The sequence below is a fragment of the Notolepis coatsorum genome (genome assembly GCF_963971535.1).
Source record: "Notolepis coatsorum genome assembly, chromosome: 13".
NCBI lineage: Eukaryota > Metazoa > Chordata > Actinopteri > Aulopiformes > Paralepididae > Notolepis > Notolepis coatsorum.
Genome location: NC_140177.1, coordinates 61,643,832 through 61,715,920, shown reverse-complemented (window position 1 = coordinate 61,715,920; position 72,089 = coordinate 61,643,832). Strand labels below are relative to the sequence as shown.

The 72,089-nt window shown below is 44.0% G+C and overlaps 1 protein-coding gene across 1 annotated transcript; it reads right to left on the bottom strand.

Annotated features, from left to right (window-relative positions):
* Nucleotides 1–30,872: 30,872 nt before the first annotated feature.
* ubxn7 (UBX domain protein 7) lies at nucleotides 30,873–55,064 on the bottom strand. The gene is made up of 11 exons (XM_084328122.1): nucleotides 54,974–55,064; nucleotides 53,575–53,731; nucleotides 52,999–53,063; nucleotides 51,294–51,359; nucleotides 49,178–49,290; nucleotides 46,782–46,928; nucleotides 44,403–44,493; nucleotides 39,973–40,103; nucleotides 37,579–38,125; nucleotides 32,689–32,768; nucleotides 30,873–31,440 (listed from the first exon to the last, which is right to left on the bottom strand). Exons 1-11 carry the CDS (start codon nucleotides 55,041–55,043, stop codon nucleotides 31,279–31,281), a joined length of 1,629 nt encoding a protein of 542 aa, XP_084184248.1. The 5' UTR covers nucleotides 55,044–55,064; the 3' UTR covers nucleotides 30,873–31,278.
* Nucleotides 55,065–72,089: the final 17,025 nt, after the last annotated feature.

Below are 72,089 nucleotides of genomic sequence, written 5' to 3'. Positions count from 1 at the left end.
GTGCTCGTCCAGGGTCGCACTTACACCCGTCCCGTGGCGAGGCTCATAGAACTGCCTCGACTCCCAGACACAATCGATGATGACCATGACCCTACAACCCTATGACTTTGTGAAGTTGACTGACCCCTACAGCAAACCCTTATGTGTAAATAGACAACGCGATTAATCTGTCTCTGTTTAACTGATTAGGTCTGGGACCAATCAGGGGGTGGCTGTTGTGAAGGGCCAGATTAAACCGAATATATATATTTATTTATATATATATATTTAATTGTATTTGTATATTCTCTAATATTCCCTGATATCCCTTGTATATTCCTTGTACAATATGCATTGAATATCCATTCTAGCCTACTGAACATCCCATAATAGTCTCCATTCTACTATTGGTCGAGACCTTGGTGCCAGGCTGCCATACCCCTCAGACCCAGTTCAAACGTACCGCTCCACATGTACGAACAAGTCCTAGTTCCGCGTAGGAATCTGGCTACCGCACCACTAATGGGACTATTTGTTCATAGTGCGTATATATACTGCGCTACTAAAGTAGGACTTCCTTTTCAGTCCAGTTTCTTACCCTCCAATAGAGTCACAGACGTAAAGCCTCCCCGCGACGCCACGTGTGGGAGTAAGGCCAAGTTCGCCTACCATCGGTATTGAGACATCGTGTATATTAATATTTGAATAGTCATATTTGGCACTATATCGTCGAGTTGGACGTAGTCTATTAAGCTAATAATAGTCTGTTAATATATAGTGCTTCGTGCGGTGAGAATACTACCGTAGTCAGTACCCCATCGTTTCGGGCAGAGAACTGGCTGCTTACCCAGGGTGGTTGACCCCACGTGAAGCTGCACCCCGAGGAGCCCCAGAGCCGACGAGCGAGTGGACCTGTATACCGGATTATTCTACCGACGACAGCCCGCCTTCCCAGGCACGGATTATGCTTTGTATACATTGATTATTCCATGGATAAAGACCCCCGACACTGCCGTGTGTTGGAACCCCCCCCCCCTGGAGAGGACGCAAGGTGAGGAGACGCTCTGCAAGACGAGGTCGCTTCACGTCTCTCCTCCGTGGACCGGATGACGCCGGCCCACAAAGAGTCCACCTGCTTTCATCTGTGGTCCAAGGATCGCCGGCGCATTGAACGGCACTACAGTGGGTTCACCTGGGATACCCTTGGCCGGATGAGGCAGCCGGATTCTACCCCCCCCCCCTTCCTACTCCTGTCGGCTTACAAGCGACCGGATTAACCCCCTCTAGTGTATCCAGTATATAATCATTAAAGTATCATTGCTGTTATTCCTTAAACTATTCCAGGTCGTATATGTACCACCTGCGCCTTCAGAGATTGGACATTCTCTATTGATATACCGACGAATACTCTTGCCATAAAAGTGCATACTAATTCCATTCATAAATGTGATTGATTTGATTAAGTGCTTGCTCTACACACCATCGCTGTGTAGAAATAAAGACCTATTTCTAATTCGTACATTTGTGTTGGATCCGTTTCATCTACGTGACAGTGTTCATCATAATATATTTATGCCGTGTACTGGGTGGCCGAATATTAAGTACAAAGGTAGTGGTAGTAAGTATCATATCTAGTAATACAGTCAGGGAATTGTACCCCTCAGTTACAGTTAGGTTACATATGTTAGAAAGTTTAGTTGTTATGGATTTCCAAAAGCAAGCTACTGGTGGGCAAAACATGTGCATATAAGTGCCAGTGGCCCTCAGAGTGCACAAAGTGCACCAAGAGTCGGTCACCAGTCCCATAGCAAACAGCTTCCTAGGTGTGAGATACGTCCTATGAATATAATTTAAATGAATTTGCTGATGATTAGGGTCGCAGGAAGCTAATATAACATTAGTTCAAATAACATCCCAGTCAAACCCAGAGTCTAATTCTGGGATGTCCCCACCCCCCCCATCCCATTTTTATTGTATTGTAACTACTCTGCATTGTATATTGTACATATGTATATTGAACATTTTTGTCTTGTTTACACTTGTTTAAGTACTTGACTTTCTATTTTATACTTATTATAATTATCTATTTGTACCTAGCACACTCTCAGGAGCAAAACAGAACAGAAAGAAGCATTTCATACAAAAGTATCCTGTATTTCTGTATGACAACTAATAAAGAAACTTGAACTTGAAACTTGAAACTGTATCCAATGATACGTTTTTATATGTGGATTTGATCAAGAGTATAATACAAATCAGAGTTTAAAATCTTGATCTCCAACCTTTGTCAATCAAGTTGTATTGATTTGTTATCCTTGGTTTTTGCCTCGCCTTGTTGTCTTATTGGTATGATTTACAGTATATGCCATCTGATTTTATATGCCTTTTTCTTAGCTTATTTCGGTATGTACACTCGATGTGACTGTAAATGAGGGAAACCTCCGTTGCCTTTCGAGTTTAAATAAAGGTTTGAAATTAAATATGGTCCAACAATTTGATGTCTGTCTCTGAAAAGTTGTGGGGGATGGAAAAGGGACAAGAAAATTTTGTACAATTTCATTTAATAAATTATATAGAAATGATTTAGGGCATCTCTGTGACATTACACAGGACAGTAAGTGACAGGAAATTAGAAGGAAAATAGAAGGGATGACATGCAACAAAGTTCGTAGGTCAGACCTGAACACAGGACACTAAGACTACATGACGTAGGTCAGACCTGAACACAGGACACTAAGACTACATGACGTAGGTCAGACCTGAACCCAGGACACTAAGACTACATGACGTAGGTCAGACCTGAACACAGGACACTAAGACTACATGACGTAGGTCAGACCTGAACACAGGACACTAAGACTACATGACGTAGGTCAGACCTGAACCCAGGACACTAAGACTACATGACGTAGGTCAGACCTGAACGCAGGACACTAAGACTACATGACGTAGGTCAGACCTGAACACAGGACTCTAAGACTACATGACGTAGGTCAGACCTGAACACAGGACACTAAGACTACATGACGTAGGTCAGACCTGAACACAGGACACTAAGACTACATGACGTAGGTCAGACCTGAACACAGGACACTAAGACTACATGACGTAGGTCAGACCTGAACACAGGACACTAAGACTACATGACGTAGGTCAGACCTGAACACAGGACACTAAGGCTACGTTTAGACGGAGAGAGTCTGAACAGAAACCGCAAAAGTCGTCTTACGGTTTCACTTTTAATTTTGCGTTTAGACTATCGTTTTGGGATGGAATTCTCCGTGCAGACGAGGCTGTAACGACTCCAGACGACTGAGCCCCGCTGTCACATGATTGGCGCATATGTCACATGACGTGCTGTGAAGACCCGCCCTACTCTGCCTCTGATTCTTAGACTGTGGGTGGGGAATGTGATTGGACCAAAGCAGAGTCACTCACAGACAGTGGGTCCAGTCACACCGCGGGACAGATTCTTGTGTATTTAAAAGTACTGCCAATGTAGCCTTCAGGTGATCGCCATGGATAGAATCAGACATGCTTTGTTTACGCTTCTAGGCTACTGACGCATGCCTGTGATGTAAGCAGTACATGCTACGAGAGCCTTGACAACCCTTTCGTCATCGTTTTATGCGGTTTGACAGTTTAGATGAGAGCGCAAAGGTTTATCGTTTCTAGGAATTCCACCCTGGAAGGTAGTCTCACTTTTTTGCGGTTTCACCCCGTAAAAACGCAGTTTCCGTATAAACGAAAGGCACATCCGAAAAAATATTTGTGCGGATTCACCTGCTAGCGTTTCCGTCTAAACGGGGCCTAAGACTACATGACGTAGGTCAGACCTGAACACAGGACACTAAGACTACATGACGTAGGTCAGACCTGAACACAGGACACTAAGACTACATGACGTAGGTCAGACCTGAACACAGGACTCTAAGACTACATGACGTAGGTCAGACCTGAACACAGGACACTAAGACTACATGACGTAGGTCAGACCTGAACACAGGACACTAAGACTACATGACGTAGGTCAGACCTGAACACAGGACACTAAGACTACATGACGTAGGTCAGACCTGAACACAGGACACTAAGACTACATGACGTAGGTCAGACCTGAACACAGGACACTAAGACTACATGACGTAGGTCAGACCTGAACACAGGACACTAAGACTACATGACGTAGGTCAGACCTGAACGCAGGACACTAAGACTACATGACGTAGGTCAGACCTGAACACAGGACTCTAAGACTACATGACGTAGGTCAGACCTGAACACAGGACTCTAAGACTACATGACGTAGGTCAGACCTGAACACAGGACACTAAGACTACATGACGTAGGTCAGACCTGAACTACATGACGTAGGTTAGGTATCAACACCTTAACTGCTGCATCATGAGATACTTGGTACTCAGCACCACACAAGAGTTTGGATGGAGATGTGTCAGGAAGCTTTGTCTCAATGCTGTCTGTAAAGTTTTTTTTTATCCAGAGTAACTTGGTGATCCTTTTGTGTTTTATTAAATAATGATTTTCAGATTTTGAGAAATGGTCAAATTTATCCAAATATGGCAACAGATAGCACTTTAGTGATAATTTTCTGTAATCCAGATTAATTCTTTTTTTTTAATCTCAAGGCCCCCCCTGTCATGCCTCTGCGCCCCCCCCCCCCCCCCCCCCCCCTGGGGGGCGCGCCCCACACTTTGAGAAACACTGGCCTAACGGTTGACATCTACATCTATTTATGTGCTGATCCACGCCTTTGGTTAATATCTTAATATCTAAAAAAATATATATATATATAAACAAGCCTTATACAACATTTGATAAGCTTGATCCAATAATGATCTATGGCAAATATGGTCGTAATTTGACTTACGGTTTAGGAGGAAATGTGTTTTACATCAAATCCAATATGGCGGACATTATGGGTCCTTGAGGCAAATTTGTAGAGGGCATAGAGATGGATGTCTGTATCAGGTTTTGTGTAAATCAGACTCATGGTGACGGTGTAGGAGTTCTGTCGTTTCAAAGTAAAAACAAATGTGACATTTAATTATAGTGACCCCTTTAGGCCAATTGGGGTCATATGTTTTGGAAAGCATTTACACACAACTTCCAACCAATGGGTCAAAGTTCCTGTTGCTACCATTTACCATCCCAAGGGAATTTGCTAAAGCATTTCTGAAGGAGACGATTAATATTTCTTTTTATAAAAAAACGAGTGAATACAAGCTGGTTTATTGAAGAGAGATTTTGCAAAATGTAACAAACCAGGAGCAGATATAATAATAAATAATGGATTGGATTTATATAGCGCTCTTCGTGACACCCCAGAGACCCCAGAGCGCTTACAGAGTCCATTATTCGTTCACTTCATACACAGTCATACCGGTGGTGGTAAACTACAATTGCAGCCAGAGCTGCCCTGAGGCAGACTCACGGAAGCGTGGCGAATAATCATCGCCTACGGCCCCTCCGACCACTACCAACATTCATTCACATGCATACACATTCATACGAGGCAAGTAGGTTAAGTGTCTTGCCCAAGGACACAACGGCAGTGGGATGGACATGGGCTTGAGCGGGATTCGAACCACCAACCCTTCGATCATTGGACGACCCGCTCTACCCCTGAGCCACGCCGCCCCACAACATGATATGATGTCATGATGAAGGCCCCTCTCACCTGCAACAGGTGCACAGCCACATCTGTTCCCAGGTCTGATTATCTTGACCCAGGGCAGGTGTGGCTGCTCAAACCAGCCAGCACACCACAGAGCAATTTTACTGTCTGCTACATAAAAACCTTATTGATGATTTGAGCTAATGACCCTGAGCTGTTATTCAGAATGAACGTTTTTAACACATAACATTAACAACAAGATTAATATAAGTAGGAAGGAAGCAGACAAATAATGTCTTCCAATAGTGTTTCTTCTTCTTCTTCTTCTTCTTCTTCTTCTTCTTCTTCTTCTTCTTCTTCTTCTTCTTCTTCTTCTTCTTCTTCTTCTTCTTCTTCTTCTTCTTCTTCTTCTTCTTCTTCTTCTTCTTCTTCTTCTTCTTCTTCTTCTTCTTCTTCTTCTTCTTAATAATTATAATTGGTGGCCTATTTCTAGTGTTTCCAAGGAAACCTGGATTAAGTCTTATTCAGTCACACACCGTCTTTCAGATGGTGAAATCAGAGGGTTACATTTTGTAGACTGTTTTAATGTAGGCCCAGTGAGCCAAAGTCATGTAGGGACTTATATTTGAGGTTGTATTTTCCTTTACCCCTAGAGATAGGCATTCTTTTTCATAACATGCATCTGAAATATATATTTAACTACTCATGTCATGTGCATTTTGTAATGTGCATTTGGCATGCGGTCCTGTTGCTTAATGGGTAGAGCGTGGCAGTAAGACCGCCAAGGATAGGGGCTCCACGAACACGCCTCTACTTCCTTAGGCGCTTAAGGAAGTTCAACGTGAGTCAGAGGATCCTCAAGAACTTCTACTCATGCACAATAGAGAGCATCCTGACTGGCAATATCACCTCCTGGTTTGGGAATAGCAAGACCGCAGCAGACTACAGAGAGTGGCCCGTTCGCGTCGTCCATGCTTTCTACAACGGAGTTCGGCGATTTGCGAATCTGATTGGCCACTTGCCCATTTCCTGGCGTTCTATCGCCATGCTCTAAGACAAACTCTAACCTTAACCAACTTCGAAAGAGTGCCTAAGCTTAACCGTAGAAAGAATCTATCGCCATGCTCTAAGACAAACTCTAACCTTAACCAACTTCGAAAGAGCGCCTAAGCTTAACCAGTGTAGACACTTGCGGTCCCACGATTGGCCGTACATGTCACATGACCAGAAATGAATCGCCGAACTCCGTTGTAGAAAGCATACAAGCGGCCCGTTCAGCCGAACGCACAATTGGAGGTGGGCTTCCCACTCTCCAAGACATTTACAACAAGCGGTGCATGGGCAAGGCTAAGAGAATAATCAAAGACTCCAGCCACCCAAACAACTGCCTCTTTGAACTGCTGCGGTCAGGCAAGCGTTACCGGAGTCTCATGGCAAGCACAGAGAGACTCAGAAGGAGCTTCTATCCCCAGGCCATCAGGATGCTCAATGAACAATGAACAATAAGCAAACCATCAACACACCCACAGAACACATACACTCACTTTAAATAAACAACACACTGTAGCACCCACTTTAGACACACTTTACACTTTATATTATTGGTAAGGAAATTGCACATCATTATCATTCCTTATTGCACCTCACCACTACAAGGTGGCACCACAAGCTAAGCTATACCTCAAATTTTTTTGTACCAGCTGTACACTGTATATATAGATACACTGAACAATTTTGTTGTTTACACTTGTTTACGTACTTGACTTCTTGACTTTCTATTTATACTTATTATACTTATTTTATACTATCTTGTTATTATCTAGCACTCTCAGGAGCAACACAGAAAGAAACATTTCATGCAAAGTATTATGTATTATGTATGACAACTAATAAAGAAACTTTAACTTTAACTCCATTCACACTAGGGCCTCCCATACTAAAACATATACACACAATAATACTATGAGGTGCTTTGGATAAACAAGCGTACTGCTTAAGTATTATTTTGGGGAGGGGGTGTCCAAGTTCTTTATTGTTATTATCCAGCTTCACCATAAATCAATGGCATGGAATGATGTAGCCACAGCAGTGTACACGTGCTATCAAGCTAGGATGCTGTTGCAGCTGGGAATGATGCAAAATTCAAGGAATATGTACTTTTTAATCAAAACCTGCAAAACAAGGTTTTTTAACAATGAAATAGCACATCCCATATGCAAAGTGATAATAAAATACTTGACACCATTTAGCTTCCTGGTCTCATACCTTGTCCTATTTGTTAATTTAGTCTGTATTTGTTATTGCTATTCTCTTTACAGTCTATAATTACCTGCACATATCATGTACATAATCAGCCTATTTGCACTATACTGTTCACACCTGCTGCTCATCATGTTTATATCTTATATACCTCCATCCTCTTGTTTTTATTCCTGTTTTCATCTGATAATTTTGCAATGCTGCCGCGACACCTTAATCTCCCCGAGGGTAATAAACTATCTATCTGAAAATAATAGGATTTCGTATTGTTTATGAACATTTGGGTATATCCATTTCAAAGCATCCGATTCCTGCCAGTATTTTGTAATAACTTTCTGATATAGGTGTATTTTTTGACTGAATCATTTGTAATTTGTAACAAGATACCTTATGATGTTATGCTATCTTTGCCCATCTGTGTTGACTTTTAACTCAGAAGCATAGTGTAATGACACCTCCAGATGCCCAGGCAGTGATGAAGGCTGTTACATTACTGTCTTATGTTCATTTTACAAGTTGACATGTACTGTATGCATCCACTGTTGGATGGCATAGCAATCACTCCAATTATCCATACAAGCAGGATTTCCATCAAAAACAACAGGGGGGAAAATGCGTTTATCATTTACAATTGGTTTGAGTGTTTTTACTGCAAGCAATGAGCCTTTGGATGCTCTGGATAGCCACCTAGGTTAAGGATTCCTCAGTGAACGAGTGAACTAAAACTCACCAGACCATTCAAAATGCAAATAGGGCCATTATAAAAATTATATATATATATAATTTAAACACCAAAATGATTAACATAAAAGATATATATATATTTGTTTTAACTTAAATTTTTATTTACATTTACAGACATACAACACTTAGACAATACCTACAATAACATCCATAACAAAACAATATACAGACATGGGCCCCTTGAATTGCTATAATACGGCTGCGTTCAGCTGCCCAGACCCCCATAAGAGGGACCCCCCCCTCCCGCCATCCACCCCTAGAAATAGGGCTCCCCCACATCCCAGGTCCGTTACACGCGGGGCCGAGCACTCAGCGACACGGGTCCCTGGAATTATTTGGGCCAGGCTCAGTAGAGGAGCGAGGGGTGGTACTCCCCCCCACCGAGCCAAGTCCGCTACCTCCCATGTCACCAAGCACCCCACCCCACTCACAACGACCCCACAACATACAAGACCCCACTCTCCCGGGTCAAACCGTGGAAACGATATCCCCCCCCCCTGAGTTAAGCCCATAGAGCTCCCCCATATCCCAGGTCGATACGCGCGGAGCCGGGCCCCCAGCGACACGGGTCCCTTGAATTAATTGGGCCAGGCCCAGTAGAGGGGAGGATAGGGGACTCCCCCCCACCGACCCACCCACCCCGCCCGGCCCCCGGGAACCCCAAGCCCAGGCCCGCAGAAGGCCAAAGCACCACGCCTCAATGGCCCCCCGACCCCCAAGCCCGGTGTCCCCCCGGCCCGGTGACCAGATCGCCCAGGCCACGGCGGCCGAGGGCCCCAGGAAACCCCACCCCACCCATACCAATCCCACAACACACAAGGCCCCCCCTCTCCCGGGTCGAACCGCCGGAACGATGGCCCCTCCCCCCGACATTCCCCCCCACTGAACTCAGCCTGCCCACCTCTGTACCTCCCATGTCACCGATATCACTATATCCATTTATGCTAACATGATTTTAAAAATAAAACTGACAACACAATAAGAAAAAATGAAATGAAAATAAAATAAGCTATATGATTAGCACTTTTTGCCCCCGTTGGTGGTTTGGAGGGGAATCAGCTCTCCTATTGGAGAATCCCCCCCCCTAGTGACGGAGATACCCCCAATGGAGATTCTCCAAGCCTCGCTTCATGTCCAACATTTTTTTATTCTTGTCCTTCACATTATGTCCATGTGCACATATATATATATTTTTTTTATCCACTTTTTCTCCCATTTTCTATTTTTCTCCCATCCCAATTTCGTATCATCCAATTCAACCCACCCCTGTCTCGAACGCTGTTTCTTGCCTCCCACAAGCCGGCTGCAATGTGGACTAAGTCATACATAGCACGAGTCCCCTCCGATACTCGAGGTAACAGCAGTCGCATTTTTTCACCTGCGCGGCGCGATCTTTCAGCGTCAGGGGTCTGCGCTTTGGAGGGGCGCCGCCCCCATCGCTTCCTGATTCTACTGCGCAGGCGCACCAACCGACCTGTAGGAGTCGCTGTCCACAACGCCCGATCCCCACCCATCAGTTTCCCACCCCCTAATACTGCCAATGTGTATTAGTACGGACGACCAGCTAAACTGAAAGCAATGTGGAGCGCTGGGCTCGAACAGGCGAACCCAGCGTCTCCAGTATTCGTGGTGAGCGCCTTGCCCACTGCACCACGTAGCCGCCCGTCCATGTGCACATTTAAAGCAACTGCTATTCTAACATAACTCAGATTCTAACATAACTCAAAGAAAAAAGACAACATTTGGCGCTCCCATGGTGTTAGAGGATCTTAGTCGTATCCCTTTGTTCCCCATTGGAAGGGTGGGGAGTAATGGCTCTCCTAGTGAGAGGGCTCCCCCTAGTGGCGAAGTGCAAGTAAGTCCAACTTTCGTTCTGTGGACGGCCTCAGAGCTCCCGGTCAATGTTCTGAATCCGTCTTTCTTATGCTCATGTTCATTTGTATTGTGTGTCACGTGTAATCCTGTAGTTCCTTCATACCAGTCCATCGTGTATTATTCCCCAATATGTTTCCTAATCAGCGTGTCCCTTTTTAAAATACATTTCAAATCGCTTGTCTATAACATGTGTATTGTAAATTATAGTGTTAATTATTCCAAATTCTGGTGTTATAGTTTTATACTTCTTGGGGTAACTGTTCAATTATCTTTCCTCTGTTGCATCTATTCTCATCCCCAGGTCCCCCGTGTGTATGCTTGTGTAGACACCTGAATATGTTCAACAATAATTCAATGTGTCTAACCTAATTCCTTGTACTCTACTGTGTTCAAGATAACGTTGTGTAAACTCCCCTTTCTAACATTGACCGTTAATAGTGGAGCGTGCACTGGACTGCCGCCAGGGGGAACTGGTGTGACGTTGGGCAGGACAGATGACAGAAGAGGAAGAGAGGGCTGAAGGAAGAACCGAGACAGCGGAACACCCTCTTCGTCGTTTCTACACAGATGGGAGCGGAGCTCTAGACACTAAGGACACGCGAGATATGACCCCCGTCTAGGGGCGGGTTAGTAATGCCGTATGCGATAGCTTAGCTTCCAGTTAAGACTAAAGAGACATTGTGAACAGAGAAGCAGACGTGTTACTGCCGAAGAGCGTGGTAGATATTGTACACGTTAATAGTATAGGCGCCAGGACAGGGGGTCGCCTGATCCACAGCTTAGCTTCAGTTAGGCCTAGGGCCACGGTTTAGCCCGCGTGTCGCAGCAGCGGACTCCCCAAACGGACATCGCCGGACTACAACCACCTCCAGCCGTCGCCTGCCTAACGTCAACCCAGCCCGCCCCTGCCTGTCGCAGGTGACAAACACGGGACCGTCCGACGGCCATCTCGCAACGCGGACATTCGTTGCGGGAGCAGGCCCGCCTGGGTTAAGTACACACGAGCCAGTTACAGTGAGCACTCCGAGTGCTGGAGTAAACATTCTCTTCGTGCGGCGCGAGCCCTTAAAGAGGCGAAAGGAGCAGTACTTTGAACTGGCCCGTGTACCATTGTTTAGGGGCGCCGCAACGTTTGTTATTTTGGGGAACTGCTGGCTTAGATAGGACTTTTGTTTTCAATGTCGGCCCACTGTCTTTTGGTTAACTGTGTATTGAAATGTGTTGTGTGATAGCCCAGCATTTCAACCCTTAAAGGGACGGGTTCCATTACTGTGTATTGACCAGTGTGGGAAGAGCTGTACCTATTGTGTTGTGTAAGCGGGAAGAGCTTTGGTCATTGCGCCTCGTGTAAGCGGGAAGAGCTTTGGTCATTGCGCCTCGTGTAAGCGGGAAGAGCTTTGGTCATTGTGCCTCTTGTATGCGGGAAGAGCTTTGGTCATTGTGCCTTGTGTTAACCAGAGAATAAGACTTTCAGTAAAGAGAACGAAATGGGATCACTGTGTGCGTGTCTGTTAATGTGTTGTTTAACCCCTTCTTACCCACGGCCTATACATCATTGGGACAGGTCTCTGCTCATCAGCAAGGAAAGGTACTGCTTTGGGGAGAAAGTATATCATCTATCACTACTGCCACCGGGTGTGGGAGGGTGCGGGAGGTATTAGGAGAAGTGTGGGTGTGTGGGGAATTACTGCAAGTCGCCCTGGAGGGCAAGAAGGACCAGCGCACTACCCCTAGGTTAGTAAATCCTAGGCCCCATCCACTCCCGCTGCTAAAGCTCCACTCTAATACCCCTGCACTACAGTCGGGGATGCAGCCGGACTCAGATCGGCTGCGTTCCCACTACCTGGTGCCAGTGTACATCTACTCTCATAAAGTAGGGATAATCCACCCTGCTACACTTGTATTGGGTACTTTTCCACGTTGATTTAGTTTTGTATCTTTATTTGGATGACCGTGGCCCTTCATGCCCCTTTCTCGTGTCCCTTTGTCGTTCTTCATAGTTGATATGCTTTGAATCGGTTCAGGTCCCCTCTTTTCCTCCTCCCGTCCTCCTATCCTCGTCCTCGTCTCTCGGTTCTGGTCGACCTGCGCGCCCTCTCCATCCTCTGCGTCAGCGTAGGCCTCTCTCCTTTCCCTCTCGGCACCTTCCATCCTCTCCGCGCCGTGTCCCTCGCCGCCTCCCGCACGCCGTTGGGACCTGGTTCCTTTCTTTTTCTGAATTTCTTGAATCTTAATTTCTACATAGCTCCGACGCTTCATTGCCACCTCCGTTGGATTTTTCAGTGTTACATTGTATGCTCCGCATTGCTCCTAATCCAATCTGCGTGGTGGCCTGCAAGCTTCTATGTTAGCTTGTAAGCTAGTTCGTATGTTAGCCTGTAGCTTACGTCCCGCTAGCTTGTTCTACCTGTTGCATCATTGCCTCGTGTTGAGTCTTTTCCATCTGTGTATTTACTTCATCTGGGGTTGCTTTTCTTTCATTTGTCCTCGTGTTCATTCTTCCTTCTTTCTTTTGTCCTCGAATCTTCACTTTTTATTTCGTTTTGAATTGTTTTACTTCCTTTTTTTGATATTCATTGACCGGGAGCTCTTTCATGTGGCTGCTCACCAGAACGTCACAAACCGGAAGTCCCTACAATATTGTTTCAATGGCTACAATAGACTTAAGGTTAGAGAAAGGTCAAACTGCAGCGGACTATGCTTAACCAGAGCAGATAGGCTTATCATCAAGGGTTATTCTCATCTTCTCTGTTGTGAAGGGCCAGATTAAACCGAATATATATATTTATTTATATATATATATTTAATTGTATTTGTATATTCTCTAATATTCCCTGATATCCCTTGTATATTCCTTGTACAATATGCATTGAATATCCATTCTAGCCTACTGAACATCCCATAATAGTCTCCATTCTACTATTGGTCGAGACCTTGGTGCCAGGCTGCCATACCCCTCAGACCCAGTTCAAACGTACCGCTCAACATGTACGAACAAGTCCTAGTTCCGCGTAGGAATCTGGCTACAGCACCACTAATGGGACTATTTGTTCATAGTGCGTATATATACTGCGCTACTAAAGTAGGACTTCCTTTTCAGTCCAGTTTCTTACCCTCCAATAGAGTCACAGACGTAAAGCCTCCCCGCGACGCCACGTGTGGGAGTAAGGCCAAGTTCGCCTACCATCGGTATTGAGACATCGTGTATATTAATATTTGAATAGTCATATTTGGCACTATATCGTCGAGTTGGACGTAGTCTATTAAGCTAATAATAGTCTGTTAATATATAGTGCTTCGTGCGGTGAGAATACTACCGTAGTCAGTACCCCATCGTTTCGGGCAGAGAACTGGCTGCTTATCCAGGGTGGTTGACCCCACGTGAAGCTGCACCCGAGGAGCCCCAGAGCCGACGAGCGAGTGGACCTGTATACCGGATTATTCTACCGACGACAGCCCGCCTTCCCAGGCACGGATTATGCTTTGTGTACAGTGATTATTCCATGGATAAAGACCCCCGACACTGCCGTGTGTTGGAACCCCCCCCCCTGGAGAGGACGCAAGGTGAGGAGACGCTCTGCAAGACGAGGTCGCTTCACGTCTCTCCCCCGTGGACCGGAGGACGCCGGCCCACAAAGAGTCCATCTGCTTTCATCTGTAGTCCAAGGATCGCCGGCGCATTGAACGGCACTACAGTGGGTTCACCTGGGATACCCTTGGCCGGATGAGGCAGCCGGATTCTACCCCCCCCCCCCTTCCTACTCCTGTCGGCTTACAAGCGACCGGATTAACCCCCCCTAGTGTATCCAGTCTATAATCATTCAAGTATCATTGCTGTTATTCCTTAAACTATTCCAGGTCGTATATGTACCACCTGCGCCTTCAGAGATTGGACATTCTCTATTGATATACCGACGAATACTCTTGCCATAAAAGTGCATACTAATTCCCATTCATAAATGTGATTGATTTGATTAAGTGCTTGCTCTACACACCATCGCTGTGTAGAAATAAAGACCTATTTCTAATTCGTACATTTGTGTTGGATCCGTTTCATCTACGTGACAGTGTTCATCATAATATATTTATGCCGAGTACTGGGTGGCCGAATATTAAGTACAAAGGTAGTGGTAGTAAGTATCATATCTAGTAATACAGTCAGGGAATTGTACCCCTCAGTTACAATTGGTCCTTCGAGCCGGAGGGTAATCAGTGTAATATTAATATAGTGTTATTAATATTGAAATGGCCTATGATGAACACTCCACGAAACGATCCTCCTAACCAACGCCCGCAGCACGAATGACGGCTCCCTCAGTACTTAGAGGCTTACGCTGTCAGTCAACAACCTAGTCTTCTACTAACAGTAAACGCGGTAAAACTAGAAAGTAAAAGTATGTCTAACCCCAACGCCCAGACTACCCCGACCATAGAGGCCCCTACTGGTTCTAATGTAACTGACCAAGTTCACGGTGGGGACCAGTGGGAACCAGACATGACTTCACACCCCGCCAGTACTGAAGAAGTAGTCCCCGATGAGTCCCGGGAGGAATACAACGCTACCGAGACAGAACTCGGCACGGAAGAAGACGGGGAGAGCACCGTGGAGATAGAGCTCCAAGGCTCCGCAAGGAGTACCCCGAGGGAAGGCTCCCCTATACAACCGCCTTCTCCCAGCGAGGCAGAGAGGACCCTACAGCAGGCCTTCCTCATCAGCCTGAACGCCGCTGCTGAACGCGACCGACTGCAGATCCAGCAGCGGAGCGAAGAAGAGCATATACGTCTAGAAATAAGACGCATTCAGAGGGAAGAGAATGTGGCCCGAGACCGAGCAGACAGCCAGCGAGCAGCTGCTGGTGCTCTACGGGACGCAGAGCGCGACAGACAGCAAGCGCAACTAATAGAACAGCTGATCAGACGGACAACACCCTCTCCCTCCGCCAGAGGCTCCAGGAACTCGTCTAGACACACCTCCAGGGCGGCATCCCCTAGCCGAGTAAACAACCCTGAACTTGACCAACAGACGAGGTCTATACCCCCCACAGACCACCTCCCCCCACCGGTCCAAGCGAGACCTAGCAACCGGGAAGGAGCAGCATATCCTGTGGAGAGGCTAAACCAGAGACTACAAGCACTGGATGACCTAACTGAAGATGAAGAGGAAGAGGAGGAGAACCACGCCCGACGACAGCACAGCACTCTACCGGACCAGGAGGTCCGGTACAGACCAGGCTATACTCCCGCGGAGCTGCGCTACAGACCCCCGACTCTATACCCGGGTGAGCACGACGCACGACCCGCACCGAGGAACAGCACCTGGACAAGCGGGCCATGGTACACTGCCGGTACCAGCCCATACCAAGGAGCGGGAGGAGACTCGCCTAGGAGGCCTCTCCCCCAACGCTCGCCGATGTATCCACAGTCAGCGTCATACATTGGCACGCCTATGGTACCCGACTTCACCCAAGAGAACCGGGCCCAGTATACAGAACTCCGCATGTGTCTGGAGACCATGTTGGTGGATGTATTGGATGAACGCCATAAATACGCCATCCTACTGAAGCACTTAAAGGTACCCCGCGCACATAATATAGCGCTCGCCTACGCGACTTCCACCACCCCATACACAGCAGCGCTGGTAGCATTGGACCAGAGGTATGGGCGCATATGGGATTACGTGATCCAGGAGATCCGACACATCGACCGCTTACCCCCAGCAATAGACAATCGAGCACTGGACGACCTGTCCATCAGAGTGCAGTCCCTGGTAGGGATGTTGGGAGCGCAGAAAGAGAAGGGGAGGCATGAACTTTACGCCAACTCAAATGTGGAAAGGATCTTGGAGAAGCTGCCGCCCGCTCGACAGGAGCGTTTTAGGCGACAGAGAGACCACCGAGACCCGAATGGCCCCGAACCGAACCTCCTCGATCTAGCAGACTTCCTGGCGAGAGAAGTCAGCAGCCTACGGCTAGATACATTCGGACGGAGCACCCCTGGCTCCAGAGAAGGAACCAGACGACTAAATGATGGAAGAAGATCGGTGACTGTGATGCACCAATCGGAGTCAGTACCGAGCAGCAGGAGCCACAGTACCCCCTCCAGAACGGAGAAGTGGAAGATAGTGTGCCCCTACTGTGAGAAAGAACACTGGCTAGCGCAATGTGACTCCTTCCCCAAGCTGAACGCGGAGGAAGCAAGTCAATGGATAAAGTCCAACAAGCGCTGTTTTCGCTGTGCGCGCTCACACATGGCAGCCGAATGCCGCTTAAAGAAAAGGTGCACCAAGTGTGATGGAGCCCATCTGGACATACTTCACGACAGTAACAGACGGCGCCCTTCACCCGCACCATCCAGCAGCAAAGCGAGCGTCATGTACATCGATCCCGCCAGCAGCAGTGGAGCCCGAGTACTCCTAAAAGTAGTGCGTGTGACACTAAGCTACCAGAATAAAGTCCTGGACACTTACGCCGTCCTCGATGACGGGTCAGAGAAGACCCTTCTGCTCGCCTCCGCTGCGGCCCAGCTAGGGCTGCGGGGAAGCGAAACCCAAATGACAATTCGGACAATAAGACGAGATTTGAAGACGATAAAGGGCGAGAAAGTCTCATTCTCTATCGCAGCAAGCGGCCAGCCTGAGCGACGGTACCAGATTACAGACGCTTTCACCAGCCAAGAAATAGGACTGTCGCGGTACACATACCCCGTCGCCAAGCTGATGGAGAAATATGTACATCTGCGCAAGTTACCGATCCCGCTCATAGACAATGCTATGCCGACCCTGTTGATAGGCTCCGACCATGCAGACCTCATTGTCCCGATAGACCGGGTTCATACCGGACCCCGAGGCTGTCCTGCAGCAGTCGAGACCCGTTTGGGATGGACTCTCCAAGGCCCGCTCGCCAAATCTCTCAACCGAAGTACAGCCACTAGATGTCTCCACTCCCGAGTCACGGAGGGAGAAACCGCACTCCTGCAACACGTAGAGCGGCTATGGACCTTGGAACAAATGCCCTTTAAGAACGGAAGGAAAGACATTCGCTCTAAAGATGACATTTACGCCATTCACCTCCTCGAGACAGGGACCAAGAGAGTCCCGGTCAACGGCGTGTTGAGATACGCCATGCCACTCCTGCGGCGAGAAGGAATGCCTACTTTCCACGCCAAGACAGACGCCACAGAACGGTACCTGCTGAACACGGAGCGGCGCTTAGCCAAGAACCCCGCCCAAGAGAGTGTATACCGCGCTGAGATTGAGAAGCTCATCACAGCGGGACACGTCACCAAGATGGACATTAAAGAGGCTGACCAGACCACTGAATCGTGGTACGTGCCTCACCACAAGGTCCATCACAACGGTAAAGACCGCATAGTATTTAACTGCAGCTACCAGATCGGATCCCAAAATCTGAATAAAGAGTTACTGCCCAGTCCCACACTCGGCCCCTCCCTACTCGGCGTTCTACTCCGCTTCCGCCAGGAAAAGGTGGCCATCAGCGGGGACATTAAAGGAATGTTCCTGCAGGTGAGATTAGTAGAGGAGGACAAGCCCCTGTTACGGTTCCTATGGAGAGAGAAGCCAGGAGATGAGCACCCAGCCATCTACCAATGGGAAGTCCTCCCCTTCGGAACGACGTGCAGCCCCTGCTGTGCTACATTTGCACTACAGAAACATGTAGCAGAGGACCCAGCAGCGGACGAAGAGGTCCGACACAGCGTAAAGAACAGCTTCTACGTAGACAACTGTCTACAACGCCTTTCAACCCAGGAAGAAGCCGAGGCTCTCCTGATTAAACTCCGCGCCTCATTGATCAAAGGCGGCTTTGATCTCAGGCAGTGGGCCAGCAGCGATCCGCAAGTACTGCGCAGCCTCTCCTCCGAGGACAAGGCAGCCAGCAGCGAGACCTGGATGGCTACAATCCCGGGAGAAGCCCAGGAGATGACCCTGGGATTGGTGTGGCGATTCAAAACAGATTCGCTTCACTACAGACACAAGCCCCTGACTACGGAGCAGGGAAGGCCGGCGGCGGCGCCGACCACCAGACGGAGTGTGTACACAACACTCGCCCGACAATATGACCCGCTAGGATGTATTCTACCGTACACCACCAGGGCAAAAATGATTGTACGAGCATTGTGGGACAAGGACCAGGGCTGGGACGACCCCATTCCCGCACACCTTGCATCCACCTGGAGAGAGTGGGAGATGGAGCTCCACTCACTCCCAGGCGTTAATATGCGCCGAAGCTACTTCCCACCCACGGTGAGGCCAGAGACATGTAAAATGGACTTACACGTCTTCAGTGACGCCTCAGAGGTCGCATACGGATCAGTAGCCTACTTGCGGGCCCAAGAAAGGGGGGGAGAGATCTACACAGCATTTGTCCTCGCCCGCTCGAGAATAGCCCCACGCAAGCAACAATCTATCCCACGTCTAGAGCTCTGCGCAGCCCTAGCCGGAGCGCACCTAGCCACGCTCATCCAACGTGAGCTCACCATACCGGTGTCTAGAACAATCCTGTGGTCAGATTCCACGACAGTACTCGCCTGGATCAAATCGGACTCATGCAAGTACAAAGTCTTCGTGGGAGTCAGAGTCACCGAGATTCAAGACTTAACCGAAGAGTTAACCGGAGAAACAGAGTGGCGCTACGTTGATACAAAACAGAACCCAGCTGACGTCATCACCCGGGGGATGCCCCTAGATGACCTCACCCGTCACAATGCTTACAGTGACGGCCCCGCATTCCTAAGACTCCCGGAAGGACAGTGGCCCATGCCTATCCCGAGGGAAGCAAGTCCAGAGGAGGTGGAAAATAAGAAGTCTGTGTTCTGTGGATTGAGCACCGTAGCCTCCACCGACCCTAACATAGACGATTGCACGTCCATAGAGAGTGCACAACAAAGAACATTCCTGCGGTACCACCCGGAGTGCAAGTCCCCCGCTGATATGTCAGCAGCTAACTACGAGGAAGCAGAATTGCTTCTACTGCAGCGAGCCCAGAGAGACTCGTTCCCTGATGAATTGACCTGTCTACAGGGAGGAAAGCCCGTCCCATCCGACAGCAGATTAATTCATCTGGCCCCCGAGAGCGACGCTCATACCCTCATCAGAGTGGGTGGCCGCCTACGCAGAGCCCCCAATCTACCGGATGACATTAAACACTACCTACCGTCTCTACAGACCCGCCAGAAGTGGGTAAAGGAGAGAGACAATTTGACAGAAGGAACAGTCGTCATGATTATTGATCAATCACTGCCCAGAGCTATGTGGCCGGCCGGCCGCGTAAGCAAAGTGATCACCGGTGCCGACGGCAAGGTCCGAGCAGCTGAAGTGCTTGTCCAGGGTCGCACTTACACCCGTCCCGTGGCGAGGCTCATAGAACTGCCCCGACTCCCAGACACAATCGATGATGACCATGACCCTATAACCCTATGACTTTGTGAAGTTGACTGACCCCTACAGCAAACCCTTATGTGTAAATAGACAACGCGATTAATCTGTCTCTGTTTAACTGATTAGGTCTGGGACCAATCAGGGGGTGGCTGTTGTGAAGGGCCAGATTAAACCGAATATATATATTTATTTATATATATTTAATTGTATTTGTATATTCTCTAATATTCCCTGATATCCCTTGTATATTCCTTGTACAATATGCATTGAATATCCATTCTAGCCTACTGAACATCCCATAATAGTCTCCATTCTACTATTGGTCGAGACCTTGGTGCCAGGCTGCCATACCCCTCAGACCCAGTTCAAACGTACCGCTCAACATGTACGAACAAGTCCTAGTTCCGCGTAGGAATCTGGCTACCGCACCACTAATGGGACTATTTGTTCATAGTGCGTATATATACTGCGCTACTAAAGTAGGACTTCCTTTTCAGTCCAGTTTCTTACCCTCCAATAGAGTCACAGACGTAAAGCCTCCCCGCGACGCCACGTGTGGGAGTAAGGCCAAGTTCGCCTACCATCGGTATTGAGACATCGTGTATATTAATATTTTAATAGTCATATTTGGCACTATATCGTCGAGTTGGACGTAGTCTATTAAGCTAATAATAGTCTGTTAATATATAGTGCTTCGTGCGGTGAGAATACTACCGTAGTCAGTACCCCATCGTTTCGGGCAGAGAACTGGCTGCTTATCCAGGGTGGTTGACCCCACGTGAAGCTGCACCCGAGGAGCCCCAGAGCCGACGAGCGAGTGGACCTGTATACCGGATTATTCTACCGACGACAGCCCGCCTTCCCAGGCACGGATTATGCTTTGTGTACAGTGATTATTCCATGGATAAAGACCCCCGACACTGCCGTGTGTTGGAACCCCCCCCCCTGGAGAGGACGCAAGGTGAGGAGACGCTCTGCAAGACGAGGTCGCTTCACGTCTCTCCCCCGTGGACCGGAGGACGCCGGCCCACAAAGAGTCCATCTGCTTTCATCTGTAGTCCAAGGATCGCCGGCGCATTGAACGGCACTACAGTGGGTTCACCTGGGATACCCTTGGCCGGATGAGGCAGCCGGATTCTACCCCCCCCCCCTTCCTACTCCTGTCGGCTTACAAGCGACCGGATTAACCCCCCCTAGTGTATCCAGTCTATAATCATTCAAGTATCATTGCTGTTATTCCTTAAACTATTCCAGGTCGTATATGTACCACCTGCGCCTTCAGAGATTGGACATTCTCTATTGATATACCGACGAATACTCTTGCCATAAAAGTGCATACTAATTCCCATTCATAAATGTGATTGATTTGATTAAGTGCTTGCTCTACACACCATCGCTGTGTAGAAATAAAGACCTATTTCTAATTCGTACATTTGTGTTGGATCCGTTTCATCTACGTGACAGTGTTCATCATAATATATTTATGCCGAGTACTGGGTGGCCGAATATTAAGTACAAAGGTAGTGGTAGTAAGTATCATATCTAGTAATACAGTCAGGGAATTGTACCCCTCAGTTACATTCTCCATAGATTGGCCGCTTATATTCTCTAGGAGTCGTTCCTTTTTTCCCTTTTCTTATGTATTTAAATTTCTTTTTAAACAAGGACACGGCATTAAGGCCCATCTTGTATATCACTTCTACTACTACTACAACAACAACTGATACAGGCTCATGTAAAGTTTCACTCAAATGAAGTGTACATTTGCAATTGCCTTATATTATGTACTGCATATGATGACAGGGTCATTTCACTTTCAATTCAGGGAGTGGATTTCCTTCACAATTACAGTATTGAAAATGTATTGAAAACGTTTGGTGTGAGAAGGTTCCCATATCAGGACACTGATCACAACGCCCACGACATACAATAGTAGAACTTTAGCTCATAACATTGAACTAGTGACGATAATAACCACACAAGATACTACAAACATTGATCGGTTTGTAGAATGAAGGTGGTTAAACCTAACGCACTCAATCGACCTTTTGCACAAACACTGCATTCTCCCATGGGAAATTGTCTTTCAAATATAAGGCTGCGATTCATTGGAATGACTGAAAATAATACTATAACATTATTTTTTGTCAGTATTTCTGTCCCTTCCCTCTGTGATGTTGTTTCATAATCGTCTTCAATATGAGCTCATACAAAGCTAACAATGTTTTTGTCTTTTGTTTAATTTATTTTGTGTTTCAAGTGGAGGCCTCACATGGGCCTGGGTCTCTTGCCTCAGTGTTGGCACCTATCCCTCAACATCTTCTATTTGTACATCTTTTAAACTAACAAAACCAAACTAAACTGAAACTAGAACTTGTTTTATCGATTTGAACTCTGGGACCACTCACAGATGAAAGGTTTGTCTGGCTTCATGCTTTGTATTCATGCTTTTGCCTGGGTTAAGTACACACGAGCCAGTTACAGTGAGCACTCCGAGTGCTGGAGTAAACATTCTCTTCGTGCGGCGCGAGCCCTTAAAGAGGCGAAAGGAGCAGTACTTTGAACTGGCCCGTGTACCATTGTTTAGGGGCCCCGCAACGTTTGTTATTTTGGGGAACTGCCGGCTTAGATAGGACTTTTGTTTTCAATGTCGGCCCACTGTCTTTTGGTTAACTGTGTATTGAAATGTGTTGTGTGATAGCCCAGCATTTCAACCCTTAAAGGGACGGGTTCCATTACTGTGTATTGACCAGTGTGGGAAGAGCTGTACCTATTGTGTTGTGTAAGCGGGAAGAGCTTTGGTCATTGCGCCTTGTGTAAGCGGGAAGAGCTTTGGTCATTGCGCCTCGTGTAAGCGGGAAGAGCTTTGGTCATTGTGCCTCTTGTATGCGGGAAGAGCTTTGGTCATTGTGCCTTGTGTTAACCAGAGAATAAGACTTTCAGTAAAGAGAACGAAATGGGATCACTGTGTGCGTGTCTGTTAATGTGTTGTTTAACCCCTTCTTACCCACGGCCTATACATCATTGGGACAGGTCTCTGCTCATCAGCAAGGAAAGGTACTGCTTTGGGGAGAAAGTATATCATCTATCACTACTGCCACCGGGTGTGGGAGGGTGCGGGAGGTATTAGGAGAAGTGTGGGTGTGTGGGGAATTACTGCAAGTCGCCCTGGAGGGCAAGAAGGACCAGCGCACTACCCCTAGGTTAGTAAATCCTAGGCCCCATCCACTCCCGCTGCTAAAGCTCCACTCTAATACCCCTGCACTACAGTCGGGGATGCAGCCGGACTCAGATCGGCTGCGTTCCCACTACCTGGTGCCAGTGTACATCTACTCTCATAAAGTAGGGATAATCCACCCTGCTACACTTGTATTGGGTACTTTTCCACGTTGATTTAGTTTTGTATCTTTATTTGGATGACCGTGGCCCTTCATGCCCCTTTCTCGTGTCCCTTTGTCGTTCTTCATAGTTGATCTGCTTTGAATCGGTTCAGGTCCCCTCTTTTCCTCCTCCCGTCCTCCTATCCTCGTCCTCGTCTCTCGGTTCTGGTCGACCTGCGCGCCCTCTCCATCCTCTGCGTCAGCGTAGGCCTCTCTCCTTTCCCTCTCGGCACCTTCCATCCTCTCCGCGCCGTGTCCCTCGCCGCCTCCCGCACGCCGTTGGGACCTGGTTCCTTTCTTTTTCTGAATTTCTTGAATCTTAATTTCTACATAGCTCCGACGCTTCATTGCCACCTCCGTTGGATTTTTCAGTGTTACATTGTATGCTCCGCATTGCTCCTAATCCAATCTGCGTGGTGGCCTGCAAGCTTCTATGTTAGCTTGTAAGCTAGTTCGTATGTTAGCCTGTAGCTTACGTCCCGCTAGCTTGTTCTACCTGTTGCATCATTGCCTCGTGTTGAGTCTTTTCCATCTGTGTATTTACTTCATCTGGGGTTGCTTTTCTTTCATTTGTCCTCGTGTTCATTCTTCCTTCTTTCTTTTGTCCTCGAATCTTCACTTTTTATTTCGTTTTGAATTGTTTTACTTCCTTTTTTTGATATTCATTGACCGGGAGCTCTTTCATGTGGCTGCTCACCAGAACGTCACAAACCGGAAGTCCCTACAAGATTTTTTCAATGGCTACAATAGACTTAAGGTTAGAGAAAGGTCAAACTGCAGCGGACTATGCTTAACCAGAGCAGATAGGCTTATCATCAAGGGTTATTCTCATCTTCTCCATAGATTGGCCGCTTATATTCTCTAGGAGTCGTTCCTTTTTTCCCTTTTCTTATGTATTTAAATTTCTTTTTAAACAAGGACACGGCATTAAGGCCCATCTTGTATATCACTTCTACTACTACTACAACAACAACTGATACAGGCTCATGTAAAGTTTCACTCAAATGAAGTGTACATTTGCAATTGGCCTTATATTATGTACTGCATATGATGACAGGGTCATTTCACTTTCAATTCAGGGAGTGGATTTCCTTCACAATTACAGCATTGAAAATGTATTGAAAACGTTTGGTGTGAGAAGGTTCCCATATCAGGACACTGATCCCAACGCCCACGACATACAATAGTAGAACTTTAGCTCATAACATTGAACTAGTGACGATAATAACCACACAAGATACTACAAACATTGATCGATTTGTAGAATGAAGGTGGTTAAACCTAACGCACTCAATCGACCTTTTGCACAAACACTGCATTCTCCCATGGGAAATTGTCTTTCAAATATAAGGCTGCGATTCATTGGAATGACTGAAAATAATACTATAACATTCTTTTTTGTCAGTATTTCTGTCCCTTCCCTCTGTGATGTTGTTTCATAATCGTCTTCAATATGAGCTCATACAAAGCTAACAATGTTTTTGTCTTTTGTTTAATTTATTTTGTGTTTCAAGTGGAGGCCTCACATGGGCCCGTTTGGCCTGGGTCTCTTGCCTCAGTGTTGGCACCTATCCCTCAACATCTTCTATTTGTACATCTTTTAAACTAACAAAACCAAACTAAACTGAAACTAGAACTTGTTTTATCGATTTGAACTCTGGGACCACTCACAGATGAAAGGTTTGTCTGGCTTCATGCTTTGTATAGAGAAGAGACAGTGAGATCATTGTAACTAGGACCGCTACTGTTCCTAATTTATGCAAATGACATGTCGTCAGCTTGTGACTGCAACTTGTTCCTGTTTGCGGACGACTCAGCCCTGCTGGTCTCTGACAAGAACAAGTTACAGGTTGAAAAAACCCTCAGCTCGGAACTAGGCAGAATCTGCATATGGCTCGCTGATAACAAACTATCATTACACATGGGCAAAACAGAGTCCATTCTCTTCGGTTCAAATAACAAACTCAGCAAGACTGACGGCTTCTCAGTTACAGTGGGTGACAATATTGTCACAAGGAAAGATGAAATTACCTACCTGGGTTCCATCCTAGAGGCTAATCTCTCCTGTGACAAAATGGCATCCAATGTAATAAAAAAAGTCAACCAACGAACTCGATTCTTGTACCGGATCTCCTCTCTGGTAAACAAGAACACCCTGAAGACTCTGGCAGGAGCACTCATTCAGGGGTACTACGACTATGCTTGCACCTCATGGTACCAAAGCACCTCAAAGGCGCTAAAAACAAAATTACAAACATCTCAAAACAAACTGGTCAGACTACTGCTTGACCTTACTCCTAGAACCCACCTCACCCCTGCCCACTTTGACAACCTAGGATGGCTTAGAGTAGACGACAGAGTACAACAACTTGCAATGGGCCTGGTCTACAAGATACACTACACGACCAAGGTACCCATGTACATGGCAAAATACTTCCCAAAGGTCAGTGAATACCACGATCACAACACCAGAGGGAGCTCCACAAATCATGTTAAACCCAGATTCGGCTCAAATAAGGGACTAAACACGTTTCGCAATTATGCCACATCAATGTGGAACGCCCTACCCAAAGCTGTAAAGGAATGTGGATCACTACCCACTTTCAAAACCTCTCTCAAGGGACACCTACGGGAGACTGCAATTCAACACTGGCCCCTGTAAATATCCTAACCCAACCCCCTCCAATGTACAGTCATTTACCTAGTATGGTTTTGTCAATAGTTCAATGTACAATTGTGTTTGTTTGTACAGTGTCTCCTCCCCCCCCCCCCTCAATGTACAGTGTTACTTGTTTATACAGTGTGCCCCCCGGCCCCCCCCAACCACCTCCAATGTAAATTACCCAGTATGGTTGTCAATATCCCAATGTACCCAACCTCCTCCAATGTACAGTTTCTACGTCAAATGTATATACTCCCTTTTCTTGACTCCTTCTGTATCACAAACAGTACTGTATTTGCAAATCTGGTATGTCATAAATGTATAGATGTAGCAGTACTGACTATCTGTATGTCATGTATGTCATATATGTCTATATGAATTGAAAATGGGGGACCCTGATGGAAACAAGACAAACGTCTTTCTCAGGTCTGCATCCCCTTAACAATTGTATGTATTGAGCCGTACTGTATTGTACCCATTCTGCAATCTGTTAAATAAAGTTTTCATTCATTCATTCACTCACCAACTAAATGTAAAAGTAGAAAGCGCAGAGGGACATATTTTTAGATGACCTGCATTATATTGAACCTGTACTTTTTCAGACTGTCTATTTTTTTTTATTGGGCAGAAACAGGGTCACAGATATTCTGAATAAAAGTGTTCAATATTTTTGAAGTACATATATTTTGTTAAGTCCACGATTTACTTGAGGACGCATGTCTGTATCAAGGCCTACGTTTATCAAGCATCTTAAAGAAGGAGTGCTGATCTGAGATTGAGTCATCACCTACTCTTAGAAGTATGATACATATGGGTCCAGGGGTACTGATCTAGAGTCAGTGAGTCTGTTAGATTAAATAAGGTCATGAAGAGACGTTTTCCTAGTTTCTGACCCCAGATCAGCATGCCTACTCTGAGAATCTGTGTGAGTATGGGCCCAGATCCCTTTCCCCCAGCAACTCAGCCTTTGGTCATGAAATGTTTAAATCTGGTCTGAGCTGCTTCTGCAGTGGCTATTTAGACCCGTATTTCTCAGAGAATCCTATAACTAGAATGCTGAACCTTGAATACCGTCAGAACCTGAATCATTGTAGCCCAGTTTTGTGTCATGTGACTTCATCATTGATTCTAGATCACTACTAGTCTTGTATGAAAAAGATGGAAACGTCAGTTCTGCTCATCAACCAGACAGGTCATACATTAACTTCCATTGACTGCATTCTGAGAATGAACCAAGAGGTGCATGCCGAGTGAGGAGGGTCAACATTATCTTTACGCAACAGAAGACCCTGCAAACAGGCTGGGTCTGCAGGCTGCTGTCCAAGTTACTATAGTATATACTTCAGTCAGTAGAAAATGTATGGATCTCTAGAAGACAGAAGGACTGTTGATCCTGGATGTGGTGACGTGTTGAGGTCGAGATCATATCTTCAAGCAGACTTCTTTCCCAGAATATCTGGCTCAGCTACATTTTGGGGCGGTCCCTCCCCGTCAGATCACACAACCTTTACCCAGCCACCTTCCTCCCACCCATTAGCTCTCATCCATTACACAAAAGGACAGTTAAGAGAGGATTGGGGGGAGGGGGGGTACTTTTGAACAGTAGTCTGTTGCAGATTACTATTTACATTCAAATTGTTATCAGTAATATAATCCACTGGAATATATGTAAACTCAATTATGTAATCAGATACATTTCAGGTGCTTTAAGATTACTTTGCATCCAAAATTCATGGGAAATCCTGTTAAAATTATTTCTTCTCGTAAGGATAGTGGGTCTCATTCCCGAACATTTTCCAAAGAGTTCTCTTGGAAGACTTATCTTGGAACCGACTGAGACAGAATCACTGACAAGTTCACTCTGAGTCCTCAACACGCTGGTAATATGTCTTAAGTGGCTCAAACGATCACACCTGTGATATCTGCGTTGGGGAATGGCATATGTCTCAAACGGGCGTCCCCGTTCAGGTCATTTGCATACAAAACGCCTCCAGAGCTCCTTATAAGGCAACTAATGATGCAGCCGTGTGAATGGACGCGGAAGCGCTTTGCAAGTCTTGCGACCCATCAGAATTAGATTAGATTAATGTATTGGCATCATATATAGTACAGCTTATGCTACACCTGCCGCAGCGCTCGCGCACACACGAGCGCAGTACTGTATAGCCTACGGCGTAATGAATGAACGCAGTATAGGCTTATTATTCCATTAATGACTTGTTTCATTAGGATTTAGTAGACTGTACCTATACTGTACGTAGGGCAGAGCATATATATAGTATCTACTAAATCCTAATGAAACAAGTAACTAGAATATATTAAGCCTATATTGTTCATTCATAGACACGTAGGCTATACTGGCGCACACAAGACTTGTTATGGAATATTAATGCAGTCTATTTCCACGCGATTAGCTTTAGTTCTTATTTATCCACTGTCATTTCAGTGTTGGTGTATAGGCTATATAGTGTATTTCAATATAAGTTTAATTGATTAATGATATATTCGAAGGAATGCAGGTTTATAGCTATATCAAACAAAGGCCTGTCCCACTGTATACCAATAAATGGGATATATTGCATGTTGACCTGCATTCTTTCAAATGTATAATTATTAAAACAGATATGTAACAAATAAGAAATACAAATTCCACAGAAGGCATTAAATAATTATTTTCAATCATTTCACAATAATTGCATAATTGTGTTTGGATATCTGAGTAATTAAAGTAATTATACATTTGTCCAAAATAGCTGCCCTGTGATCAGATGAATCCATATTATTGATTTTTCTGACATCAAATGCATAATTTCTTCTCGTACAAATATTGTCATATTTATTTTAATTATGATTAAGTAATTAATTCCAAAGAGGCCTGTAGCGTTGACATGAAGGAATCACTATGAGAACACAGTCTGTCAAGCTAAGAGGACATTTTTTGTCGTAAATCCATTCGGGAATGAGACCCAGTGTTATCATTGTCATCATGAACGAGTATCAACAGTATCAACCATTATTTAAGTTGTGTAAAATAAATGTCTCACAATCAGAATGTTTGAGTAATCCAAAAAGCAATCACAATTTTTTTTAGGCTATGTGTAATCCGAAAGCCCACCTAACTGCAGTTACTACTTTCTTCTGATCAGATTACTCTGATCTCATTACATAATCCATTCCTTTCCAGTTGAGGAACGTCTTTTCCACATAGTGCACACAGAGAGCCGGGGGAGTGAAATGAGGTCAATGACCTGTCATCTGTTTGATCAGCTGCAAATCCCTCAGTTTTAACTATGATCTTCGCCACACAGCGGGGTTGTTTGGGGACCTCACCCAAAAGGGGATATTGCTCAAGGTAAGAATTTAGAATACCATATTTCTATGACAGTCCAATCAGCATTTGTGAAAATGAACAACTGAAGCTAGAATCCAGATAAGCCTCTGACATAGCAGTGTGAAGGAATGAGAGACTGACTTGTGAACTACTGACATAGTATTCGTTTTGACTTGTACATCCAATGTGCATTAATATTATAGTTCTGAAGTGGAAAATTAGCCTTATCCCAAGAAAATCATCCCTGATATAGTACCAATCACCTTAACCGACCTTTAGATGCAAAGCACCTCATGGTCGAGCAATGTCACTAACTCACTCACATTCATCCATTCACTCACTCACCATTGACCACTCTGCCCCTAATGGTGGCACACAAGCATGGCACTTTGTGTAGGACCAGTGCCTCGTCTGAAAGCCCGCAGCAGTACGGCCTTTTCAGTACAGAGGTGACCGCGTGTCCTTGTTAGACTGTACATGAGCATGACATCACAGATTTGCAGGTGGAATAAAGTACTCTCCCTCGTTTCTGGCTGCAGGTAATGGCAGTAAATGTTGACCTGTACAGACCAAAGCCTAGGCCACACAGACCACATTTGAAATTCAGTGGCATTCCCTAAATGGCTAAATGCTTTTGGCCATTTGTTTACATTTAAAAAGGGATAATGTGTAGGTAAATTGATGTTTTCACAAAAAATATGTAGTTAAATATAAAAAAGATAATTAAAAAAGAAAAGTGTAAACACAATACACTATGATATATCCCAATTAAGATTTTTGGAGGTCTACAGACATTTTGTATTTGAAAATTCTATCAAAATAATATCCCATGAATGGTAGAAATGCTAAATATCACTGACTTTTCAAATGACATCAGTGTCATCTTGCCTCGACAGTTGCATGCTTTAAAAAACACATGACATGGTCTTAAGAGAAGAAGCACAAATCCCTTGGTTTCCATGGTTATATTTTAGCATCGGCATCTTTTCTTGGAAATGGGGCAGCATATATAAAAAAAAAAAAAAAAAAAAAAAAAAAAAAAAAAAGGGAAACAAAATAACTACGTCTAAATATCGATCTCTCTACAACATCCCTGTAAAATGCAGGTCTGATTGATGAGATGAACCCCCTCTCAATTCATGTACCAAAATTAACCCTCTGAATCTCAAAACAATCAACAAGTGTCTAATTAACCCATACACACACACACACGCACGCACGCACACACACACACACACACACAAGTATAAATGTGTGGCTCTACCCAGTCCTCACAGATCTACGCAAGTGTGAAGGGGGTAGTAGACACACTGAATTGGTTTTGAAATCCACGGACGCTCTGTGTCCCCCCCCCCCCCATTCTTCTCCTGAACACCCACCCAATAATTACAACAATGCCTCAGCCAATATACAAGTGATAGAACAAAATTGGGACAAATAGGTGCTCAAGTAATAAAAAAAAAGAAAAAAAGAAAAAAAAAGAGCCCTCCAACACCTGTCCCCAGGTACAGAAAACAACGAGAACTAGAAAATAAAATCTGACATTTGACATCCTTTTGAGGAGGTTGTAGTCTTTTTTTTCTTCTCTCCCCCCCCCCCCAAATCCCTGGTGATTAGTCAATGGACCATCATTTTAGTTTGTCTTTGTTTTCATGTAGGCTATATCAGATTAACTCCTTCCTGCTGTGCATTGATACTGTACCTCTGAATAAAAAGTAGCCGAAAACAAGAGTGCTGGCATCAATAACCCCTACTGGCCAAATGTAGAGCACTACAAGAGGTTTAGTATGTCAACAGCACTGAGACATCAGTAGAGTATTCAAGGCCAGTACAATGATGGGAAATGAAGTCCATCCATTGACAGATGTTCTGGATATTAGGGTGGGGGGCAGGGGTATTACTTCCAGGAGAACAAAAGGTTAAGAGGCCAAGGCCGACAACATCATCCCAGGCCATTGGTGCAAAGGTGATGTTTTACTGGAGAGAGAAAGGAGGGCATGGGGAATGGGAGGGGGGTATCTAGTTCCTCTCCTGCACAAATACAGTCTCCTGTGGACAAAGTCCCGCCTCCTGCAGTGTGATGTCATAGTCCAAGTGGGCAAGCTTCCGTCTGGGGAAGTTTGTGACGAGCTCAAAGCGTTCGTTGGGGTAACCCTTCGACTGGACATGTCTCACCAGTGCCTTGAAAAAGATGATGACAGAGAGAGAAAGTTTGAGATGGGATGAAAATTCCCGTCACAATAAGGAATGATCACTGGGTCTGGGGAGGGGAGCTCTCGCTTTGATAATAGAAGGGATATTTCACTTTAGTAGACCTCTATCTAAACTAAAGGGTAACACTTTATAATAACACTCAGTTATAAGACCTTTATAAGGTATTTGTAGATAATGAACTAATCATGAACAAATCCAAAAATATTTCAGATTAGGGCACACAATAGCATCTGCAAATGATTTATAGATGTTTTATGAATGTCTTAACATACTTCTGAATTATAAACAAACTATACAGAAATATTATTCTGTCCACTATGAGTCAAAAGGTACTTTTCTTTGTTTAACTAATGTTGACATTTTCCAATTTTGAGTATAGGAAAGTTTAGAATCTTTCTTCAGCAAGGCAGCAGGTAACCATGGGTAACCACTCTCTAAACATTCAACGTTAGGCAAATATAAACAGCACACTCAAACCTATAACAAATTTACCCAACCTGCTTTTATTTTTCAGAGGTCATGAATCTGTAGACACAACAAATGCCAAAATAAACATGACTTCTTTGACTCAGAATTCTCTGCTTTATAGAAATCTGCACTGCAGTAGTTTGTTTATACTTGAGAAGTATGATATTTAGACTAGGTCTAGGTAGAAGTGAATGAGGAGCCTGACACCTGGGAGGAATGGTGGTGTTGACAGCGGACAACAGGGACAGCAGTGGTCACTAGTCTACTTGTAGATGACTTGAGTTCTACTGAAGTGAAATAACCCTTTAAAAGGGATAGTATAACCCTGGCCCTATTTCATACTTACCAATAATATTGGTGATCAGCAGAATCTATTCTCAGCACAATCAATGCCATTCCTCATACTAGCTCCGGCTAGTTAGCGACAAACTAATGCAAAGTCAATGGGGTCAAGCTCCTGTTTGCACAAGCTGACTGTAGTTAACTGAAATCTACTTTGTGTGCACTGTATAGTAGATTTCAGCTAGCTTCAGTCAGCTTGAAGAGGATAGGAGCTGGACCCCATTGACTTTTTTTGCATTCATTTGTGGCCAACACCTCATACACCAGAGCTAGTATGAGGAACAGCATTGGATTGTGCTGAGAAAGAACTCTTACTGTTCATTATTGGTACAGTAGGAAATAGGGCTAGGGTTCCACAAATCTGAACTATCCCTATAAGTGATTGTAAACATGTTGTACGCTTACCATTAGTTTGGCTTTGGATGACAGGGCGATCTGCTCTCTCTGTCCATCTGGGTAACGAAGCATCAGCCTGGCCTTGGGACCTGGATAGAAATAATTGTCAGTTAGCACTGAATCACTAGGGATGTCCCGATCCGATCTCAAAGACTGATGGGCATCGGCTACATTAGGCCCAATCAAATTCAGATTATTTTGTGTTAAAAATGTTTATGAAAACCATTAAGGGAAAGCTGTGATGCAGGCTAAACATCTGCCCACACACACACACTGAAAGGGAGAGACAGAGAGTGGAGAAGCACTGAATCAGATGCGTTTGTGTGCATTATGCGGCCTGTGGGTGCCTTCATTCATTCGAGGGGATTGTCTGCCAGTAATCCATGTGGTTTCTTATGACATGATGAAGCCAAAGGGGGGAAATGTTTAACCTCTTAAGCCCTAGCCATATTTTCAGAAGATTTGCCTAAAAGTACATACCCAAGTAAATGGAAGATTGCTCCACTTCTACAAGGTCCATTTGCACGTTCTTGGTATCTAGGGGCATCTATGGACCTCATGGAATGTATTCCCAGTGTCAGGAATATTGTGTCTGTTACTATGCTTGAGTAAATTGTAATGAACCAAAAGGAGAATTTTTTTTTTTTTTTTTTTTTTTAATGTTTCCATCTTTGACAGTGAATAACACAATGCTAAGTTGCTAACATTGACCAAACGTGAGAAATTGCCACCGAGCTCATTCAGCACCTTTTTGGATCAAGTGTACTAAAAATCTAAGCAAATTAATAAAGGGCAGATGATTTACAGGGGGTTTTGTAGATACAGTAGTGAATTTTGCCATCCGGACACATGCTATTTGAAATATGAATATAGAATATAATAAATTACCTTATTATGGCCAAGTCTATAAAATCTATAGATGGAGCCAAATATCCTCTTTCCAATGGCAGAGTTAAATTTGTATTTAGTACCACCCGGCACCTTACAGGGCAACAAAGACTGAATGAAATCTACTGCAACTTGCAAGTACAGTTACTTTTGTATAATGTCCATAGCGCCATTTTCACCAGATTTTATGGCAATAACATTCAGGTTTGTTCGACATAATCACGAAAATAACGTAAAATTTTTCTTTTTTTACCCCGGCCGGCTGCAGCTTTGACAGCAGATGGTGTGAATGGGTAGGGTAGTTTTATGAAATGTCTACGTCCATCAAAAGCCCTGGGTCTCCTATTTCTTAGGACTACAACGATTTCATGACTGCATCATTTCCTCGCGTCTAAATCATCCTGTTTCCGGTGCAATGCGCAGAGATTTTTATAAGCTCATATTTAGCTAATAACACTTAAAATCATTGGTAAACAAACGTAGTGCTGAAAATATACACTTTGACTGCTGTTTTGACAGGGTTAGGGTCTTTACTCTTGGCTACATTCGAAAAAGAAAGGAGACATTAATTAATACAGACTGTATTGATCTATTTATGATGTGAAATAAATCTAGGCCTGGTACCAGTAAGGGGTTAAAAGCTCTAAAAGTTACAACAGACGACAAAGTAGGCTTTGGCTAGAAGCAGAGCGGTCAGGCGGTTAGGTGGCCGAGCGGAGATTGCGTTCGTCACCAACCCCGGAGCTGTGAGCTGGATTCGCCTGTTCGAATCCAGCTCACAGCTCCGGGGTTGTCACCAGCTTGGCTGGCCGTCTGCACTAATACAATTGGCTGTATTAGAGGGTGGGAGAAGCTGGCGGGGTGGGTCCGGGTCGTTGTAAACAGCGACTCCTACAGTTCGGTCGGGGCGCCTGCTAAGCGCGGATAGGACTTGAGGGGGATAGTGTGATCCTCCCACACGCTACGCCCTCTCGATGAGAATCCGCGCTGCCAGGTGAAAAGAAGCGGTGATTGGCTGGACGTGTGTCGGAGGAAGCACGTGGTAGCCTCCACTCTCCCAGATGATCTGACTGTGGGGGGTAAGTGCGCAGCGACCAGGAAGGGACTGGGAATTGGCATACGACTAACATTGGGATGGGAGAAAAATCGGAGGAAAAAATGGAGGGGGAAAAAGACCAAATAAAAAATAAAAAAATAAGCAGAGCGGTCACTGTTGATGTAAAGACGAACACAGCGAGAGACGGCCTCAATCTGGGCGGCAGTAACATGACTAGGCGCTTTCATGTAGTTGTAGCTATCCTTATGATTAGGAACAGTCATCCCATCAGCAAATAACATGACTGGACCCCAGAGATTCAGGCTATGCCTACCTGCAGTGATCACGTTAAGCCAAAAGCAGAATTTGAGAATAAAACAGAATTTGAGAAAGAATTAAACTGATTTTATGAGGTCCTAACTACATTTACTATCTTAAATGGACTTGAAGTGTGCAGCTATATTATCTAGAAAAATACAAATATCGGATCGGGACTCTGTATGGGCAGATACTCAATATTAAACAGGTCCCTATGAATTACATTCATCATGTGGATGTAGACTAGGGGTGGGAGAAAAAATCGATACGTAGTAGTATCGCGATACTTTGCGTGGCGATACTGTATCGATACAGGGACGCCAAGTATTGATATTTAATTATTCATAATTATTATTATTATTTTTTGTATAAGGAAGTTGCATTGTTCATTTCAATACCTGTAATAGTACAGTAGTCCACACACACACATGTGTGCATTCAGTTAAGTTGGAATATGACTGTAATACAAACTGTTCAGTTTGTCAGGTACATGCAACACAGATTACAGTGTTTACATCTGTCTGCTTGAGAAAATACCATGTTCTGCAATAAAAATGATTGAAGTGAGATGAACAGACTGAACTTTATTTTATTAGATAAAACATGTTGACAGTTTTACTTTGCAGTTGAAAAAAGGTAATAAATTAAATTTGATCCAAAAAATAAATAAAAATAAATAAAATATTTCACAATACTCAGTGTATCGCGATATATTTAGTATCGCGATACTATCGTATCGTGACGCAAGTATCGCAATAGTATCGTATCGTGAGGTCTCTGGCGATTCCCACCCCTAATGTAGACTATGAAGTATCAATATGAATGTGGAGATCATCAACCTCATCAATCAGTAAAACTGGAATTGAAATGAGTTTATAGAATGAATTTAGAAACATAGTGCTAGTAAACTAAGAATTTAGTGTGAGACTTGACGATTTTCAACCTTAATCCTATCGTTCTGTTGTGAGGAGGACATGTGATAAAGAAACATGTAACTCACCAACGTGTTCCATGTCCTCCTCACAACAGAACAATAGGATTAAGGTTGAACATCGACAAAGTGCCTTTTAATAATTGACAAATAATTGACAAACTTTGTTTTGTCCAAGGGAAGCAACAGTTGTGATTGGAGGATCAAGAAAGGGGGCAGGGCTCGAGATAGGTCCATTGCATACATTTCATTTTTGCTGACTTAATCAGTCCCGTCACATTTATATTCCTCTACAGGGGTTGACACCAAGGTCTCAAAAGCGCATGCTTGCCCATCGGGCGAGTACCGGTCATGTTCTACTTGGCCGAAATTGTGACTAAAATAGACTAAATAAATATTTAGGAACACTATGCGAGTAAAGATGATATCTTACAAACTGACAGTTCAATGACCTAAACAAACGTTAGCTGCTAATGTCAATTAAGCTGGTCCCAAAACAATTAAACTAACCATGGAGCTGCTCATAGCGGAACAATCCTCTGGGCGAAGTTCGTTTCATATTTGTGAGATAGTTAGCGGATAGTTATGATGCACTCCAGCTCAAAATAAACTTTTTTTTATCTACTTTTTCTCCCCATTTTCTATTTTTCTCCCATCCCAATTTCGTATTATCCTATTCTACCCTCCCCTGTCTCGAACGTTGTTAGACCATGCCTTCCACTGGTCGGCTGCAATGTGGACGAAGCCTTGCATCACGTGTCCCCTCCGGTACTCGAGGAGGCAGCCGTCGCATCTTTTCACCTGCACAGCGTGATCTCTCAGTGGCAAGGAGTAACGCGTGGGAGGCTCACGCTGCCCCCGTTGCTTCCGGATTCTGCTGTACAGGCGCACCAACCGACCTGTAGGAGTCGCTGTCCACAACGTCCGATCGCCACCCACCAGCTTTCCCACCCCCTAATACTGCCAATTGTATTAGTATGAACGACCAGCCAAGCCGGAAGCAACGCAGAGAGATGGGCTCGAACCCAGCATCTCCTGCGTTAGTGGCGAGTGCCTTGCCCACTGCGCCACTTAGCCGCCCATAAACTAAACTATGTTTAGTTCTATATAGTTTAGTTCATAGTTTATTTATAGCCTAGCTAGTTTATAGTTATAGTTTGCATTAGGGATGTCCGATATTATCGGCCTACGGATATTATCGGCCGATATCGGCATTAAAATGTGATATCGGAAAATATCGGTATCTGTTTACATTTCTATAACCTTTATTTACCCAGGCAAGCAAGTAAGAACAAATTCTGATTTAATTTATTGTCAAAAGTATGCATAATGTTGTGTTAATTCCACAACAAGAGATATGTACGGTAATGTTAATTACCTGAAATTATTCCATTTTTTGGGGGGGGAAACCCTGCATATATCGGTATCGGTTGATATCGGTATCGGAAATTAAGAGTTGGACAATATCGGTATAGGTAAAAAAGCCAATATCGAGCATCCCTAGTTTGTATAGATAGAAATATACGTTGTGTACCATGTTTACAAATCTACTATGGTTGAGGAGCTGGGAAAAACAAGCATCTGAAGTTTTGCTGAATCTACATAATGTTTATTAAAAAAAAAAAAAGATTCTCCCGCCCCGGGGCAGTTGGGCAACCATTAGTGTCAACTCTTAGAAAGTATTGAAATGAATCAAACTGAACACACAGTGTGTAATTTGTCCTACCATTGTCATCAAGGCAGTCAAGGTCACAGGGTTTGGTGGCGCTGGGCTTGGAAGACCCAGGACTTTCTCCCGCTGTGGAGTGGTGGTTCTTCCCCGAATCTGTGTCAGGCTGAGTGCGACTGGGTCCCGCAGCGGGAGGCTCCAGATGGTTCTTTTTACTCTCCTCTTTCCTGTGGCTGTGGTTGTTTTCTTTGTAGGGGGACTTCCTGTGGCGGGCCGGGGGACTGTCGGGACAGAGAGGCTGGGGGGCAGCAGCGGTAGAGGAGGAGGAGGTGGTGGTGGTGGTGACGGGAGGGGCCGCGGTGGCGTGCTTGCCGGAGGAGCTGCTCTCCTGCTGGGGCTCCGGCGTCTCGTTGTCGGAGCCGTCGACGGAGATGAAGCCCTCGCTGTCGGAGAAAGGCTCTGCGTCGGAGTCGGAGTCGTCGTCGTCGGAGCGGGGCGAGTCCGGGGCGTCCGCAGTGGAGTTGGACTCGTAGTGAGTCTCCTGTAGCGAGGCTCGGATGGCCGCCTCCAGCTGGCTGTCCTCGCTGGCGTCGATCAGACTCTCCTGGATGGTGGATGGTGAAGAGTGAGAGAGTGGCGAGGAGGAGGAGGAGGGATAAATGGATGAGAATATTAAACAGGGATTTAGCAGATTTTTAACCTGAATCCTATTGTTCTGCTGTGAGGACAGGGCCTTCCCTAAATAAATGGTACAGAGGCACAGTGCCACTACGACAACGCGCCAGCGCCACCATGTGTTTTAAAAATAAATTAAATAATAAAAGTAAATTAAAAGAAACATTTTTGCAGGCCAGTTTAGAAATTGTCATTGTCTAACACGTGATTGCTCTGTCCTCTGGTCCTCTGTGCACGTGTTCAAAGTTAAACTATTGTGCAACCTTATACACTGTACTTAAATGTTTGCTATTTTATTGAAATTATGTTTTTGAAGTTGCAGGAAATTACAGCAAATGGCTTTCTTGATTGCAAATTATTTTGCCACAGCCCCCCTCCGGACCACCCCCTAGTGACGACTCAGCCCCCCTCCGGACCACCCCCTAGTTTAGACTCAGCCCCCCTCCGGACCACCCCCTAGTTTAGACTCAGCCCCCCTCCGGACCACCCCCTAGTTTAGACTCAGCGCCCCTCCGGACCACCCCCTAGTTTAGACTCAGCGCCCCTCCGGACCACCGCCTAGTTACGACTCAGCGCCCCTCCGGACCACCCCCTAGTTTAGACTCAGCCCCCCTCCGGACCACCCCCTAGTTTAGACTCAGCGCCCCTCCGGACCACCCCCTAGTGACGACTCAGCCCCCCTCCGGACCACCCCCTAGTGACGAGTGACGACTCAGCCCCCCTCCGGACCACCCCCTAGTGACGAGTGACGACTCAGCCCCCCTCCGGACCACCCCCTAGTGACGACTCAGCCCCCCTCCGGACCACCCCCTAGTGACGAGTGACGACTCAGCCCCCCTCCGGACCACCCCCTAGTGACGACTCAGCCCCCCTCCGGACCACCCCCTAGTGACGACTCAGCCCCCCTCCGGACCACCCCCTGGTGACGACTCAGCCCCCCTCCGGACCACCCCCTAGTGACGACTCGGCCCCCCTCCGGACCACCCCCTAGTGATGAGTGACGACTCAGCCCCCCTCCGGACCACCCCCTAGTGATGAGTGACGACTCAGCCCCCCTCCGGACCACCCCCTAGTGACGAGTGACGACTCAGCCCCCCTCCGGACCACCCCCTAGTGACGACTCAGCCCCCCTCCGGACCACCCCCTAGTGACGACTCAGCCCCCCTCCGGACCACCCCCTAGTGACGACTCAGCCCCCCTCCGGACCACCGCCTAGTTACGACTCAGCCCCCCTCCGGACCACCCCCTAGTTACGACTCAGCACCAGCTTGGTCGATAACAGCCAACTGAACAGAAACTGCACTGTGGGGTAGACCACGGTGACCAAATGGCATCAGAAAGATGGCTGAAGACATGTAATACCATGTAATACCACTGTCCCTCGCCTGGCTGTGTGAGAGGGCCTTCACACAAAGAGACGACAGGACAACAAAGTCAGCAAGGCAACGAGTGACGTATTTCAGCTGCTTTCTCGAGAGCCAAAAACACCCTGGAACAGTTGGGAAAGCAGATCGCTGTCAACGACATCCGCTCCTGTAAAACGCCATTCTACCTTCTCACCCCAGCTGCATTTTAATGGTCAAAATGACTGGTCAACAGGAAAAGGAAAACACCATTCATTTTCACCATAGAGCCGGGGTAAAAAAACAGGAGCCGGGGTTTGTCAAAATGACGACAATGCGCGGGAGGCCTACAGAGAATGCGGAACACAAAATGACAAAGCTCATAATAGAGCACATAGAGAGAGGGGGGGGGGGTATAATGTACGAGACTCACAGAGCGAGCTCGTTTGGCGGGGGGCGCAGGGCAGGATGGTCCATCGAGCTGTCCGTGTTCGGTCAGGAAGCCAGTCACCTGCTCCAAGAACGAGGCCACATCCAGCTGGTTCCATTCCACCATCTTCTGGCCTGCAGGAGAATAGAGCAGGTCAACAGCATATCTACTAGGGGTGTCACCGTCTCCATAGAGAATCAAAGGTTCTAAAAGAATGACCTTCAATACAGTGTGTCAACGATTCTCCTCCTCTTGTTCGCTTCCCTAGGCCTCTCTTTTTGCTTTCTCTCCGAGTTAAAATGGTGGCTACTGCTATTAGCATCATGTTTAAAGGCAAATTTTCATTGTTTACAACTTTGAAACAACATTTCGATTTTTCTAAACCAGTAATATATATATATATAGAGAGAGAGAGAGAGAGAGAGAGAGAGAGAGAGAGAGAGAGAGAGAGAGAGAGAGAGAGAGAGAGAGAGAGAGAGAGAGAACTCTGTAGTATGAATACATTTGAATGCATAAAATAATCGAAAATCGATTGTTGTTATGACTCCTCAAAGCGTGTCCACACAGCATGTCTTCAGGTGTACTACGATTAGTTTCATGAAATGTGTCATTCTGAGAATTATTCTATCTTATCGTCATCATATATCAAAACAATAGAGCCACCGTATTGTAGCTAGTAGCCCTATGCTATTTAACGGTTTTAAAAAGCACCAAATTGAGACCCCTCAAATAACTATAGCTAAATACATTTGTTGTTTTGGAATGCACATTTTCTAATATGCTTGTCATGCTATTTACAATACAGTAGGTCTGACATTAAGCAACATATTTAATATAATTTGGCAACTCATCACACTCCTCAATGCAAGTAATTTCTTCATTTCTTTGCAGACAGAAACACTGTCCCATGCATTAGACCCAGCAGCAACTATCCTTGCCTCTCTTGACACCCCCCCCCCCCCCCCATCGCCGCCTCTCCAGGTTCGCTCCAGTTGCCCCCTCCATCATCTCTAAACTCATCAGCTCATCCAAACCCACAACCTGCTCCCTCGACCCCCTACCCATGCCCCTGTTGAAGATATGCCTCCCTGTCCTAATCATATGCTCCTACCTCACCAACCTCTTCAATCCTCACTGTCCCATGCAATTGTCCCCTCCGCCTTAAAAACGTCTGCCGTCACCCCAATCCACAAGAAACCTGGTCTTCTTAATCCATCCTGCCTTAACCACTACCTACCAAACTCCAACCTCCCCTTCATCGCAAAAACCCTGGAACGGCTCGTCACCACACAACTTCAAACCCACCTGCACTCCATAACCGATATGGATTTCGCCAGCACATAAACTGCACTCTTCAAAAGTACTCAATGACCTCCTCACCTCCGCTGACACTAGAGACCTTAACATCCTCACCCTCTTTGACCTGAGTGCAGCCTTCAATACTGTGAGTCGACATCCTGCTCAGCTCTCCAACAAATCACACTTCATTTCACTTCACAACCACTCCTCTGTCATCCACTATCACACAAGGTGTTCCTGTTCCCCAAGGTTCTGTACTCTGCCCACTCCTTTTCATCATCCACATCCTCCCTCTCTCTGTCAGATTCTCTGTATTGAAAAAGTATCTATGTTTCGGTATACTGTGCAACATTAGTCATGATGCAGAGGTTTATATTCTAGCATTGGTAGAAGGTCTGAACCATAATTTAAACCTTGTTTGGGTTCAGAGCTCACACAAACCTTTTATGGCCTCAGAAAGTCAGAGCCCCATTCATTGTCTATGGAGCAGCACCAGGTTTTAAATCCAAGTTTGGAGGGTTCAGAGAGGGTTTTCTATTGTGGTGTCTGGGTAGTGTAAAGGTCTAAGCACTCGCCTACCACTGCAGAGACCCAGGATTCAAATCCAAGCGGTACCTCCGGCTTGGTCAGTCGTCCGTCCGAACACAATTGGCAGTGTTCGCAGGCAGGAAGCCGTGGGGTACGAGTCATGGTCGTTGCAATAGTGACTCCTACTGGTCGGTCGTAGTAGGGTAGTAATGACCAGGAAGGGAACTGGCAAGAAAGGCCAAGAAAAAAAATAAAGAGAGATGGTTCTCTCCCTGATTTCTAGCTTCAGGAGAGAGTGGTGCGTGTTCACAAATACTGAACGTTCCTGAACCGTCCTGGGGCACAGGAAGGAAGTGAATTCTTAAAATGGTGGGTATTTCCCTTTAAAGGTGCTATGCATTATAAATGTCATTTTTCAGTCTCTAGCATTGTATTATAGTAATAGGAGTTCGTATCAATGTGTTTTTGGGCCTAAATACTATATTGGCGAATTCCTCAGCTACAGCCCATCCCCTCTTTGCCTCTAGTAAATCAGGTCATGTTGATTTGACGACCTGGTGCACGTCACAGGGCGCTGTTTATAGCGCACGGTGATGTGATTGGCTCTGTGGTTTTAGTAATGCCCGCCTCCATTCTTGCTACCTGCAGGGTGGAAGGTTTGTCCAGAAGATCACTAATCAGCTGAAGCCTGATGCGGTTCCCTCGGTCTTCGACAGACAGACCGGCGTTAGCTCTCGGGACTCGGGAGCGATCGCTAGCTACTTAGCACCAGCCGGGGCCGGCGTTAGCAACCGGGAGCGTCGTTGAGCATTCAGCCTGCTGGCTACCTAGATCCACTTCAACCAGCGTCGCGGAGCATTCAGCCTGCTGGCTACACAGCTTGTCGGTGTGCTAATAGCCTCTGCAAGCTAACGGTAGCTGGCTAAACAGCTTGTCGGTGTGCTGGAGCCTTTGCAAGCTAACGGTAGCTGGCTACACAGCTTGTCGGTGTGCTGGAGCCTCTGCAAGCTAACGGTAGCTGGCTCCAGGCTATTAGCACATCGACAAGCTGCTGGAGCTCCCGACGCTCGGCTGGTTGAAGTGGATCTAGGTAGCCAGCAGGCTGAATGCTCCGCGACGCTCCCGGTTGCTATCATGTGCAGGTCCTCTTCTCAGACCTGTGTGGCAAAGCACTGCACACGCATCATGCAAGCTACACATCGCTGCATGTTGATCAATGGTGGCCCACTCGGTGCATCACAGTGGGCTACTATTGTGCTAACAACAACCGCGGTGTCCGGCTTGTCGGCCCGCATGAGTGCTCGATTTGGGGTGGTTCTCTCCTCCTTGTGTGCCCCCGTTCTCGCGGGTGTCCTGCCGGGGAGCTTGTGGACGCGACAACAGCGGCGGCCGTAGCGTTAGTTAGCTCATAGCTATTGTGTACCACTAGCGTTACGGCGGGCTCGAGCACCCTACGGCTGCCGCCGTTGTCGCGTCCATGGGCTCCCCGGCAGGGTACCCGTGGGGACGGGGGTGTACAGAGAGGAGAGAACCATTTTGTGTCGGGCGTGCATGCCGGCCAGCGAGCCGGACGTCGGGATATGTTGTTAGCACAATAGCTACCAAGCTAAGCTATGTTAGCTTCTAACGGTGTATACACAATATGTACAACGACACAATGATTTACATTATTACAAATATGGTAACGTGGTTGTGGCTTTTACAAATAGTGGTAACATATATATAGATAGACAGTACTGCTACATCTCTATATTTATGACATACCATATTTGTATTGCTACAGTACTGCTCAGTACTGCTATGATGGAGACCAGAGAAAGACTTTCGTCTTGTTTACATCAGGGTCCCCCAATTTCAATTCATGGTAACATATTATATATATATAGATAGACAGTACTGCTACATCTCTATATTTATGACATACCATATTTGTATGTAACCTGAACCCTAATCTCTGACGGGGAGATGGGCGGAGCTATTTGGTGGGTGGCTGTCACTCAAAGCATTCTGCTAGTATGGGTGGAGCCAAGCCAATAATAGCCTGCTTTCATGAGGCTGAAAAATGCTGGTTTTGAGTACAAGATTAGAAATATAAAACAATGATTATTTTTGGAATAAAAATTACAGATGTGTTACATAGACTCACAGGAAGTGTGTAAAGTTGCCCAAATAGTGCTAGGAATAGCAGTGCATAACCCCTTTAAAAGGTCCAAAGATGTTTGTAATTTTACCCACTTTGTCCATTGGCTTCGCTTTTCTAAAAAAAAAAAAAAAAAAAAAAAAGACATACGGCTGCTTTACTCGAAGAGTTTCTAGGTTCCGCTTCCTCTGCTCTAGCCAAGTTGACACAATGATGGGCAACCCTGTTGACGGAAGGACCCCATCACATCGAAATGCACGCCTCCTTTCATCCATCTAAAATAGGCTTTATGGCTGTTTTAAATGTTTAAATTCAGATGTTTTTCCCTTTGGCGGCTCTCAATGAAGTTAAGTCTGTCCATGCAAGGTTTTACATGAAGGGGAAAGACCCTTGAACTGCAGACGTCTTGGACAGAGCTGAAGAGAGATTCCATCAAATGCTGCAAAGGCCCCTTCTAAGTACTCACCTGTGCGGGGGTCCAGTATGGAGATGTAGGGAAACTTGTTCAGCTTGTAGAACTGGATATATCTCTGTCCCTCCTCACTGTCATGATATACCTGTAATGACAACACAAAGCAGGTCAACTAATTATGCAGAGTGGCAGGTGAAGCAAGGCACCAATACCACCTTTTCACCACAGATACCGATTCTGATCAACTTTATGTATCGTCCGATACTGTGTATAGAAAATTGCTTTTACTGATTAGTGTAGACTTGGACAATTAGTTTGTGGTCATTGGATAAAAAGTTTTAAGATATAATCTCTTGTTCTCTATTGGAGAGAACTAACATGCTTCTATGTGCCAAACATGCAGAAAACCAAGTCGCTTTGCTCAGATTTGGCACATGTTACACATGGATCTTGGTAATGAATAGAATTATCTGTAAAAAAGAAAACGATGTATTGACCCATACAAAAGGAATCCCTCTCAATCATCACTTATGACCCACTATGACAGTATAACGGTGTGTCAGCAAGGCACACAGGATACTGACAAGCCCCCAGCAGCCACCCAAACCACAAACTGTTTGAGCTCATGCCGTCTGGCAGACGGTACTGCAGTCTCAGGTCCACATCCATAAGAACACTGAACAGCTACTTCCACCAGGCAAACATACTACTAATGGACAGACTCAAGTTATCACACAAGCATACACACAAAAGCACCTTAATTAAGTGACTTACACACACAGTCCTTCCGATTCTTGGGAACCATCATCTCCCATGACCTCAAGTGGGAGCTGAACATCAGCTCCCTCCTCAAGAAAGCACAGCAGAAGATGTACTTCCTGCGGCAGCTGAAGAAATTCAACCTGCCAAAGACGATGATGGTGCACTTTTACACGGCCATCATTGAGTCCATCCTCACCTCCTCCATCACAGTATGGTACGCTGCAGCCACGGCCAAGGACAAAGGCAGGCTGCAGTGTGTCATCCACTCTGCTGAGAAGGTGATTGGCTGCAATCTGCCATCCCTCCAGGACCTGTACGCCTCCACCCCGGCCACAACCTGTTTGAGTCACTCCCCTCTGGCACGAGGCTGCGGTCCATCAGGGCCAAAACCTCACGCCACAAGAACAGTTTCTTCCCCTCTGCAGTGAGCCTCATCAACAAGGCTCGGGACCCTCACTGACACCCCCCCCCACTGTGTTACATTAACACACCCTACTGGACTATATACTTGCCCACTGTATTGTTACTTCATTCTAATTAGTGTATATAATTGTATAATTTGACCACATCTGCCCAGGTGCACAGCCCTGGCCTATTCCTATTCCTACTTTATTTTTTACTTAACATTGTACTATATCTATCTATTGAGCTATATTTAACTTAGTTTATTTCCCACATAATTGTATTCAACCTCTTACGCAGTCGTACAGCCCTGGCCTATATTTTATTTCATAAATATATTATTCTATTGTGCTTAACTTAGCTCATATTTAATTTTACTTTACTCCACCACTTTATTGTGTCCGCTAATGTTGCACCAGTAACGTCCAAAGCAAATTCCTTGTATGTGAAAAGTATACTTGGCAATAAAGACCTTTCTGATTCTGCTGCTACTTACAATATAGATATTATTTTATTACTTATCCATTTTTTTTTTTACCTTGTATTGTATAGTTGTATAGATCATAGTGTATTGTTGTTTACAAATCTACTACAGTTGAGGAGCTGGGGAAAAACAAGCATCTCACATTTTTCTGAATGTATGTACATTTTAAAAAGCTGTGACAATAAAGGAATCTGAACCTGAATCTGCATCTGAACTAGAAGTGTGTGGTGGTGTCTTTATCGGCAGAGACCCTTTCCTCTGCCTGCATTTTATTATTTTGCTTTTCTTATGTACATGTTATGTGCATTAGGTGCTTGCTATTACCCCATGTGGAACGCACCTGATTGAATAAACATGCTGCTAGTGGGCAGTCCATGGTTCTCTGCTCCCATTCTCAAAAAGAAAACGGTGGCTTGTTCGGTTATCAACTCTCTTTTTCTACCTAAAAAGGATGTTTGATACGATATTACTGGATATTGAATAATATTTGATCTACAATGTTTGAGTTTGATAATTTCCTATGTTCTGCTGGTGCTCTAGTGACTTCTAGTGGCTCAAACTACTTAGTCTGCCTTTAAGCTTGGTATGGAGTGGTGTAGTATTCAACACCAGTCAATACCAGCACCCTGTTTAAGGCTGGTATGGAGTAGTGTAGTATTCCACACCAGCCACCCACATTTCCTTATGGTTGGCAATACACTGGTAAACCTTTTTGGGCAACAGTGGACAAAATATATTTTTCAAATAAATGGTGTAACTGTGTTGGTTAGAAACTGGATGCATACCTGCCAGAATATGAAATGCTCTCTAATGATGGTCCTGACGGCATCGTTACTCCACACGTCCCTGTTGAGACACTGGCAGGCAAAGTCCTGCACATTCTGGATGTTGATCATCAGCCACTTGTTCTCCAGTTGACCACAGTCCTTTGCCTACAGGATACAGGATAGTACAGGTCTCACTTATGAATACTTCTGTGTGTGTAAAAGGTTGAATGTTGATCAAATACTGTGCCACGGACTCATTTTCAAATCTTAAATGGAAATGAGTTTGATAGTATATTCAAAAGCTCTTTTCTTTTATAAGAGGTGCTGCCATGGGCTTGTTACAACAATATAAATCAAAATGATAAAGAATGTCATCTGCTTTGTGTCATCTAAGTAACTGGCCTATGAAACTCAGTGGAACATATTAAGACACATCTGATTATACTGTGATCTCGCATTTTGGAAAAGGACACCCATCCTGGTTTTTGAAGGCCAACACTTCCCCTGTTGGATTGTATTTGAGCATGGTGAGAGGATGCAGCACAGTGCTATGTTTCTCAATACTAAAACAATCAGTGAACATATGCCCATACTAGTCAACATCATACTAGACACTACACAATGTTTAAAAAAGAAAAAAAGTTAACCTGTCCTTTAAACTGGAAATCGGTGAATTAATAATGTCATCAAGTGACACTTTTTGGAGTTGGTCTAATTAATTAGTAACTGGTTTTGTGGGCATCCATTTTTACATCCAAATTACTTACAGTAGTTTGATTTACATGTTAGGCTTACAGCTCTGAATAAAAATGTTTACCCATATCCCAGTAAAATCACCATGGGTACTGTCATAGTGTCCTCATATCCCAGTAAAATCACCATGGGCACCGTCATAACCATGGGTACCGTCATAGTGTCCTCAGTAAAATCACAATGGGTACTGTCACATAGTGTCCTCAGTAAAATCACCATGGGTACGGTCATAGTGTCCTCAGAGCATTATTCACCGTCTATGGAGCAGCTCCAGGATTTGTCTCTTGATTACATCATCATTAATTTCATCATTAATCCTGAATTTCCCCAAGGGGATCAATAAAGGAATATCTTATCTTATCTTATCTTAAACTATTGTCCCTCAGGTGCTCAGCTCAAGGAGAGACATGTTCATATACCGTAATTCCTCTTATAGTAACCGGTATTCAATTAAAAACCGGGTCTCTATTAATGACCGGGTGCGCTGTTGAGCTAAGCAATTATAAGCCGGCCTCCTAATACAAGCCGGGTTTCATGTATATTAGAGGAATTACGGTATTTCCCTCAACGGATTTACCATAGGTAATATATTTTGTTATTGTTGTTATATGCTGGCCTGGCTGTGCAGTAAATACCATATAATGGTATGGTGTTAATGTTTACCAAGAGAGTAAGCCTACCTCAGAATTGTATAAAACAAAGTTATTATTATTATTATACCAGTATTGTGATTGCACTATTTTACTTTATTTAACTTTTTTTGACCACCTGTAATTGCACTGTTTACTACCGTATTTCATACAGTACTTGGTTTCAATAAATGAACCCAGTACATATTACTGGGCTCAAACTGACACAAAATGTTGATTTATTCATTATGATCTGTTTGAAAATGAGAAATATAGGCCTCTCTCTTATACATGCCTCCTCCTAATACAAGCCTGGTATCCGCTACAGTTGAAACAAATACAAGCCGGGGTTACTATTAGAGGAATTACGGTATTCACAAATGGAACCCGATAACTTATTAATTATATTTTAGTGTTTTTAGACTTTCCGGTCAGGTTTGGACAGTCGCCCAAGTAGCATTCTGCTCACACCATGATCCGATGGTCCAGACCGCAACCTGTGGTCAGGTTGGCATTGTGATCAGAATTCTACCCAAGGCTTTGTTACACTTGTCATTTCAATGTGACTTTTGACATCTGGGCATAAAGATCTGATGCTGTGAGATCACATTGCTGTGTGTCCAGTCCACACACACACAAGACGAAAATGGCTGTTATGCGTCTCCCATGGCTGGATTGCGCTCACATTCCTGCTCTTCCTCTCCGTGTCTTTACGTTGCTCCCATGCACACTGGGGCTCAATCGCATTCACACCACGTAGAACCAACTCAGAATCCGGCTCAACCAATATGACCAAAATCCACCGTGGGACTGTCCAGACCCAACAGTTAATGAGTCACTGCGAGATTGGATGATACAAGTTGCATTGAAATGATTAGTGTAACCTGGGGCTCAAGAGGAAAAGCAAGGAAAACCAGAGAATGTTCAATGAAATCAGCCACAGTGGAACCATATTGGGGATCGTCATGCAAAGTGTGGACGCACAGGAAAATGCAACATCTGAATAAAGGGGTCCAGCGGGCATTTCCTCACCGTCTCAAAGCTGCCTTTGTGCATGAGCTCAATGGGGGGACGAAAAAGGTCTGCCAGGGTGCTCAGCTTCTTATCCACTGCACTGCCATTCCGCAGCTCCTGCTCCTGTCGGACTGGGGAAAGACATGCACCGCTCAAGGACCACACCGATCTAACAAGCGGTAGCTCGTTTACTAATCAGCACTGTCGTGTTTTACATACAGTGGTCTCCAGGTTGAAACGCACACTTGATGTCAGCGCCTCAGAGCAACTACTGTAGTGACTTTTCAAATGCAGCTTGGAGGACAGAAGTCACCCCCGGTCCTTAACCGGCTATACGTACGTATGCTAATTGCGACAGGACAGCTGTTTCAATTGCTGGTGGTCGTTGGTACAAACAACATTCCGGCGGTAGAATTACCTAAATTAGTGAGTCTTTTGAACTGGAGACTACTGTGTGTTTTTCTTTTTATGGTTGCTTTGTTTACCTTTAACACTTTGATTGCCTAAGGCTAAATTCATGATATACCATCCGTTGCCAGCTCTATTTAACATGGAGAAGTTCCCCTTCTTTGCAGGGCTATAACTTTTTTAATTCTATTGCTAGATTGCCATTATTAGGGCCCATTCAAGGTCCTATATGTATTGTTCATGGTGTAGCAACGTTAAACTTTTTCATTCACATATTCATACTAAAATATGGTCTAAGGTATAAGTATGTTTTCATCTCTTTCTGCAGCTTTCTCCAGAACGTGATTTATAGCCCCAAATGCATTATATTGATGATGAAATACAGTTTGATAGCAATCGGCGCGATATAAAAAATTCCAACTGGACGTACTTCTGGAAGTTACTACACGTCATCTGATGTTGACCGGATGGGCGAGGGGGCGTTTATAATTCCGTGGGCAACGTTATACCATTCATCTAATGTGGGTCATATGTTCATCAGATCAGTTAGTATCGAACACGGTAATATTACACGCTAAAACTCACCCCAGTCTCCTCGGGCCGTTGGGCGATCAGCGTGGGGTAGACAGTTTTCCATTATGGGATGTCGAAATACCCGGTCCATTTCCAGGTTGTATAATAGTATATACGTCCAAATCATGTTGTTTATCGAGTTATTGGCAACGGATCGCTATGTATTGTGTCGAGCTCGAGTCCCGGGACCTATAGCGAGTGCCCGGAAGTAATATGGGTGATCACCACTTCATCCACATGACTTCCTGTTTGGCGTTTCTGCCGATCGGCCACCAGATGGCGCTCTTGAACCGCTAGAGGAGCTCAGAACTGTGTGTGAAGGCTGCAGAGGGGAAATATGATTCCGATCACAGATTTTTTAAATATTGATATCAAAGACAAGTTACGGCGTCCTAGGCAACTTGAGCATGGCTAGGAAAGATGCCTAAACACGTTTTCGGCACTTAAAGTGTTAAAAACTGTTTTGACCGTTATGGCGATAAACCATAGATTTATATAACGTATTTCTGGTCCAACACAAGCATCAACAAGGTGTCATTTTTGTTAGCGGGACCAGGAGATACATTTAAGGGGAGCTTTATCACCATACCAGTCCATTAAGTCAATGTAGCAGGCTGGGTTAGGGTCAAGTCAACTCACTTTCAGCTGAATCAAATCAAGATATAAGTTGATTCTACAATTCACTTATACTGACATTAGAGCAGATATGAGACTTTTCATCTTTCAAGGGAGATCCACCTGCTGAATTTATTTGAAAGTGAAGTGACTGATATGAAGTATAGATAGCTATGAATACAAAACCAGACGTGACAAGAAGACAGAATGAGAGAAAAAGCATGCATTTCCTATTGACTTATTTTAAGCCCCGTCCTCTTTTCTTGATCCTCCAGTCAAAACTGTTGTTTCCCTCAGGAAAACTTTGTTTGAGGAACTACACAGTGCTCAAGGAACTACACAGTGCCAGACCCCCCCCCGGTCTGTTTGATGGCCACGTCTGGCCCATGTATGTCAAATTCAAGAACATCAACAAACAACAAACTTTGTTTGTCAGAGCGAAGCACTGTGATTGGAGAATCAAGAAAAGAGGGTGGGGATTGAGATAACTTTACTCTTCCACATTTTGTTACCATTGTAGGTTAGTCAAGAAACTCACTCGTTTCGGTTTGGAAGTCCCGGAAGCCATCAAATATGGATCTGGCAGGTCTTCGTCGCTTTGGCACTGCAAGAATAACAGAAAAGAATGTGAACCTAAAAAAACTAAAGAAAACCATCAAAGGACTGACTGCTAGCAATAACAATTACCATGCAAGAGATTCTTCAAAACAACTAACCCCAGCCAAATGCTGGTAAACCTTTGAACTCATTCACTGCCAACGACGAGTATACTCGTTATTGGGTGCCAATCGTTGAACGCCAACAACGAGTATACTCGTTATTTGATCGTTATTTCTTTTATTCGATATTTCTATTCATTACAGGCACATGGACTCGGGGTTAACATGGGGAATCAGCCTGAGAATGTAAAAGTGCAATACCGGCCGCATCCCGCTAGACGGCGGTATCGAGCACCCTTTGTACCCTTCTATCTTCGCCTGCGGGACGGCCAAACATCTCCGGTTCAAATATTCCCAATCCATATGTTGTGGTGGATTATGGATTATGCCGTGGGCCAAATTGACATTGGATGTACCAGATGGTGATCAAACAATTGGAATATTATTTTTGGAATACTCCCGATCACAGGTAAGAATGATCCGACGTCAATTTTAGCTTGATCCTGCAATGCTTTTACACCGATCGGGCTGATAACCGTTTTTAAGTGTTCGATACGAATGCTGTTACTGACAATCAGATAATCAGAAACGGCCCCCTCCCCCCTTTCATGCATTCATGATGGAACATAATACCTATGATATAGATTTTATTCCGGGATAATAGCGTATACAGGCAAGAAATGGCAACGTCTATAGTGGAATTGACTAATACGGCTATAACTCAGCATTTCATGAATTACCCTAGACCGCTCTAAAACCATACTTATAGTCACCACGGTATAACACGGGAACGTATGGATGGAAAAATTTATTCTTTTTCACATATTGAACGATAGATAGATGATGTCAAATGAGCCATAGTATTGTATCCATAGCTATAATATAGAATATAGTTATAGCTCTACAAACAAGGTGACTCAGTCCTATCTTTTAAAGTGTGGCAATGCTACCACAGGGCCATGGCTAATCCCCGGCAGTCAATGAGTTAACATTGTTTACTCTACATGGAATTTTGGCAGGTACCCGATCATCATTTAGGAGTTCTAATTAAACAATGGCTCACTTTAGGCCATCTTAAAAAAGGGGGGATGGGCGGAGATCTGGGGGAAAAAACAGCCCATTACCAGAGTGCGATTGACAAGTTAGCTTTGTTCTCCGCTAGCTTTTCCTCTCAGAGAAAAAGAGAAAGCGCTAAAACATTGCCTTGTGCTTTCTCCGGTGTAGTCCTCTGACGAAAACAAATGCCTCCATCACCAGAACCTGTGTCATTTCCCGCATGCGTTTATATGACTAACATGTTGTAGTTTGGAGACCAGACAAGACTTGTCAGGGATCCCCTCCCTGTGAAAGATCTTGTAATGTGTATGTTGTGTTGCTGATGGGTCACATCATCTGAAAACGACGACGACTTCAAGATCCCCAATTGCAAAACAAAGAGTTGTGTTGTAAATGGTAAATGGGTGCATTTATATAGCGTTGTGTGAAGCAGCACAGCACACTGACGATGTTTAAAGACTTGTAGTGTGTCGGCTGCTTAAGAGTATGATGTAGTCAAACGGACAGGTGCAGTGCTGGGTACAGTACCTCCAAACAGCGGCTCTGGTTCCACCAAGATGTCCTGCTTCTGAGGAATGGGTGCTCGTACTTCACTGAAACATAAGGCAACACATGTTAACATGAACGTGGTTCCAGGCAGGCATGCGTTGTTCATGGGACGGGGTAGCACGGTGTGGGACCTCACTCGCTATTTGCATATCAATAGCTCCGGTCGTCAGGTGTGTTAAATACGTTCTCAGACACATTCACACCTAACCTTGTTGTGAAGACGTTTTACATTCCATTCGTAGAGGCAATTAGGCACTGTCTTTAGTCTGTGCCCAAGCGAGGGGACATTAAATGCGCATTCGCGGGAGCGCGCGCACGCGCAGGGAGCGCGCGTGCACGTGGTGCGTGTCACCCCAGATGATTTCAATAACGCACCACTGGTTCCAGGTGGTCTCTGCTAGAACTCTGGCGTTGGTGTGCCGGGAAATTTAAAGAGACAAGAGAACGTGACTTCTCCTCCGAGGAATAGGACTATAGTCTTATCAAAACGCTTTTTGGAGATTCCCCATTAACCATAAACCCACACAGGCCAGTGGAGCACAGCATCAAACTTACTCTTCGGGGGGAGCTCTGCTGCTGGAAGCTCCCGTTGAACTGGAGCTGGTGCTGGGCTCTTCTGAAATCCCCCCTCCATCCAGGAACATGGTCACTGCCATCTCTAGGTTGTTGCTGCATGCCTCCAACATATGCTTTCCCACACTCTCTGTGGCCCCTACGTATAAATAAGTATACATCATAGATATAGAAAGATGACCAATAGAATGATTATTCTATTTGTAAAATGGTATACACACAGATAGTGGTAAATATCTCTAAATAAAATGAATATGCATATATTCCTATTCTGTTGCTAGGGGAACAGCTTTGGCCCCTGTGTATTTCCTGTCAGCAACTGTAAAACATTGCAACAGGAAATACAAAGGGAACTATGTAGAACGTTTATGTTGTTTAAGTTAGAAAAGGTCTATATTAGAAGCCTATGTATCACACATCATCCCACTTTTCTATGAATTAATAATAAATGACCCAAACCTTGCTTGTTAGCTAGGGGGAAAATGACAACTGGACCTATGCTGTTAGTAATAATAGGCCTATAATCTAACAGCTCTCTAAAATACATACGAATTTGAATGTGTTGAATGTCAAATGTAAACATCTTTAATTCTTCAATTGTGTAACATTTCATGACCATTGTCACTTGTCAGGTATAATCTTACGTCTTCAAATTCTACTGTACAGTCTATGTTCACTTTCCTATGTTGACTGCGCATGCCCACTTCACTTTCCAAGTCTCCCCTACAAGCAGTCCGAAATGTTTAACTAGTCTGGCTCATCCCTAGTTCGATCGAATACATGAGCGAAGGCAAACTTAAACTGACAATGTTTAACAGCGTATTCAAATATATCACGCAACTTTTGTGGCATCAGTGAGAGAAAGGTTAGAGGCGGAAGATGTTTGATTCCCAGCCACCAGCAGTTAAACGCGAGGCGGAGCCTGGAGAGAAGCTCGCCAGCCCGACTGATCGTGAAGGAAAATGTTGCTGCTGCACAGCCGACGTCCATTCTACAGAGCTAACGTACAATCAGAAAAGATACTAAAAAGCCACCATGCTCTACCTAACGTTAGCTTGCCATCAACAGTGCCACATAATCACTGCCTTTAAAAGTAACTATTTAGGGCGACAATTCTTATCTACGTTAAGTATTTCTTAGATTTTCTATTTTATTTGATTCATTTTACTTTAAAGTTGACCAGCTAGCTGCAAACACTTGGCGGTGGCTGACTGCTGTTCTTTTCCCCTTTACAGAGCACTGACAGGGGGGCAGTGCAAGACTCATGCCCATTTTGTTTCCTGCTGATTAAATCCGAGGATCTTGAGCGAAGGAACTCTTTTTGGGGGCTAGCCTCTGGTCATTTTATAGACCAAGTGCATTAAAAAAATATTTTCATTACCTGTAATTGCTGTAAATTGTTGTATTAACCCATTCACCCCCGGAGTTGATGCGTCTCCGAGCGCCGCCATCTTACCGCCACAAACAACAACATAAATGTTGCGCGTGCGTTCCGCCGTCCTTTACCCTGGCGTCACCAGAGGTTTGTGTTGCATTATGGGTTATGTATTTCGTTCATGGAAGGTGAACATGAATTGTAGTATTACCGGCATTTTTTTGGTAATACTTCATAGGGGGGGGGGGGGGGGCTCGTATTTGTACCCTTATAATAATAATAATAATAATAATAATAATAATAATAGATGCTAATAATAATAGTCATAATGATCAAATGACTCTATCCTTATAATAATAATAATGATCAAATTACTCTGTAATGTTACTATGTACATGTCAAAATACTTCCCAAAGGCCAGTGAATACCATGATCACAACACCAGAGGGAGCTCCACAAATCATGTTAAACCCAGATTCGGCTCAAACAAGGGACTAAACACGTTTCGCAATTATGCCACATCAATGTGGAACGCCCTACCCAAAGTTGTAAAGGAATGTGAATCACTACCCACTTTCAAAACCACTCTCAAAGAGCACCTACGGGAGACTGCAATTCGAAACTGGCCCCTGTAAAGGTCCTAACCCAACCCCCTCCAATGTACAGTAAATGACCAAGTATGGTTGTCAATATTCCAATGTACAGTTTTGCTTGTACAGTGTCCCCCACCCACCCCTCCTACCCAACCCCCCCACCCAACCACCTCCAATGTACAGCCCCCCCCACCCCACCTACCCAACCTCATCCAATGTACAGTTTCTACGTCAAATGTATATACTCTCTTTTCTAGACTCTTTTTGTATCACAAACAGTACAGTATTTTCAAATCTGGTATGTCAAAAATGTATAGATGTAGCAGTACTGGACCTATCTGTATGTCGTGTATGTCATATGTTATGATGAATTGAAAATGGGGGACCCTGATGTAAACAAGACGAAAGTCTTTCTCTGGTCTGCATCCCCTTAACAATTGTATGTATTGAGCTGTACTGTACTGTATCCATTCTGCAATCTGTTAATAAAGTTTTCAATCAATCAATCAAACTATATCCTTATTATAATAATAGTAATAAAAATCATCATCTAATTAGCCTACTCTATAGGAGCCAAAGCACTCACGCTTAGTTGCCTACACTGTTAAAGTCTACATTTCAGAATACAATGGGGCTTAGCTGTATGTAACCCAGGGTTCAGATTCATAACTATTTAGTCATAGGGACATAAATAGTTAATGCTATTAGGTAAGAACTTTCTAGAACGTAAAACATTCTAGAACCACCATATGATGTCATGATAGAAGGTTCTGGAACCTTTGTGATGTCACCATATGATGTCATAATAGAACATGCCGGAACATTTGATATATAAACAGGCGATCTGGTACAGGCGATCCTCGGTATCTGAACCAGCACTGAACAGACTGAATGGACTAAACACCAGACTGAAACCTGCAATTCTCAACCAGCATCCCGGAGCAGTTCCAGACCACCCATCACCACGTGTGCCCACACGGGACGAGGCGGTGTGCCGGACCGATACCAGATGGCGAGCCAACCCCGGAACATTTGATATAGCTCAAGGCTAATGCCAGCCTGATGTGAATACCCCTGTTGCTCAACTCTTGTTACACCAACAGTCCGGTAGGATTGAACTGATTGAACAAGACTACCAGGACTTCCAAGGGCTTCGACCCCGTTCACCTTGTGTTATTTTGATATTGTATGTTGTATTTGATTTGATTTAACTTGATATATGGGTACTGATATTCTCCTATAAGAAGGGAGAATTAAAGGGTAAATTCACCCAGTTACTTAATCACAGTATGATGTCATAATAGAACATTCTAGAACATAGAAACTTCTAGAACGTTTGTGGTGATGTCATAATAGACAATTCTAGAACATAGAATCTTCTGGAACGTTTGTGGTGATGTCATAATAGGACTTTCATTTATTCAATTCAAACAACATTCCGGAACATACTGGAACATTCTAACACTGTAAAAATGACATATTGGAATAATCTAGAACATTTAAAACATTCTTTGATATATGGAACATTCTGGAATAACAGCAATATGTGGCCAGACATACAGCCAGTAGACCTTCGGGGGAATAACCAACAGCATCTAGCTGCAGAACCACAGAACCATCACAGCAGCGGCTGGCTGAGGACCGGTGGGCCCATCTCGGAATAATATTCTTCATAACGGACCATCGCCCACCCCTGGCCAGGGGAAATGCTGCATATACGTATTTAAAAACTGCTTTTTACTAATTGGAAATATTTCCACTACTTCTCCAATTTATACTCTAGGTGTTTAAGCATAGCAAAGCTCTTTCAAGATCAAAGTTAATGTTCTCTTTTCTTTTTTTTTTCTTCTCTTTTCTCTGATTTATTGAGGTTCTCTTTTCAGTTCAATACCTCTATATTATTCTTGGGTTATTATAAATGACACAAGTTCTTATAAAATTTAAGTGATTATGGTATGATAATTTAAGCTTATTTTTGGTCTTTATTTTTAGTTTTATCTTATTTAAATTTTTATTTAACGGGAGAGTGGCCAAGCCACAGTTGACATTCTACTTATGGTAGAATTTAGAATATTAGATCCTATACATAGGAATGTTAAGGATAATTGGATCATTCTGGGATATCCGGTGGTTTAAGGGAGGGAGTTATACGCGAAGGTTGTGTTCATGGAACACAGTCCTGTACGATTCTCGGTGGGAGGGGGGAATAGGGGATTTTTATTTGTATATATGTATGTTTTTAAGCTCGGCTCTCAACGGGACCTCAATAATTGGATGTACATCTATTGTAGCTTCGCACTCCAGAAGCATTACCAACAACTACACAACAACATGTATAGATTATGGCTAGTTTGAATATAATGATCTGGAACACTGGTGGAATAAATAATCAACACAAACGCAAAAGCGTGCTCACACTGATGAAAAAAGAACAGGTGGACGTGGCTCTGCTAAGCGAAACGCACATTTTAGAGAAAGACATAGATACGTTAGCGGACAACACATATCATAACATTAGTCACTCTTCCTTTGGAACGAGAACTCGGGGAGTAGCCATAGTCGTTAGACGGAAGTTGAATATTGAATTGAAGGGAATATGGTCTGATGCAGATGGTCGGATAACTATAGCTAAGATTTTACACAAGAACAGGAAAATAGCGTTGTAGCGGTATACGCCCCAAATTTATACAAAGTTAGTTTCTTCACTACACTTACCAGAGTAATGTTAGACCTTCCCGAATACTCATTTATAATTGGTGCGGATTTTAATGCCAAGGATGGACAAATCAAACCCCTCCTTTTCCAGCGAACAAAAAAATTCATCTAATGCATTAAAGGATTGGTTGAAGATTACAGGTGTAAATGACTTATGGCGATCACTCAACCCCACGACCCGGAAGTACTCTTGTCGATCTGCGAGACATAACACATTATCCAGAATAGATTACGTTTTTACATCCCCGAGACTATTTGATAACTACGATGTGGAAATGATACCTAATGCATTATCAGATCACTGTTATTTACTCCTAAAAGGAACATTTGGTATACTATCATCCCGAGCCCCAAGATGGCGATTTAACACGATGCTGCTTAATAACAAGGAATTCATTACACAAATCAAAGAAGCTCTTACGGTATTCCTACGGATGAATGCGAACTCGGTGCAGGATCCCAGAATATTATGGATGTCGGCAAAGGGAATGATCAAGGATTTCACTGATAGCTTTTCCTCCCAAATACGCAAGAATCGATGCTCAAAACTGGCTGAACTGGAAACGCTTTACTCAACGTTATTTAATTCTTTACAATACAACAACTCGGTTCGACTGGAAAATCAAGTCAATATACTAAAAAAAGAGATTAACGCCATATACAGACAACAATCTGAAATGCAAATACGTAGCACAAGACAACAGCAGTACTCCCAAGGTTCCAAACCAAGTCACCTATTAGCTATGCAATTAAAGGAAAACTCCAACATTTTGGGAAATTAGCTTATTTAACATCTTCCCTGGAGTTAGACAAGAAGATGCATACCTTTTTTGTCTCTGTGTGTGCATTTAGCTTAGGGAACAGTCGCTCTGTTAGCGTAGCTTAGCTTCATCACTGGAAGTGGGGGAGGGTTTGAGCCTGACGTTCCCTACAGTGCCCTACAGTCACGAAATACACTCCAAATACAACTCCAAAACGTTCATGTAAACATGTTGTGACCTGTGTATTCACCACGTGGAGAAATAAAAAATAATTGAATTAGACAATTACGTTTTATAAGCAAATATACTCTGAACTATTTTTTTGACCAACCACTACTCTATGAGCGCAGCCAGTGATTTCAACGTGACGCTGTGTGTGTTTGATTGATTGATTGATTGATTGATTGAAAACTTTATTAACAGATTGCAGAATGGGTACAATACAGTACAGCTCAATACACACAATTGTTAAGGGGATGCAGACCAGAGAAAGACTTTCGTCTTGTTTACATCAGGGTCCCCCATTTTCAATTCATCAGGACATATATGACATACATGACATACAGATAGTCAGTACTGCTACATCTATACATTTATGACATACCAGATTTGCAAATACAGTACTGTTTGTGATACAGAAGGAGTCAAGAAAAGGGAGTATATACATTTGACGTAGAAACTGTACATTGGAGGAGGTTGGGTGGGGGGGGGGGGTTGGGTACATTGGGATATTGACAACCATATGGGTAATTTACATTGGAGGTGGTTGGGGGGGGGGGGCACACTGTATAAACAAGTAAAACTGTACATTGAGGGGGGGGGGGGGGAGACACTGTACAAACAAACAAAATTGTTCATTGGACTATTGACAAAACCATACTAGGTAAATGACTGTACATTGGAGGGGGTTGGGTTAGGATATTTACAGGGGCCAGTGTTAAATTGCAGTCTCCCGTAGGTGTCCCTTGAGAGAGGTTTTGAAAGTGGGTAGTGATCCACATTCCTTTACAGCTTTGGGTAGGGCGTTCCACATTGATGTGGCATAATTGCGAAACGTGTTTAGTCCCTTATTTGAGCCGAATCTGGGTTTAACATGATTTGTGGAGCTCCTCTGGTGTTGTGATCGTGGTATTCACTGACCTTTGGGAAGTATTTTGACATGTACATGGGTACCTTGGTCGTGTAGTGTATCTTGTAGACCAGGCCCATTGCAAGTTGCTGTACTCTGTCGTCTACTCTAAGCCATCCTAGGTTGTCAAAGTGGGCAGGGGTGAGGTGGGTTCTAGGAGTAAGGTCAAGCAGTAGTCTGACCAGTTTGTTTTGAGATGTTTGTAATTTTGTTTTTAGCGCCTTTGAGGTGCTTTGGTACCATGAGGTGCAAGCATAGTCGTAGTACCCCTGAATGAGTGCTCCTGCCAGAGTCTTCAGGGTATTCTTGTTTACCAGAGAGGAGATCCGGTACAAGAATCGAGTTCGTTGGTTGACTTTTTTTATTACATTGGATGCCATTTTGTCACAGGAGAGATTAGCCTCTAGGATGGAACCCAGGTAGGTAATTTCATCTTTCCTTGTGACAATATTGTCACCCACTGTAACTGAGAAGCCGTCGGTCTTGCTGAGTTTGTTATTTGAACCGAAGAGAATGGACTCTGTTTTGCCCATGTGTAATGATAGTTTGTTATCAGCGAGCCATATGCAGATTCTGCCTAGTTCCGAGCTGAGGGTTTTTTCAACCTGTAACTTGTTCTTGTCAGAGACCAGCAGGGCTGAGTCGTCCGCAAACAGGAACAAGTTGCAGTCACAAGCTGACGACATGTCATTTGCATAAATTAGGAACAGTAGCGGTCGTAATATGCTTCCTTGTGGAACACCACAGCTCACTGTGAGGGGGGGGATAGGGTACCGTTTACCTCCACCATCTGTTCCCTCCCCTCAAGGTAGGATTGCATCCAGCTCACTGATAGACTATCAAAACCAATTGCTTTTAGCTTGTCAATCAGAATGGAGTGATTGACCATGTCAAAGGCCTTTTGTAGGTCCAGCATGACCATGCCGCAGTATTTGCCTGCGTCCACCTCTTGTTTGATGTGGTCATTCAAATAGAGAAGGCATGTGTCAGTGGAGTGTTCAAATCAAATCATGTTTACATTCTCATTCATTCAAAAGATCCAAACCGATTGAAGTTTATGGATACCATGACTTGAAATCTTCTTACCTTGATGATTAAAAGCCTCCCCAATTTAGAAAACAGTAATCCAATGGCTGGTATTGATATACTACTAACTACTGCACGCTAACGGAGCTAACCGGACACTCAAGCAGATAACGAGAGCAATGACTTCCTTTCTGGGGGGTTTCAAAATAAAAGAGCGACGTCTATAGCAGCGGAATACGTTTATTTTGTACATTATCTAACGTTAACACGAACCTAAACTAACGTTACAACTAACCTAAAGTTAGTTTAGGTTCATGTTAACGTTAGATAATGTACAAAATAAACGTATTCCGCTGCTATAGACGTCGCTCTTTTATTTTGACAACCCCAGAAAGGAAGTCATTATATATGCTTTGCGATCCTGGTCTGTGTTAGCTCCGGTTAGCTCAGAGCGTCCGGTATATAACAATACCAGCCATTGGATTACTGTTTTCTAAATTGGGGAGGCTTTTAATCATCAAGGTAAGAAGATTTCAAGTCATGGTATCCATAAACTTCAATCGGTTTGGATCTTTTGAATGAATGAGAATGTAAACACACACAGCGGCACGTTGAAATCACTGGCTGCGCTCATAGAGTAGTGGTTGATCAAAAAAATAGTTCAGAGTATATTTGCTTATAAAACGTAATTGTCTAATTCAATTATTTTTTATTTCTCCACGTGGTGAATACACAGGTCACAACATGTTTACATGAACGTTTTGGAGTTGTATTTGGAGTGTATTTCGTGACTGTAGGGCACTGTAGGGAACGTCAGGCTCAAACCCTCCCCCACTTCCAGTGATGAAGCTAAGCTACGCTAACAGAGCGACTGTTCCCTAAGCTAAATGCACGCACAGAGACAAAAAAGGTATGCATCTTCTTGTCTAACTCCAGGGAAGATGTTAAATAAGCTAATTTCCCAAAATGTTGGAGTTTTCCTTTAAGAGTCAACGCAAAATTTGCAGATATAACTACCATTAGAGCACAACAAGGACTTGTTACAGAACCCAAAGAAATAAACACGACATTCAAAGAATTCTACTCCAACTTATACAAATCAGAAATGACCTTCGATCAAAACAAAATGGACACATATCTTAATCAAATTAACCTTCCTAAACTTTCAGAGGATGACGCTAAACAGTTAGAAACACCGATCACACTAGATGAACTTAGGGAGGCCATATCTGAAATGCAAAGTGGTAGGGCTCCTGGAAGAGACGGTATCCCACCAGAAATGTACCTCTCCTGTTGGGACATAATTGGTCCCTTATTACTAAATATGATTTTATACTCAGTCAAGGAGGGGAACTTCCATAAGAATGACAATATTGCACTCATAACAGTCCTCCTTAAAAAAGACAAAGACCCCACCGAGTGCGGTAGTTACAGACCTTTAAGCCTCCTCGGAACCGATATCAAACTGTACTCTAAGGTATTAGCCATCAGACTACAAAAGCATATGACGTCTTTAATTCATCCGGACCAAACTGGCTTCATAAGAGGCCACTTGATTACTGATAACATAAGACGATTACTACACGTACTAGATGCTAACAAGGAAGACAACACTCCTAAGGCGATGCTGTCCCTGGATGCAATGAAAGCTTTTGACAGGTTGGAATGGTCGTATCTATGGGCAGTATTAGAAAGGATGGGGTTAGGAAAAGGATTCATTGATATGATTAAAGTATTATACAAAGACCCATCGGCCATGATTACAACAGGCACAATCACCTCCGAAATCTTTCCGGTATCACGTTCTTCCAGACAGGGTTGCCCTCTTAGTCCCGGACTATTCGATCTATCATTAGAGCCTTTAGCACAATATATAAGACAATCCCAATCCATAGAATCAATCGTAATCAAGGGCACACAACACAAAATTTGTTTATATGCGGACGACGTAATACTGTTCATGCAAAACCCCAACACCGCATTGCCTCATCTTCTTCAAGTTGATTGAGGACTTTGGAGATTTATCGGGATTTAGGATAAATTGGCCGAAGTCAGCCTTCCTCCCACTTAACACCCCTGCAAAAAGAAATATAACCCTCCCAGAAAAGATACCGATGGTAAAACACTTTAGATGTTTGGGAGTTGAAATATTTCCTACCATAAGCCAAACGGTGAAGCACAATTACATAAAAATCCAAAACAAAATCAAATACGACCTTGTCAGGTGGTCAAAACTTAAAAACTCAGTACAGGCACGGATATCAATAATTAAGATGGACGTCCTACCTAGAATCAACTTCTTCAGCTCAATGCTACCGTTACCCCCTCCAAAGGGTTACTGGAAAGAATTACACTCCTCCACATACAAATTTATTTGGAATAACAAACCACCATGTATAAAAAGATCCACCGCACAGAGAAACAAAGCAGACGGTGGTATGGCATTTCCAGATTTCTACCACTATTTTAAGGCGTACACTTTAAGACCACTAACAACATGGTTTGATCCCCAAGCATCAGTATCCTGGAGAAATTTAGAAGAAAATATAGTAGCTCCATATAGGCTGAAGGACATAGTATACACCAAATTATCAATTAAGCAATGCGAACGGAAATTTGGCCCCATAATCACTCATGCGATCCGGATATGGCGTGAAACACAAAAAAAAGATTCTATCCCACATAAATGGCATAATCATACTCCCTTATTCAATAACAATGCACTCTTGATTGGAAAACAACCTATAATATTCCCTAGATGGGAAAAGCAAGGCATACACTCATTAGGAGACGTTTTCAACAAACAGGGCTTTTGTAGTTTCGATGAAATACGCAAAGAATTTTATCTCACCAAGTCCACATATTATTTTTACGCGCAGTTATTGGCATGTTTGAAGGCTCACGGTGTTCCATTAACGATACCAATTGCACACCACAGATACCACAATTTTTTCTATGAAAGAGAGACATCGAGAGGTTTTGTATCAGATTTTTATCATCAATTACTAACGGCCTCGTATGAAACCCTCCACCTAGACTCTATTTGGAGGAGGGATATACCAGACCTGGAAATAGACTTTGATTGGCAAGAAGCCTGGGCAAATGTTCGACTTGCATCAAGGAACCCGGACCATCAACAAATCAATCTTAACTATATCCATAGGACATACTTGACTCCTATAAGACTGAACAGAATGGGTCTTAAACAAGACTCCAAATGCTCCTTATGTACAAATGGGGACGAGGGGACATTTATGCACATGTACTGGGACTGCCCACCAGTTAAGATATTCTGGAAAGAAGTGACCCAGCAATTATCAAATCTCTTAATTCTGAATATACCTGTACACCCCTCTGTATTACTGCTGAATGATGTTTTTGAATATGCAGAACATCCACAGCGAAAGAGATTGGTTTTATCTGGTATCACAGTGGCTAAAAAGCTGATAGCATCACGATGGTTTCAACCGGAAAAAATTTGCCGGAAGGTCTGGATTCTTACATATCTTGATGTGATTTATCAAGAAATATCTACAGCAAGAATTTTGGGTCTCAATGAATCCAAAATGACAATGTGGTGGAGAGAATAAAAGCTAGCATATAATGGTAGTGTATGGTTAGGAACAAGTTATAATGGTTGGATTATCCAATGGGGGGTCCGGGAGGGGGGGGTACGAGCAAGAGCATATGTGTATAGGTTTTTAGATAACAGGTATTAGGGGTATATCCTGTATAAGACAATTAACTAAATGGTGATTTCATTGGATGTGCACTGTCAACTAATGCTTGTATATCTTATCGTGTGTTGTCATGTTTGTTTATGTGTTTGTTTAAAAAATAATAAAAAAATAAAATACAAAGAACTTTCATTTATGACATATTGATTATAGCTGAATCACTGATGGTTCTCCTGTAAAGAAAGATGGTTTAAAGGGCAAATTCACCTAATAAGGTATTTGCATTCCCTGCACACTTAAAGGTTTAAATTAATATGTTTAAACGTTTACCTATCGAAATGATAAACTGATATAGAGTTTACTGATAACCTCAGAGACGTCTGAACCAACCCCAATGTGTTGATCCAATCAACCTAGGACTTGATATCGAACTAACCCTCCCGAAAGGAGAGGTTACTGAAAGAACCTAAAAGGGATACTTCAAAGCATTACTTATGTACTTTACTTCTGTATGTATTATTACTGTCTAGCTAGCACACTTTAATTAAAACACCGGTTATTGTTATAACTCTGTCTCTGGTCTACTATTCTTTTAATTGTGCATATTACTCCTCTCCTCATTTGAACCTAGAACTGTGCCCATGGCGAACAGCTGTTACTGTTAGTGACACAGTGCTACATGTATATTTAGGTTATTGTATGAATGTTTATATGTTTATTTGTATAACCTTACATTGAAACGGCATTAGGAATATTGATTGGATTTAGATAAAGTCATTGAACAGTCTTAATTGTCATAATAGAACATTCTAGAACATTTGTGATGTCACAGTATGTCATAATCAAACATTCTAGAACATTTGTGATGTCACAGTATGATGTCATAATCAAACATTCTAGAACATTTGTGTATCTATATATATTCAACAATTATCTCTCAACCAAGGTGCCTTGCCTACCGTTTTGCTGTGGAAAGGTGCCTTGCAGGGGCGGAGCTATAGGCGCGGCAGGGGAGGCAGCGGCCTTAGGGCCCGCCCACTGTCTGGCGGGAGGGGGGGCCCGGGCCCCGGCCCCCCCTCCGGCCCCGGGCCCAGGCCCGGGACTGAATGGAGTTGCCGTTCGCGTGTGGGACTGGATCGAACACAACTGGTGGTAACGGCAACTGGGACTGGTGCGTTTGTTTTGATTCTAGGCTCCTCCCGTTTTGCCAGTACTGTGGTACGAGTACGACTGATAGCGTGTGGTTTAGGAACAGGGCGTTTTGCACAAATCCAGCGCTCCCTTTCCTTGGCTGTGACGTAGCCACGTAAATCTCACAAGCAGCGCGGAGGTGTTTTTTTCTCTGATGTCGCGTTCACGTTACGTGGGAAGAATCGGAAGAATCAGCTTCCGACTGGGAAAAACCATTCACGTCAGCCTCCTAGTTGTAATTCCTACTAGGACATATGGGATTTTTTATAGACCCCGATATCTCCCACTTCGCGTCACGAATTGCGGAAGTATGGATGTGGGCGTTTTGATCGAGTCAATGCGTGAAGGCTTCCTAGTTGTAGCAACGAGATGTCCTCTGGTTCTTCCGCTTCTTCCCACGTAACGTGAACGCGACATCAGAGAAACACAACATAATAAGTCACCTGAAACATGAATGAATGAAAACTTTATTAACAGATTGCAGAATGGGTACAGTACAGTACAGCTAAAGGGGACATTTACCAGCACAAAGTGTGGATATATTATGATTTAACAAGTCTTATCTGTCCAGGACGATGACAACATTATTGCAGGTAAGCTACCTAGTACTACTAACGTTATCACGCTAGCTTGGATGCTAACTAACGTAATGTGAATGAATGAATGAAAACTTTATTTAACAGATTGCAGAATGGGTACAATACAGTACGGCTCGTTAAGGGGATGCAGACCAGAGAAAGACGTTTGTCTTGTTTACATCAGGGTCCCCCATTTTCAATTCATAGTGATCATAGAAAACATATACGTTACCACCTAGCCACAATCTATGGTATTTCTAGGTTACCACATGGGTGGCGCAACACTTTGTGAATTATGTGAGGGTGTATCATGATGATGGTAATTTGGCACTTAACGAACGTTACCTATCTCTTTGCCGTTTTGCATAGTGCACTGCATAGTACCAGAGATGACAAAAGTTATGTGGTAACATAGGTCGCATCACTGCCAGTAGTCGGCATATTACCCAATTCTGACTCTGGTATTAGTCAACTAACGTACTGTTAGCCAGCTACTGTAATAACGAAACTGAAATATCTAATGATGATAGTCAATCATAAAGACAGAAAACACTCTCATCACAGACAAGCTGGATCTGGCCAAATACCTAAACATGTCATGGTGAATGAATGAAAACTTTATTTAACAGATTGCAGAATGGGTACAATACAGTACAGCTCAATACATACAATTGTTAAGGGGATGCAGACCAGAGAAACACTTTCGTCTTGTTTACATCAGGGTCCCCCATTTTCAATTCATTATAACATAATGACATACAGATAGACAGTAGTGCTACATCTATACATGACATACCAGATTTGCAAATACAGTACTGTTTGTGATACGAAAAGAGTCCAGAAAAGAGAGTATATACATTTGACGTATTATTATTGTATTGTGATATGTTTTGTTTCATGTTGGATTTTTTTTTTTTTTTTTTTTAATAATACAATAAATATCGGGGGGGGGGGGCCCGAGCTGTCAATCTCGCCTCGGGGCCCGTGGGGCATTCCAACCGCCACTGGTGCCTTGCCTACCGTTTTGCTGTGGAAAGGAAAGAAGATGGATTTTGAGAGGTGCGCAGGGTGGCGGCGTCTGCGTCCGCCGGAACTGTGCAGCGAACACAGTAGTCGGTGGTGGGATGCAACCGGTGAAGTTATAAAGGATCGGGAACAGCGAAGGCGAGAGTAGGGGAGAAGAGGGAGGGGGGATGTAAGGGGGTGATAGCTGGGGTACCGGTCGAGGTTACAGTAGAGCAGCTGGTGGAAAAGCTAAAGGAGGACGGGCGTAATGGCATAGTTAAGAGTGCAGAAAGGATGAAGAGGGGAGCAGAAAGGGCAGTGACGGAGACGGTAGTGATTAAGTTTGAGGGTGGGGTTGTTCCTAGGGAGGTGTTTGTAGGGCGTAGGATGTATAGGGTTAGGGAATTTGTTCAGAATCCTCTTAGGTGCTATAGGTGCCAGGAGTTTGGCCATATAGCTACCACGTGTAGGAAGGAGCAGAGGTGCGCTAGGTGTGGCGGGGAACATGACTATGGGAAGTGTGGAGAGGGAGTGAAGCCGATGTGCTGTAGTTGTGGTGGGGAGCATAGTGTAGCGTTTAGGGGGTGTGAGGTGATGAAGAAGGAGGTCGCGGTTCGGAGAGTGAGAAGGGAGGGTAAGTTGTCGTATGCTGAGGCGGTTAGCAGGGTAGGACAGGGCAGCCAAGAAAGGGTGCAGGGGGTTGGAGCAGTGGCGTCGTTAGCCCTGGGCTTCCGGGGCTTTAGCCCCGGATGTTTTTCTTCTAGCCACGGATCAAAAAAAATAAATAAATAAAATTGTTTAAATTTTTTTTTTTTTTTTTTTTAGATGTCAGCATCCCCATTGTCTGTGCTGAATGTTTGTTAGTGTTTGGTATTTTTTGTTGGTTTTTAGTACTTTTAAACATTTTTAGTAAGTAGTTTTCATTTGATCCTATCATTTTTTCATTCACCGATTTGTGGACTTTTTTTTAGTGTCCTGAAAGGCGCCTTATAAATCAAATGCATTATTATTATTATTATTATTATTATTATTATTATTATTATTATTATTATTATTATTATTATTATTATTATTATTATTATTATTATTATTATTATTATTATTATTATTATTATTATTATTATTATTATTATTATTATTATCATCATCATCCAGGAGGGAAAAGACACTTTGGATAGTAGGGACTGCATCTCTGCCTGTCCTGACCAGGAAACACTTTGCAACTGTGATCTCCTCTGGCAATAGTTGGATATTGTAATGTGTGGCGAGGGGTTGCAGCAATTCCACTGAGAGAAACTGGTCTGAGGCTGGATAACATGCCTGTATGCCTCTCATAAGTTGTTATCCAACTCATGAGAACCTGCTCTCAAGCTCTTGCAGCATTCTGTCGACGACTGGATAGAACAGTCTCCGTCTCAGCTGATCTCCTGAGCTGAGGTCTGAGCTTGTGCCACAAGATGACTCAACTACATACTCGTCCATCCTTTTCTGCTTCGTCCTTTGGCTGGTAGTATGTTCCTCAATCCAAAGGCCATTACATATGGCCTTTGTCCTGTCATACATGTCCACTGCCATCTCTGAGGTGCGATAACCTTTGAGTGTGTCCTGCACTGTGCTTTTAAATAGTACAGATATTGAAGATGTGCACTTTAACGCAGCAGCACCTGGAGCCATCCATACCCATGTCCAGTGTCCTATAATAAGCTCTAATCGAACCTCGGATAGTCCGGTTGGTTTGGGGTGGTGTGAAAGCTCATTCACTCTTGCAAGTGAACCCTGCTGCGGTTCATTTGAGATGTGAATGCAAAGCGGACCAAAGGCAGGAAAATACCCAAAAATCTAATATTTTTTTTATGAGAAGACAGAAACATATGTATATAATGAAACACACAATACAGTTTTTTTTTCGATTGCCTAAGCATGATTTTGAAAACGGGGCCCGGTGTTTCAAAACACACAATTAGCACAACCACACACACAATTATCAGAACACCTCAGATCCTTTGCTAAATTAAACACTTGTCAAAACCATACACTAATTTATAAAAACTACATTTTGTTACCATATGAAACACATTTCATATGACTTAATTCTGTTTGAACCAGTTACACACACTGCTGTGCTTAACCTAAAACACATTTAGCAATTCTACTTCTCAGTGATTAGAGTACTGTAAGTGAAGTACGCAGAGAATGTGCAAATATACAATAAATTCACCAAACACTACACAAGACCAATGCTGTAGACTGATGAAAATATAATTTATTTATCTACATATACCCAAATCAATGATGCAGACTGATGAAAACAATTATATATATAACCATAACCAAATCAGTCAACATTTCAACATGGAGAATCACAACAATACATGTCCCAGTTTTCATGCTACTATGTGCATAACACTGTAAGCTCAGCAAATATCAGACAAACATAAAATACTGTATCCAGTACAGGTTAAAATTACAGTAATTATTTTTTTTTTTTTTAATTTAAACAGAAAATACTAGACATTATCTCTTTGCCTAGCTGGATCTGGCAAGATACTTTTTTGTTGTGATTCTCCATGTTGACATGTTGACTGATTTGGGAAAATGGGAGAACATTTATATTTTCATCAGTCTGCATCATTGGTTGTCTTGTGTAGTGTTTGGTGAATGTATTGTATATTTTCACGTTCTCTGTGTACAGTACTTCACTCTCCTTCCATTTTGGTTGAAGACAGGTGAACTCACCTGCTGCATTTTTATAGTGCTTAAACCTGATTGGTGTATCTACAATTTGTTACGTTCTGGACACCGACTGAGGTCGGTGACCACCCACATTCCTGGCATATGTCACTGGGCTTGTCACCTGTCCTTTCCCTGTCAATTAGTGCTGTCACTTAGGGGTGGTTCCTGATTGGCTGTCACGGGGGTGTGTGTGGAATGTTGGTATTTGGTGTCTATGTAACCTACCTGTCTTCTGCTTGTTCATTGTCAGGTCTTCACTAATTGCGTTCGGGGATAACGCGGACGGTTCTACTCTGGACCTCCAATAAGCTCCTATTTACCTTATTCCGGCCTGTGCTACTTAGCATTTGTCTCTCTTAGAATTTACTCTGTGTTCTTACTATTAAAGTCGAACCTGTTCAAGAGTAAACACTCTCCGTCTCTGTGATTGCCTTCACCCATTGGAATTCACCTACCTCCATTCCTGACAACAATTAAGCAATGGTGTGTTTGTGCATCTGATGGCTGTGTTTAACCAATTGGCTCATATGTGTGGTAATTTGACATTCTGTGTCTAATGTAATGCAAGTGTGTTTAGTGTTTTGCAAATCACTGTGTGTATTGTTTTGCAAAAAGTGAGGCTGACATTGTAGGGGTGCAAATCTGGGCCTATATTTTACTCCTTGAGTGTAAGGTTTTGATAATTGTGTAATACTTTTGATTTGAGTGTTTATGCAATTGAAGAAAACTGTAAAGACTAGAGATGAACTGTTTATTTATTTTGTACATAGGCTGTGCATATGTTTGTTTGTTTGTTTGTTTATTTGCTTATGTGTATGATTCTTAACTGTGTTTTTATTTTGTTATTGGTGTATATGTGTATGTATGTACAGTATATGTATATATATTATATATATATATATATGTATATATATATGTGTATATATGTATATTTGTACTCCTGTTGGGGCTTCTTGGACCAGATCAATGTTTTATCTGGCTAAATAAATAAATAAATAAGAAACTGATGATTTGGTCCTGTTAACTTTGAATTTTCTATGGGGACTGCCCAGATCCCTCTCATGGACCTGGACCTCACTTTGAGAACCTCTAATGATTCTAGTTATTCAGTATTCATCTCTTATTACTCTAAAATTGCGTATTTCTGTGTTAAAAAAAAAAAAAAAAAAAAAAAAAAAGGGCTGAAGCCCCCAATGTTTTCTAACCCTAAAAACGCCCCTGGGTTGGAGGAGGGCATGTGGCAGAGAGGGTAGAGCAGGAGGATAGAGAGAGGGTAAGGGAGGAGAAATTAGGTATTGTGGCCTTCGTGGCAGGGGTAGTTACTGGTATGGCAGAGGCTAAGGGTAGAACAGAGATGGTGAAGATGATTGTTAGGATAGCGGTTCAACATTTGGGAATGGAAGGTCTGGAATGGGAGGAGGTGGTTAGGGAATTGGGTGAGGGGGCTGAGAGGGACAAAGCAGCTCAGAATAACAGGGGGCAAGGAGGGTCCCGCGGAGGGGGGCTCAGACAGTAAGTAGCAGCAGTAGCTGCACTCCAATGGACAAAGTAGGGGATGACGGGTTCCAGTAGACTGCGGGAAAAGAAGAAGAAGAAGAGCCCATCAAAAGAATTGCGGAGGGTAGTAATACGCCACAATGCGTCTACACTGCCGGAAATTCAAATAAGAAGAAGAAGAAGAACAGTCAGTTGTGCATCTTGAAACAGTGCTGAG

What these genes read in the sequence shown, in the direction of transcription:
- ubxn7 (XM_084328122.1), bottom strand. Translation starts at nt 55,043, where the DNA reads ATGGCGGCGCTCGGAGACGCATCAACTCCGGGGGTGAATGGGTTAATA. An exon ending in ACCAGAGCCGCTGTTTGGAG is followed by an intron (nt 51,360 to 52,998) that starts GTACTGTACCCA and finishes TTATTCTTGCAG; the next exon opens with TGCCAAAGCGACGAAGACCT. An exon ending in CCGCCAAACGAGCTCGCTCT is followed by an intron (nt 38,126 to 39,972) that starts GTGAGTCTCGTA and finishes TCCACCATCCAG; the next exon opens with GAGAGTCTGATCGACGCCAG.